At 35.1% G+C, this 72,089-nt stretch overlaps 5 protein-coding genes across 5 annotated transcripts; 3 read left to right on the top strand and 2 right to left on the bottom strand.

The window, feature by feature from the left end:
* Positions 1-15,960: 15,960 nt before the first annotated feature.
* LOC138871768 (uncharacterized mitochondrial protein AtMg00810-like) lies at positions 15,961-16,539 on the top strand. Its single transcript, XM_070149668.1, has one exon. The coding sequence runs from the start codon at positions 15,961-15,963 to the stop codon at positions 16,537-16,539; it is 579 nt and encodes a 192-aa protein (XP_070005769.1).
* Positions 16,540-37,131: 20,592 nt separating this feature from the next.
* Positions 37,132-37,835, top strand: LOC104229669 (histone H2AX-like). The gene is made up of 2 exons (XM_009782346.2): positions 37,132-37,389; positions 37,480-37,835. The coding sequence occupies exons 1-2, from the start codon at positions 37,183-37,185 to the stop codon at positions 37,699-37,701; spliced, it is 429 nt and encodes a 142-aa protein (XP_009780648.1). The 5' UTR covers positions 37,132-37,182; the 3' UTR covers positions 37,702-37,835.
* Positions 37,836-45,074: 7,239 nt separating this feature from the next.
* Positions 45,075-49,374, bottom strand: LOC104229668 (NPL4-like protein 1). The gene is made up of 2 exons (XM_009782345.2): positions 48,175-49,374; positions 45,075-45,567 (listed from the first exon to the last, which is right to left on the bottom strand). Exons 1-2 carry the CDS (start codon positions 49,159-49,161, stop codon positions 45,313-45,315), a joined length of 1,242 nt encoding a protein of 413 aa, XP_009780647.1. The 5' UTR covers positions 49,162-49,374; the 3' UTR covers positions 45,075-45,312.
* Positions 49,375-55,560: 6,186 nt separating this feature from the next.
* LOC104229667 (rho GTPase-activating protein 2) lies at positions 55,561-59,651 on the top strand. The gene is made up of 4 exons (XM_009782344.2): positions 55,561-55,986; positions 58,040-58,160; positions 58,262-58,612; positions 58,714-59,651. Exons 1-4 carry the CDS (start codon positions 55,664-55,666, stop codon positions 59,329-59,331), a joined length of 1,413 nt encoding a protein of 470 aa, XP_009780646.1. The 5' UTR covers positions 55,561-55,663; the 3' UTR covers positions 59,332-59,651.
* Positions 59,652-60,048: 397 nt separating this feature from the next.
* Positions 60,049-60,525, bottom strand: LOC104229672 (uncharacterized). The gene has a single exon (XM_009782348.1). It carries the CDS (start codon positions 60,523-60,525, stop codon positions 60,049-60,051), a length of 477 nt encoding a protein of 158 aa, XP_009780650.1.
* Positions 60,526-72,089: the final 11,564 nt, after the last annotated feature.

The raw sequence follows: 72,089 nt of genomic DNA, 5'->3' as shown, positions 1-72,089 counted from the left end.
GGGCAAAGAGTTTGGGGAGTTTGGCTTATTTACCAGCAGCGGAAAGGCCCATGGAGATGGATATTCTGGCCTTAGCCAGCCAATTTGTGAATTGGATCTTTCGGAGCCCACTTGGGTTCTATCTTGCGTGGTTTCTCGGTCTTCCTTGTTTGATCGTATCTGGGAGCGTCAGTTTGATGACCCTTATTTTCTTGTCCTCAAGAACAAGGTTCTGCATGGCGATGCCAGATATGTGACTATTGGTGATGACAGGGTATTGAGGATGCAGGGTCGGGTATGTGTACCCAATGTTTATGGTTGGGAGTTGATTCTAGAGGAGGCCCATAGTTTGTGGTATTCCATTCATCCGGGTGCCGCGAAGATGTACCAGGATTTGAGGCAGCACTATTGTGGAGGCAGATGAAGAAAGATATAGTTGGGTTTGTAGCTCGGTGCCTCAATTGTCAATAAGTGAAGTACGAGCACCACAGACCGGGTGGGTTGCTTCAGCAGATAGATATTCCGGAGTGGAAGTGGGAGAGGATCAACATGGACTTCGTAGTTGGACTCCCAAGAAGAAGAGAAACTCAGAAATCCGAAATATTTTCTTAAAAGTCCTTCTTTCGAAAATCCAAATATATATATATATATATATATATATATATATATATATATATATATATATATATATATATATATATATATACCGTTTTAAGAAGTCTTTTACCAAAAAAGAATTTTAAAAAAAATCTTTTCCTTGTTTGTCTTTCTTTCGTAAATGTTAAAAAAAATGAAAAATTGAAATCCAAAAATATTTTTGTTTTTCTTTAGAAGTACTTTTGTAATAATAATAATAAATAAAAAAACTCAAAAATCTAAAATATTTTCTTAAAAGCTCCTCTTTCGAAAATTAAGAGGCAACATCCAAAATTCAAAAACATTTTCCTTCTTCTTTAGAAAAAGAGAAAACAAATGAAAATTCAAAAAAAAATCTTTGTACTTTTGAAAATCTGAAAGGTCAAATCAAAAGAAAAGGAATTTTTAGAAGTCTTTTTGCTTTTAAAAAAAAAAGAAAAAATCAAAATCAAAATTCAGAAAAAATATTTCCTTTTTTCTTTTAAAGCTTTTCTTTCAAAAATTTCAACCCCAAAAAAAAAAAAAAAAGAATATATTTTTCTTTTTCTTAAAGCTTTCATGGTCTGAGTTTTATAAAAAGTAAGCAAAAAAAGAGTTAGTTTTTTTACTTTATTCTCGATCTTCCCGAACTACGCAAAATCTGATTCATGCGACGTCATGATACGTATGCAATCCCCATCGAATTCGATCATAGTTATAAAATAAACTGAGTGAAAAAATAAATAAATAAAAAGGAGAGAGAGAAAAAAGACTGAAAAAAAAAAGAAAAAAAACAGAGCGACAAAAAAATAAAAGAGTGACAAAAACCAAAAAAGAGAAAAAGAGAGTGTCAAAAGTAAAAGAGTGCCAGAAATAAAATGAGAAAATCAATAGTGATTAAAGAGAGGCAAAATTAAAGAAAAAGAGGTATAGAGTGAAAAAAGGGGTTAGTTAAAGCCGGGATGAAACATGCAACCGTTCAAACACATGGTAGAAACGTTTAACTGTTTAGGTGCATTGCATCCAAACATGCGATTTCTTATCTGTTAAGCATCTCAAAACTAACAAGGTTGTTGGGTGTGCAAACTAGCCAGGTTTTGGTGGTTGGTTTTGTTGGTAGTCTAGCCTTGATAACTAGGGATTTTAATGCATTTTATACTCTTTCTTGCTTATGTTTTGATTAGAAATTCATACAAAATAGTCCCAAAATGGTCACAAGTTGTGCTTGATTGCAGGTTTGATCAACTAAGTGACAAGATGTCAAAGATCAGCTCAAAAGGAGTGAGACTTGCACAAGTTCCAAAGACAAGGCAAGCTCAAGCAAAACAAGTCCAGTGCGGCAGCACACCATTCTGTGCGGTCAGCACTAGGAGATTCAACGAGGTTGGAAATCAGGCACAAGGGCAATGCAGCCGCACTAGGATTTGTGCGATCCGCACTGAGATCAACGCGGCCGCACTCGATTTAGTATGGTCCGCAAAGCCAAAAATTAGAGAGTGCCATTTTGGAGTTGTCAAGTCAATGCGGTCCGCACTCCATTTTATGCGGACCGCACAAGAAGCCTCCGCGGCCGCAGTCCATTCTCTACGGTCTGCAGTGCCTGAGTTCAGAGAGTTCAATTTTCATAATCAGAGCCTAGTGCAGTCGCACACCATTTTGTGCGGTCTGCACTAACCCCGCAGGGGTATTTTTGTCCAGATTTTTTAGCTTAGTATAAATAGCTTCTTTTTCCATTTTTAGGGTATCAGATAGTTTTGTAACTTAGCTGGGCGCGTGGGTTCAACTTTCTTAGCTATTTTGGGCAATTTTATCTACTTTTAATCATTGAATCTTGTTATTTACTTTAGTGATTAATTAATATGAGTTGTTCTTCATCTATTTCTTGCTTTTCTTCTTTAATTATGAGTAGCTAGACCCATAAGCTAGGGTTGTGGCTCAACCCTAGTATGGGTAATTGATGGATTTTGTATTTTAGGGCTAGATTGACTATGGGTGTTTGATATTTGGGCCAATTTCATGGTTAATTGTTGAATTAGTGGTTGCAAACACTAGTTTGTGTTTTGTTGACTTGGGCTCTTCTTGAGAAAGAGAGTCTAAGTCTCCGAAATTGGTCCAACAAGAAACTGGGGCACTCAAAAGATTGATTGCCCCAATTAAAGGGTTAAACCTCGACAGAGTAATACCAGACGTGAACCCTAGTTGTTTGTGCAAATTTGCATACCCAGTTGGTCTTGAGAAAGTCAATTCGAGCAAAATTACTCGAACCACCAAGAGATGTATAGTGGGTAATATCGTGCAATGGTTATATCATACTCCCCAATTACGTCAATCGTGTCTTAGATTCAATTACCGTCAATTAACCACCTAGGCGAAAGTACTACCCTAGTGCCCTTTAAACCATTTGAATAACCCGTAGCATTTAACTCTTAGCTTAATCTAGTTTCATTTACAATTGTAGTTTTACAAAAGTAGAAGTTAATCAAAAACCCCAAAAATGATTAGAAGTGTAATTTGGAACACATACACAATCCTAAACTAGATAGATACTCGATTCCAATTCTAGCTCTCTGTGGATATCGATACCGACCCAAAATCGGGTAAAAGCTGCTCCGACCCTCTCTCGCTACTTAATTAGTAGTGCGGAGTAGGCCGTGATCAAGCCTCCCCTCCTTCACAAGATCCAAAGGCATAGATGGCCTCTGCAAGCAATCTACCAATTATCGGTCCTGAGGATAGCCTGACATCGGCTATTCTACAGCTATAATCAGCAGTTGCTGAAGAGAATAAGATGTTGCGTCTCGACATATTGGAAATGTGGGACGCCTAGTCTAATGGTAAGGAACCGCCAAGTGCAATATCTGGGTCCCCTGAGTTGATCCACGGGTCAGGTGAGGTTACCAACGCCCTTGTGCCCAACCCGCTCATCCCATGCGGGCACCCTCCAATGCCCTCCAATGATCCTGGCATGCCTTATGTGGTTCGCCCCCAGGCACCGGCTTCAAGGGCACCGCCTCCAATGTTCATCTTCAGGGTCCACAGCTTCAATCAGAAATAAATTATGTGACCCCGTATTCTTTCACTCAACCTCCATAATATGATCTCTCGATGGAGCAAGAAAGGGTTGTTAAAAATCCCGAGCAAGAGGAAATTGCTCGGAAAATAAAGAGCCTGGAACAAAGCCTGAAAAACATGCAAGGTCTGAGTGGCCAAAAGAGTGTCTCATACTCTGACCTCTGTATGTTTCCCCATCTCCACTTGCCAGCTGGCTTCAAGATGCCAAAATTTGAAAAATACGACGGGCACGGAGACTCGGTCGCTGACTTGAAATGATACTGTAAACAGATGAGAGGCGTTGATGGAAAATAGGAGCTACTAATGGCCTATTTTGGGGAAAGCCTCACTAGAATCACTTTAAGTGGTATACGGATCAAGAAATTACTCATTGGCAAGTGTGGGACGATATGGCCCGAGATTTTGTCTGCCAGTTTCAGTATAATGTGGACATTTCTCCCGATAGAAGCTCTTTATCCAATTTGAAAAAGAAAACCGTGGAAAGCTTCCGAGAATATGCTGTCAAATGGCGTGAGCAAACTGCCAAGGTAAAGCCTCCAATGGACGAAATTGAAATGGTCACGGCCTTTCTACAGGCCCAAGAGGCGGACTACTTCCAGAATATGATGTCCGCTATGGGAAAGTCGTTTGCTTAGGCTATCAAAATTGGGGAGATGGTAGAAAGTGGGCTAAAAACGGGTCGAATCTTGAGTAATGCTGCTTTTAAAGCCACATCATTAGATGTTTAAAATGGTTCAAAGGGTTTGATAAATGGAAACGGGAGAGAAGAAGGAGTCATGATGGCTTCTAGCTCGAGGGGGGCCGGCAGGTCATTCAGCCAATCATATATGCTTCCTGAGGTCCCTCAACATTATTATCCCCTTCAAGATGCTACTTATGCCGTGGCACCACTTCCTTATGCGATGATGAACGCGTAACCTTATACGCGACCATAATATTATACACAAAATTGAGCTCCACCTCCCATAAATGTTTGTCCTTACCAAGCTCCATATAATCCCCAACCAAATGTTCCCCAATACAATCCTCGCCCAAGAGAGCCTTTCAGAAAGAATCATTTCACCCTTATTGGTGAATCGTATTCAAGCTTGTTCCAAAAGCTAATCAGGTTAAATCCATTGCAGCCAGTGGCCCCGAAATAGCCAAACCCTGAGTCCCCCTCGCACCAAGATGATGCTAGATGTGAATACCACTCTAGAATAGTGGGACACAGTATAGAGGACTGTTAGACCCTCAAAAGGGCAGTTGAAGATTTGATTGAAGTTGAAAGAATTATTTTTCGGGATGAAGAAGCTCCTGATGTGATGAACAATCTGTTGCTTGCCCACAACATCGGGACAATAGTAGGAATGATTTGTGAAGATGAGGAATTTGATCTGGCACTGAAGGCTATTGCAACCACTGCCGAGACAGAAGAAAAGCCAAAAATGGTCGCCAAGCATGAAAGTTCCCTATCATACGGGAGTCTTAGTAGCCAATCTTGTTATCCTTTCTGCGTCCGGATTATCTCAGGGTGTGATCCGGATGTTTTACTTTATTGTCTTACTTTTCGATGTAAACCCTTCTATCTTCAAAAAATTGAAAAAAAAAATCAAAAAACAAATTGAAAAATCAAAAATCAAATGAAATCAATATTTCATTGTCCAAGAATGTCTCTTTTCTTAATCTTGCCATCTTTTCTTATTTTCTTTTTAGTTCTGTTAAATGTAGATTTTAATAACATGACATGTTTGCGGACTTCATGCCCAGATCCTGAAACGTTGTCAGACCTCGAAATAATGAATCAAGAATTAGATCGCGATGAAGATAAGTTTAAGGAAATAAAATAAAGAGTTGGAACAACTGAAGGAAATTAGTTCCAGATTGGAAAGGTCTATACATTGCAACAAGAGTACTGTCAAAAGAGTGTGTCGTACTTGAGATGCATTGAAGGAAATGTCCCAGAAACAACTGTCTATGCAAATGTAGTCAAGGTACTATGTTGGATCCTCTATATAGCATTAATATTCTCCGGTTGGGATGAAGAAAGCTTTCTTTCTCACTATCCAAATATTCAACCCTTTGCAAACACGTTGAGCCGGCTCCTATTCTTTGATTACCCTCTTTGGAACCTGAAAGTGTTATTGAAAAAAAATTGAAAAAAATGAAATGAAAAAGGAAAATAAAAAGAAAAAGAAAGATGCAAAAAAAAAAGACAAAGAAAATGAAATGAAAAAAAAAAGAAAAAGGAAAGGAACAAGAAAAAGAAAAAGAAAACAAAACAGAAGAAAAACAAAAGAAAAAAAAAACAAAGTTCCCGGAACTATGTTCGACTTGATTCCGAAAGGATACGTAGGCAGCCTCTCTCTGGGGTTCAGTCACACCAAAACAAAAATCCACATTTCCCCAAAGTTGAAACTGGGGCAGAATTAATAATGGTTCGGCGACAGTTCGCCTGAAAGGTTCCAAAGTTGTAATTCAATCCAATCTTTTACCCCAAACCCTGTTCAAAGTCCTTCTGATCAATTGGTAAAGATGTTCAGAATGGAAGGATGTTGGAATCTGATACAATCAAATGAGAGAAATAAAATGAGAGAGTCTTATTGGTGAAAACTAACACGGGCACCGTAAGGCGATGGTGAGCAGACAAATTGAAAATGAGAGAGTTTGTTAGTGAAAACTCGCAAAGAGCACTATAAGGCGATGGTGAGAAGAGAAATGAGAGAGGTCAATTGGTGAAAACCCGCAAAGGGAGCCATTGATCGAAAAGAAGGAATTCCTTAAGACCATCGGCACTGATAGAGTCCTAGCAAGGTTTCTCGGTTTTGAGATACGAGTTATGGTGGGTTTAGGAGAGATTGGATGGTTGTGCAAATCTGGTGTCTAGTCCAAGAAGCATGTCATGTCTATTGAAGTTTGCATGCACTCCAGATAAGTCCTTCTTTCCTTCCCCCCGAAAGGGATGCTTCTCGTTAAATTCATTATCATGTCCTTTGTTTACTTTTCTTTGAATCCCTTTCAGTTTAATCCTTCTCTGAAACTAATACAAAGAAAAGATGGCAAGATTGGTTTTACAGGGTTCTGCTTAACAAAAGTCAAAATTCAAGGAGAAGCACCCAGCCTCAGCAGGTGCATTAAGTTGATCTCGACTGGCCATAATGGCAGATGCTCCAAATTCAAAATTATTGAAAAGGAAAGAAATCCAAAGTCAAGTGCCCATAAAGGCAAAATAAAATGAAAAGGCCAAAGCCCCACACGGGCTAACCTTCATGCGAAATTTTGGAAAGTCAAGATCCTTGGGTTTAGAAAGGAAACCGATCTCCAAAAAGCCAGCGAGCAATGGAGATTTTCATCAAAAGAGTTGGGCCGAGATCAAGTGACCAAGATAATCAAGGCCACAAAACCAACCACCGTTTCAAACTGACAAATTGTTCTTTGTTTGAAAACAGGAAAATAGGTGCAGTCCAAAATAACCTTGTAAGAAGCAGGAGCAATAAAAGCAAGGCACGCAGAAACCAAAACAGTTCTGCAGCAAAAATTTGACTCGAAAAGGGAAGTCCTTTAAACTCTTCATTCATTCTCCTAAATAAAATGAAAAGTGAAGTAAAAAAAAAGAGGAGGAAGAAGAAAAAGAAAGAAGAAAGAAAAGAAGAAGAAAAATTCAAAATCATGGTAGCCTAGGGTCCCCAATCTCTAGCTGCGTTTTTCCAACATAGGGTCCCATTCCCTAGTCACTTCCAGCATAACCTGGTAGTCTTTTCCAGTACAGGGTTCCACCCCCTAGTTGATTCCCGGCATAACCCGTGGACCTCCTCGACATAACCTGAGGACTTTTTTCTTTTCCGGCATAACCCGATGACCTTCCCCGGTATAACCCGAGGACCTTTCTCTTTTCCGGCATAACCCGATGATTTTTCCGGCATAACCCGAGGACCTTTTTCTTTTCCGGCATAACCCGGTCATTTTTCCAGCATAACCTGGTAATTTTCCCAACTTTGGGCCTCCGATCCCCATTTGATTGCATTTTAGATATAGGGTCTCCACTCCCTAATCTCTTTTTCTCAGAGATACACAATCCCGAGTTTAATTGCTTTCAATAAAGAAATAGATTAGATTTTGTTACAATAACTCACGAAATTTTTCTAGTGAAAACTGGGGCAGAAAAATTTCGTTCATTTGTTTGCTTTTGGTGCGTGAACAGGTTTTCATCGTGAGGCACAAGGTTTGAGATGACCAAAAGAAGAAGTCTCAACCCAAATAAAAGAAAAGAAGTTGAACTCCAAGTATAGAAGCGGAGAAAAGATGCGGACTGCCCAAGATATGATTGAAGTCATAAGTTTTGCATGTCCAGCCTTGATCCAAAAAACTGAAGAAGAATGAACCAGCGGTTGCAACTAACAAGCATCAAGATTCATATCAGAGTCTGCAGGAAGAACCATCCAAGACTCAAGATCAAGCTTTAGAAGGTTTATAGATAGGAATCTTGTAACTCATAGTTGATAGGCTTAGCTAGTTTAACTTTTCATCTTTTATTTTGGTGTAATAAGGAGCTCAGCAAGCAGAAACAGCAGCAACACCAGTGAAATCATAATTTTTCGGTAGTCCCAGCTACCAAAACTTCCAGAACTACACTAACCTGATTCCTTTATAGCCAAGGATATGTAAGTAACCTCTGAAGCAAGGTTCGGTCGAACCCAGACCCAGCCCATGATCGGCCTACCCTGTCTAGGTTTCCCCACCCCCAAACGACCGCGTTTTTATCTTTGTTCTTCACAACCATTGATCTTGTGAGATCCAATGGCTGTGAACTTGGCACCGGCTTTATATTTAATTGTCCTAACACAATTCCCCCCAAACCCTAATTCACATCCCACTTCGTCTCCCTCTCTCATCTCGTTGAACCCTAGCCGCCCCTAAAACCTCCATCAATCGACCGCCACTCTAACACCACCAAACGACCTCCAAATCTGCCCAAATCCACACCCCATAATGTTCACACCCACCTCACCACTAAGCCATCATTAATCTCCCAAAAAATCAAACAAATTGCTCTTAATTTCAGATCTAGGGATTCCAGAAAAGCCCTAATTTTTCTTTTTCGATTTTTCTTCACATAAATCCGACTCGTTTTGACTAAAAACTTATGTTAATAGATTTCTCTCTACAAGAGCAATAGATTGACGATAGTTGTTAGTCATTTCGAGACCACCGGATTCGGGTTAGACTCGTCGGATTCCGGTCAGAGTTCATCGTTTCCATCTAGATGCCGAAGTTCATCATCTTTATTTTTTGGGTCAGGTTTGGGGTAAGGACTCTCACTGTTCATCTTTTCATCACTGTCTTAGCTTGCATGATTCCGATTTTTAAATTAATTTTAGGTTAGTTTCATGTGTTTATTAAAATTTGTTTGAATTTTCATCTCAATGGCTGGATTAGTCAGTCTTAGCAGTCTCTTGTCGATTTCTGTTCTTTCTGCTTTTCAAATTGATTCATGACAAAATCAGTTAGGGGTGGGATTAATTTAAGACTTAATTGCACAAATATTTAGGTCTTTTAAATTTTTGATTTGTGCCTAGTTTGGTTTTGTTTGTTGGTTCTGTTTTGTAAACAAATTGAAGTCATGAGGGGTCTAATTGAACAAATAAAAACTTAAGGGGTCTTGGAAGGGTATGAAACAAGATTTTTCAGATAAGGCTAATATAAGAAGTTTCTAGAACCTGGGGCAGTTGTCCCTATTTGGTTAGCACAAAATACTGAGCCAATAGGCGACAACCAGCTGTCCCAGTGGTTAGAAGATGCATTTTCAGGCTCAAGAGAATATTTCCCTGATTTTGGTTTTCCAGCACATGGCCTTTTAGGCCTATAAGTAGTACCCTTCCTTCACTCATTAAGGAGCACATCCATATAGATTTTCAGAGCATTAGAACAATGAAAAGGCTCGACTAAGTAGTTGTTTTCAATTCTATTTGGTACAAAAAAACAAGGCTCTTAATATTTTACTGATTTTCTGGGTGGAATATGGATTAAACTTGGTGCTACTGTTGCTAACTACTATTGGTCTCACTATTCTTTGCTCAAGTTTTGTTGTTTTTTTTTGCTGTATCCAGGTATCTTCATTGAGCCCTGAAATGATAAATTGAAGTTTTTGACATGTTTGACTTGATATGGACCTTCAGATCTTCTTTTTCCATTTGATAGTTGTTATTTGTTTGGCTCTGTAAATACTTGCTTCAATTTTGATTAAGTGTTCTATTCTCTAATATGTTTCATAAAGTTTAAGGATTCAAAGTTTAAATCAGTACCAATGTTTCAGTTGTAATTTATTGGGACTGTGGTGGGAAACTGTTGATTGCATATTATATGTATGTGTATTATCAATTGAGTCACCTCGAGTCTAACACTGTTAGATTAATGGTATGTTTAAGCTTAGGATAATGTATGAATGAGCTCAGGAATTGAGCGTTTTGTTGTGTTGATTTAGTGATATGCCGTAGGCACTCCTATTGAATCATGCCATGTTTTTCTAGAGTCAGGAATTTCATCATTTTTTTTTCGAATTACAGCAGTAGTAAAGTGATTGCATATTTAAGTTAATGCGGCTCATGGATGAGTAGGGTTCAAATCTTTCCTTGTTAATACTAATAGTATGTTAATGGCTAGACTTAGAATATGCCCTCGATCTGTGCTGAAATCCTCAATATCCTGGGCTGCATGTGATTAAAGGAATTTGAGTCTCAATTGGGCCTAGCATTGGCCCAGATGAGACAACCCAGACAAAGTTTCGACCTTGGGCTCTTCTATCACAATTTAATTTCTGTTTTGGGTTTGATTCATAGTTTTAACCAATTTCATTGATGTATTTCATTAAGTGTGCTTCTAATATGACTAGAACATGCCTTAAATATTGAGAACTTGTCTTAAAAGGGCTGGGCTTAGTGCTGGCCCAATCGAATTAGCCAAATTAAACTAGGTTGTCGGCTCCCTTTCATCCCCTTTCTTGGGCTTAATTTTGAGCCCAATTCCCAGCATGTACCCCAAACCTTCTTACTAATAGTTGTACATTAATTTTTAAATCATTTGTAAGTAGGAATATTCTTAGGCCTAGTTAAGTGTAACTCTTTTAATTGTACTGAGGTGTGCCATCTTAATTAAATCACTTATGGCCCTCTTATTAAGTATTATAACTTAGATATTAATCATAAATATTCGTAGTTTGCTTTAGACACGTTTTATAATAAACCATCGTGACTATGGGCGGTTCCCGTGGCATAGTCATGATACCTAATTTCCAAATTCGGGGGTGCATTTCATGTAACCCAATCATAACAACTTCGAATATTAATAAAATAAACATGTCGTGAATCGCGGGTGCATTTCATGTAGCATGGTTCGTGGCGTGTTCTAAAACAAATAAGTGTATGATAATCGTAACTTGTTCAAGAAATAATTCCATAAATCCTCAAAAGTGGTCAAAATAATTAAAAGCAGTTAAAAAGTTTAAAAAATGCACAATAGGCTTAAAACATGTAGTAAATCAGATAATAGACCAATTATTAATGGTTTAAGCGACTGTGCTAGAACCACAGAATACGAAAATGCCTAATACCTTCTTCCGGGTTAACAGAATTCTTTATCTAGAATTTCTGGTTCGCGAAATTATAAAGTAAAGTCGAAATTTTCTCGATTTAGGATTTTAAAATAAACCAGTGACTTGGAATACCAAATAAAATATTCCAAGTGGCGACTCTGAATAAATAAAATAATTCCATTTCGAATAATGTCACTTTAATTGGAAAAATTCCCTTATATACCCCTTGGGTGGTAAAATGGAGGTGTGACAAGAGTAGTCTCCCTACATTACATTCCCTTAAAATACGACATTTTCTCAAATCTTAAATGAACATGAGATGATTCGTGCACCATACTGCTTGTTAAGATTGATTATTAGTCATTAGCTTGATTAGTGGAGTAGTTAATTGTTAGTGTTAGCTATCAGTTAGTGGGGTAGTTAGCAATTAGTTAGTTAACAGTTGTAGTTAGTCTTAGTTAGTCGGTTTCACTTTCAGTCATGTATATAGTGAGCTCCCCACTTAGATTTTAGTTTCAGTGAATTAACATTCTAGAAGCTTCACTCTCTCTTCTTTCTTCTTCTCTTCACTGCATTCTCTCATGGCGTAGAGGTCAAGCCCTCATCACCATTTAAGCTCAGCTGAGGTATGAGCTACTATTCCATTAACAAAATTGATATGGTATCATAGCAAGGAGCACAGGTTTCGACTCGTCTCTCTGAATCTATTAGTTCTAATTCCGTCAATCTCGAGTCCAGTTAGATCGTACATATGCAAGTTCATCTTCTTATCGATTTCAAGTTACAATTTTGAAAAGGTTATACTCTGCTCACTGTCAGATTCTAGATCTGTAATCACTACTTTATAGCCCTAAATTACTTAGAAATTTCATACTGTACGAGATGACTATTATCAAAGATGACGATTTGTCCACATCGTCCATGGCTAAGTCTTATAATCAGCCAAGTGTTAATACCAATAGCCCATTATATATGCATCCATTTGATAATCCGGAGCAGTGTTGGTTCCTATTCCATTTGATGGTTTTGGATATCGATCATGGAGAAGGGGTGTAATGCGAGCCCTATCAGTGAAAAATAAACTAGGTTTCATCAACGGAGAATGCAAAAGACCAGATCCAGACTCATCAAATATCGACTATGGGAAAGATGAGATGACATGGTTACTTCACGGATCCTAAACTCTTTAGCTAATGAAATTGCAGATAGTGTTGAGTATGTAATAGATGCAGTTAAATTGTGGAGAGAACTTGAAGATCGATATGATTAAACAAATGGAACAAAATTGTACTAGATCTAAAAAGAAATCAATGATCTATCCAAAGGAGCCCTTGATATCACTGGTTACCACACTAAGATGAAGAAGCTATGGGAGGAACTCAACACTTTGATTGTCAAATCTTGCTGTACTTGCAATTGCACGTGTGGGGCTAAGGAAAGTATGCACAGAGCTGAACAGGATATGAGGTTGATACAGTTCTTTATGGGACTAAATGAGACATACACTGTAGTTCGAGGAAGTATCCTCATGATGAATCCTCTTACCATAATTGCCCAAGCTTTTTCATTACTAATTCAAGAGGAAAGACAGAGAGAAATCAAGCCAAATAATCATTTGGCTCTAGAATCATCAGCCTTGAGTGCTAGCACAAACAAATAAGTGCCCTTCAAGACAAATTACTCTCCCAATAACAATCACAACAATAGGAACAAACTTTTTTTGTGACTATTGCAAGAGACTAGGGCACACCAAAGAGAGATGTTATAAACTTCATGGTTATCCTCAAAGTTTTAGTCAAGATTAGAATCCAAATACAAGTCATAATCAGACCTCCAACTTCAATCAGAATCCAAGACAAAATTTCATCGATGGGCATAATCCTAATGGCAACCAGAACACTAAGTTCAATAGAGGAAATATAGCAGTGGCTAATGCATTTATGGCAACAACAGATACATAACTTGCTGACACTGAAAAATATGTTGCTCATGATAATGCTCAAAATATGAGCCTCATCCAAGAGGAATACAGTCAGCTAGTGAATCTGTTGCAGCAGTTTCAATTAAGAGGAGGAAGAGATTGCACAACTAGCACCAACATTGCATATGGAGCAGTAAACTTTGCAGGTATTATAGCTTGCACTTCCTCTATTGATTTTGGTAAACTGTCATGTGAATGTTTCAAATACAAAGTTGACTCATGGATAATAAACTTAGGGGCATCAAACAATACGAACCTTTAACAAATCCCTATTAACCAACATAATAACCTTACCCTATCTTTTATTAGTTATGCTTCCAAGTGGCTACAAGGTAAAGGTTAGAGAAATTGGTAGTGTGATTCTCACTCCTAAGACCACTTTAGACAGGGTGATGTTTGTTCCTTGCTTTAGATAAAATTTGATCTTTGTTCACTCTTTGGCCTCTCATCTCATTTGTCTTGTTACTTTTGTTAAACATTGTTGCATACTGCATGCCCCTTCAATGAAGAGGCCTCTAATGATTGGTAGAGTCAAGGATGGGTTGTACATCCTATGCCCAAGCTGCTTGATGAGCAACAGTGCAAGCCCTGCAGCAAAGACCACTAATATCTTGTCAACTACTTTTACGTGTTGCACTTGTAACACACAATATCCTTCTCATTCTACTGTAAATAAGTCATTACATGTCAATAAGTGTGTTTCCTCTCATCCAGTTGTAAATAGTCCATGTGCAAATATTGAAGAACAACTTTCTCTTATAAGTCCATCTTCTATGGTTTCCAGTATATTTTCTCATTTCTGTACTGAAGACAATATGGATGTGTTGTGACACAACAGACTTGGACATGCCCCCTTTTATCAAAAACATTACTTTTATTCCTGTAACTTTCTCCCCCAAACAACCTTTCAACTGCACCATTTGCCCAATGGCTAGACAAGAAAGACTCTTATTCCCCCATAAAACTAGTACAACCAACATAATTTATGAACTTTTACATGTTGATTTATGGGGTCCATATCATGTTCCTACACATGACATATACAAATACTTCATGACTATGGTGGATGATTTTAGTAGACCTACTGAGCCTCACCTTTTATCTAGCAAAAGTAATGCTCTTCAAATACTCAAAGGATTTATGAATCTGGAAAAAAATGTATTTTGTGTAGCTGTCAAAACCATAAGGTCAGACAATGGATTAGAGTTTACCAACATAGAAGCAAGTATGTTGTTTCAATCTAAAGGCATCATCCAATAAAGAACTTTCTCCTACACACCACATCAGAATGGTGTGGTGGAAAGAAAGCATAAGTATCTCCTTAAAACAACCAGATCATTTCTCTTCCAATCTAAATTGCCCCTATGATACTGGGGTGAATGTGTTCTTTGTGCCATATACATTCTAAACAGATTGCCTTCTATTTCTATTAAAAACCAGACTCCATATGAACTGTTATATAAAAGATTGCCAAAGTATTCCCACCTAAAAAGCTTTGGTTGTGTGTGCTATCATACTGTATCAAAACCACACAGGGACAAGTTTGAACCCAGAACAACATCACATGTATTTGTTGGTTATTTTTTCAACACAAAGGGGTATAAATTTTGAGTCTAGCCACCATACAACAACAATGATCCAGTATAATCCCACAGGTGGGGTCTGGCTACCATGAAAAATCATATTTCCAAAAATGTAGTCTTTAATTAGTCCATCTTTCCTTTTGCAGTCAACATGAATACATCTTCTCAATTATGTGTTCCTCATTCAATTCCCTTCATTGAGCCTCTATGTGAACAATCATCTGGTAACACAACCATTACACAACAACTGTATGAAGTTCTCAATGATCAAAGGAGTCCTTATAGCACATCTAGTTCTATGTCACCTGTACATGTTACTTCCCCATCACCTTCTACAGTACCCATTTCTCCATTACTTGATTCACCATAACATTACACTAAACAAGCCTATGCAGAACCTCTACAACTGAGGCAATCTCAAAGAACTCATAAACCACCTGGTTATTTGCAAGACTATGTACATTCCCTTCCTAACCTCAAAACAAATCATGTTTCTCTTAGTGCCTTGTTTTCTGTGAATCACCACATTGTCTCTGATCTACTAACCCCTAACAGTCAGATTCTTGTGAGAAATGTTTGTCATGACAGAGAACCATCATCATATGTGGAGGCAGCCATTGATAAAGCATGGCAAGCTGTAATGACACAGGAGTTTGAAGCATTATATTCCAATCACACCTGGGACCTAGTAACTTTAGCACCTGGGAAGCAAGCAATAAGTTGAAAATGGGTCTACAAGGTGAAGCACAAAGTTTATGGTAGTATTGAAAGGTTCAAAGATAGACTGGTTTTCAAATGCTACACTCATCAGGCAGGAATTGATTACACAAAAATATTCTCACCAGTGGTGAAGATGACAACAGTAAGCGCCTTGATAGCTACAGCAATTAGGAAAGGATGGTCCATATCTCAGTTAGATGTGAATAATACTTTCCTTCATGGATCTCAATGAGGAAGTGTATATGCAAGTTCCACCTGGACTTGTCGTAGATAAACCAGGACTGGCTTGTAAGCTGAACAAATCTCTCTATGGTTTAAAATAAGCTAGTCGACAATGGTATGCAAAGTTAACTGAGGCATTGTGTTCAAAGGGCTATATACATTCCATGTATGACTACTCACTCTTCTACAAAAGAAATGGAGAATCCTCAATATATGTTACAATGTATATGGATGATGTATTTCTCACTGGGACTGATCAACAGGAAATTGCACAACTCAAAGTCTTCTTACACGAACAATTCAAGATCAAACACCTGGGCCAGTTGTACTACTTCCTGGGATTGGAGGTCCTGTACAAAAGAGACGGTGCTATTATATTTCAAATGAAATTTGTGCTAAACTTGTTTAAAGAATACAATTGTTTAGATCACAACCCTTGTTCTTCACCCTTAGATCCCATTGTAAAGCTGAAGGCCAGAGAAAGCACAATCCTACGGGATCTTACCCATTACAGAAAACTGGTAGGTAAATTGAATTTTCTAACTAATACTAGGTTGGACATTGCATATAATGTTCAACACTTGAGTCAGTTTATGCAAGAGCCCACAGAACCTTATTTGAAAGCATCATTTCATCTGCTCAGATATCTGAAAAATAACCATACTCTAGGGATTTTCATGTCAAAAGATGCGGATCACACAGTTAAAGCCTATTGCGATTCTGATTGGGCAGCCTGTCCGGACTTTAGGAGATCCATTACAGGTCATTTGGTGCTTATAGACAATAGTCCTATCAGCTGAAAATCTAAGAAACAAGAGACTATATCTCTGTCATCTGCAGAAGCAGAGTATAGATCCCTGAGGAAAGTAGTGTGGGAATTGATATGGTTGAGAAGATTATTTGAAGAACTGACTGTCCTTTTTTTCATGCCTATTTTAGTATTTTGTGATAGTCAGTCTGCACTCCACATTGCAAAGAATCCAGTCTTCCACGAAAAAAACAAACACATAGAGGTAGATTGCCACTTTGTGCATGATCAATTGCAAGTAGGCTTGATTTCACTCCACCACATCAGGACATACAATCAGCTAGCAGATATTCTGACCAAAGCTTTGACTGGCATCAAGCACAGTGCTACATTAGGCAAGTTGGATGTGTTCACCACACTTCCAACTTGAAGGGGGGGGGGGTGTTAAGATTAATTATTTACTTAGCTTAATCATTAGCTTGATTAGTGGAGTAGTTAGTTGTCAGTTAGTGGAGTAGTTAACAGTTAGTTAGTTGACAACTGTAGTTAGTCTTAGTTAGTCAGTTTCACGTTCATTCTTGTATATAGTGGGCTCCCCACTCAGATTTTAGTTTAGTGAATTAACATTCCGGCACTACAACAAAATGATCTGTAGCTACGAAATCTAAGCTACAAATCTAAATTTCGTAGCTATTACTCACTAATAGCCACAAAAATTAGAATTTTGTGGCTATCTATAAATTCTTAAAATTTCTTATCCACAAAACTAAATTTACAAAGCTAATTCATTATTTTTGCTATAATTACAAATTTTCGTGGCAATAACTACCTAAACAGCTACAAACTTATTGCTGCAGTAAAATTTCATAGCTAATCATAAATTTTTGCCATGGGTTAAAAGTTACCGTAGCAATAGTATACTTTTAGCCACGATAAATTTTTTGAAACAAATTATTGTAGCTAAATAAATATTTTTGCTTCAAATTATAAAATATTATGGCAATTGTTGGCTTAATAGCTACAATTATTTGTCATGACAAAATAATATAGCCACAAATATTTTCTTATGATAAACTTTTATAGCTAATCAATAGTTTTTGCCACAGGCTGAAACTTACTATAGCAAAATAAATTTTTTATTCACAATAAATTATTTAAATTAAAATGATGTAGTTGAGAAAATAATTTTGCTTCAATTTTTAAATAAATCGTGGCAATAGTCGGCTCAATAACTATAATTATTTGTCATAAATAATATAGCCACATATTTATTATTGTGCTGAAATTTTATAGCTATTCATAAGTTTTTGCAATGACTCGAAGCTTCTTGTAGCAATAATAACATTTCAGACACATTAAATTAGTTAAAATACAATCTTGTAGTCAGTTAATACTTTTGCTTCAAGTTAAAAAAACGTACAAATAGTTAGCTTAATTGTTCCAATTATTTGTCATGACAAAATGAATAGTAGACAATTACCTTTCATAATTGACCATAACTATATATATTTTCATACAATTAATGTTATCATTGCAGTAATAATATGTTAACTATAATAAATTAGCTATAAAAAAAAATTGTAGAAGAATTCTTTTACTTCGACTATGAAAGTCATGACAAGAGTTAATCTAAAAAATATATGCGGTTATGAAAAAATAATTTCATATAAAAATTCGGAAAAACAACAATATGTATAACTTGAAGAATTAATTAACTTCTAAATAAGAAAGATTAAAATGAAAAACATTTTCAATCTTAAAATAGAATTTAAACGGAATAAAAATTAAACTAAAATAAAATTGAGTTGTTCATATATAATATGAATTTTATAATTAACTAAAATACAGATAACTTACATGTTTAAAATATAAGAAAGTTTTCACTAATAGTTGCATATCTTATTAAGCAATTTGAATAAAAAATTTCAACAAAAATATTTATCTTCTATATTAAATTTTATATAAATAATATATAAAACTTTTTATTTAAAATTTTAATTTTTTTAATAAGTATATCTTATGTACAGTCAAACCTCTCTATAACGACATCTTTTGTTCCATTTTTTTTGTGGCTATAGTGAAGCATTGTTATAGAGGAAACAACAACAACAACAACAACAACAACAACAACAACAACAACAATAACAACAACAACATCATCAACAACAACAATAACAACAACAACAACAACAACAACAACTTAGTAAAATCTCACTAGTGGGATCTGAGAAGGTTAGTGTGTATGCATACCTTATCCCTACCCCGAAGGAGTAGTAACAATGGAGATGCGGGGTATCGATCCTCGTACCTCTAGAATGCTGGATACATATTATAACATAATATAAAAATCGGTTATGAGAAAAATTTGACTTTTAAAGTAAGTGCTTGTTGTATAAGAATGTTGTTATAGAGAGATCTGACTGTATAAGTTTTAATTATAATTTAAAAAAATTAAATTATATCCCTCAATTATGTACATGACTAATTATATCAAATTTAAACAACTATAATATTGTACTAACTACACTGTACAATAAATTATTTATATTACTGAATCAAAGAATTAAGAATTTAATATAATTCATATACAGTAAGAGGATTTTGTCTTTCAAAAAATTGAGAATTTAATATTGCTTGATAAATGAGTGTATAAAAAATTAATTAGTATATAATAATTCATATCAAACTAAGTAGTACTTGTGATTTTCTAATATAATTTTAAAAAAAGTATGTAGTTATACAGTAAATGTATAACTTTGTGCTTGTAATTATTCACATTGATCACTAATTATTCAATTTGAATAAGCATAATTTTTTTTTATAAATCTAATTAAACACTAAAATATGAATCTAATATAATAAAAATAGGAGTATATAACAAACTACTAACAATATCATATAGGATGAAAGAAACTTTAAAGAAAAAATTAATTAAGAATATCTTTATTTTATGCAAATAATTTATTTTTTCTATGTTACTTAACATAAATTATATATGTATTCATTTTATATTTTCGTAGGTAGTGTTCTTAGTTATAATTGTTAGCACTTACATTTCTTTGTATTTATACTGAATTAAGATGTATTAATTAAGAAATAAAAGAAAGCAATACACAAGAACAATATTTTAAAAGGCAGGGGCGTGAGGCGAGGCATTTTACCTCTGACGAGGCGAGGCGTAAGCCCTGAGACATGGGGCGTAAGTCCCACGAATCTTTAAATTTTACTAATTTCAAGAATTTTAATATAGTATAAAATAAAAATAATTCTAAAAATTACATTAAAATCGCAAAATTATAACAAATAATTCGTTTAAAATACTTATAAATTATAATTCAACTATGAATATATAATACTCATTAAAAGAAAGAGAGTAATTATGTAATTTACTGAAAAAAATTACAAATAAGATTAAATAGGGCAAGCCCTACACTAGCTAAACGAAACGAAAAAGGAAGAAAGGGCCGAAGTCCCTTTCTCTTGCAACAAAAATCAGTTCTGCTGCGTAAAACTAAACAGAAGCAAACAAAACAAGGGACGGGTCAGAATTAAACCAAAAAATCAAAAACAAATATAGAAGGTGAGTTGGGAAAAAGCTTGGTACCGCAAAAGAAGCCACTTCCATCCATTATTTATTTATATCTTCAGGTACTTATTTCACAAATTTGAGAATATATTTTAATGGTTAGAGTTAAATAAGGAGATTGACAAAAGTCAGTGAAACAAGGAAAGATATGTATAAATTTTTGTTAATCTTTGGCAATCTGTTGAGGAATCTTAAGCACGAATTGTGTCTTACGGGTATTGCTTGAGCTTCTCTTTCTGGTAGATTTTAATTTCGATTCTTGTGATTGGGAGATTCTACAGAGAAATAGAAATTACACTAGTTCATTCACACTTGAGAATTTTCTTCCTAAAGAATCAATAGAACTTTATGAAATTGGATTAATAAAATATATGAATATGTTGGAGTTGATAGATTAGTAATTACTCATAGGTGGGTAAATATAATTTGGTGAATTAAGAGTCAAATATGAAACCTCGAGGGTCGGGTATTCTAAATTAGCTATGAACTAGCCTAAACAAGGAAATTAACATGAGATTGGTATTGTGTTATTATAGATTGATTGGAGGAATTTGTACGAATTGCTCGAGGTGAAGCATTTGGTATTTCGGCACGAGTACTGTGAGTTGTAATCTTACCGCAATTTGTGTTTTCATAACTTGCATGATTTTTAACATGAATATGTTACCGATTATTTTAAGTTGCATGTGGGACAAGTCTTTTACTCGACATGATACCAAAATAGTTATTTGAGAATATTATCGTTGTTTTAAATATTTTCGTTGTCACTAGATCTGTTTTACCGTTACCTGAATTTACTGTTATCGAAAAGAAATTATATGATTTGATAAGAACTGAAATGCCCTATATTGTTTTAAAATATTCTCTATGAGTATATATGGATTGCAGAGACAAGTATAAATGAGAGTAGATATTGAAGGATCCCGTAGCTAACGGTGGGTTCGTTAGACCTGGTGCACCTTATAATTACAAATTACCGTTATAGCCCTCGCTAGTGGGAAGGTAGAACTAGCATACCGTTACCGATTTCCCTCGAATAGGGACTACTGTTATATTTGACTTCTTGTGAAGAAGTCCACAGTTATACCGATTACATGATCCGTTCATTGAAACCTCCCAAATGTGAATATTGATATTAGACAGTGGTTACCGAGCTTATTACTCAACTATTAATTGTATTATACTACAAGAAAAGCATGACGAGACTGAAATTTATTTATTGTTTCTGAAAGGGCATTTTTATGTTATTTTCTGTTTGATATACTAGCATGTTTTCTGACTTGTCCCCAATAAAAACGGTTGTGGTTAAGTGTTCTTACTCACTGAGCTAGCGACTTATTCCCCGCTATTTTTTTACAGAGACAACAATTGACGCAGACGAGGATTTCGTTAATTAGAGCGCACAGGTTGAGAATTCTTGGTGAGTCTCGCACTTGTTCGCGTGGGCAGAGATTTTTATCAATTGTTATGGTCTTTTCTTTGAATTCTTAGAGTCGCTCCATAGTCATTCTTTTAGTGTCATGAGTATTATTTTGCTATTAGTCTTATGTCGAGTATCGTTCTTTATTATCAAAGTCGGAGATAAATTAGTATTTCTGATTGTTAGTGGGTTGATTAGTAATGGTGAAGACTATTTTGGTTAATTAATAAGTTGTCGATTGTTTGAATTGCTATTAGGGTGTTTGGTTGCTGATTTGAGACAGGAAAAATTTGTTTGGATAATCTTAAAATCGGGGAAACTCTGTCCGATTTTCTGTAAAATACCGATGAGGCTTACTTGGGAGCACTTGTTCCTAAGCGCCGGTCTCGATCCTTAATTGGGTCGTGACAGAATAATACAAAAGGTATGACATACACCATAATATGCAAATTAGCTGCAATGTCGTTACAACTCAAACATCAAAAGTAATGTATTCAATGTGAAATATTATATGTATCTCTTAAGGAGTAATGAATCTTGGAACAATTTCGATATCATGATTTGATTTTTTTTAAAATACCCGTTTTATTTAATATGCTTTTTAGTTGAAAGAGAATTTATATAAAAATATAATTCACAATTTAAATATGATTCTCTAGCATAATTTATTTTTAAGTTTCAACAAGTTAATAAAGTGGCACATAATTCACCATACTATATCATGATAACTAATTATTTGTAAATATTTACTAGCTAATACTGAGCTATTAAATTAATAAGTATTGTATCTCATAAACATGAAAAAATAATATTTAGGAAAATAATTATAAAAAAAGTTATGGACTAATATAATAAAGACATAATAAAAGTTAATAAATAAATACTTTTAAATGAAAGATTTATTTAAAATCTACTATCATAGCAGTCTTAGTAGATAACATAAAATAATATTTATTTTAATTATGACATAAAATACTCTCAACTTAATAATTTATTATTAAGAAAAAAGTAACTTTGAATAGTCAACGATTTATTAAGAAAATGTAAGGATTTACAAGGTTAGTTACATGCAATTGCATAACATTTTATTAGGCGAGCCCAATGCGCTGGGCGTTGGGCGTGTCCAGGGCATAAGCCCAGATGATCAAGGCGTAAGTCTCACGGAACTAAGCCCCACATATAAGCCCAGGGGCGTTTTATGAGTGCTCTGCCCATGGCGAAGTAAAGGAACGAAGAACACTAATTGCAATTGGCCTAGAGCAAAAGCACCAAAACCTAAACTACATTCTATTCTTTTCCGCCGCCAATCCCACCCCTACATCTCCTTCCCCACTTTTCCAATTCTTTCTTCAACCATGGCTAGACTAAAAAATGCGAGAACGACAAAGAAGAAGAGTGAGAGAGAACCCCATAGCTTTTCTATTCTTGAGCAGAAGAGGTAAGCTCGTATCTCTATATTTTACGGTTTGCTAATTTTCTCATACCTACTTGACATGAATTTTTGGTTTTAATTTGCGAATTATTCAGCAATTTAATATTCTGTCCTATTTTTTATATATAGTGAGTGAAAATTTGAAGATTTTGAAGTGGTAATTTTGGGAGGAGCCATAGTTCATGGACTGAAACAACAAAGCAACATTACAAAATTGGGGTGAAGATTCTTTAAGAAGTTTAAAAAGTCTACAAGTTTTTTTAATTCTTGTTGCTTTGTACTTTTCTCTTTTGTTATCTGTTATAAATCTTGTAAAAGAATTAACAAGATTTTTTTTTTGTCTTTTTAGGCAATTGTGTTATGGGCATCAATGTAAAAACAAACAAGTTTAATAACCATGAGGTATGTATAATAATTCACTCTTTCTCAAAACAAATTCAATTGGATATACTACATAGTGAAGGATGAAGTGTTTACAAAATTCTTGTTAAAATCTGTAAGACTTCTGATATTTTATTTAGAGTACTCTAGGACTATTTGTTGCTATGAAACAAGTGTGATGTTGAATTGGTTTAGCTTGTGCTTTTTCCTTGAGTCGAGAAATATGAGAATATAATTTTTTGGCAGTTACAAACATAAGGATTTACAAGACTTAGAGTTGGAAATGCCTAGTTATTAGATACAAAGAAGAAATGCAACTTTTGATATTGATAGTATTTTCTTATAGTGTTGCACTTCAAACTAAGAAGAGCTAAATAAGGCTTATGTTTTGAACGGTTTGCAGTCTTTTGGTATATACATTGCATTAATAATCTTAAGGTTTTAAAGAAGCGGATTTTTGTTTCTAGCAAAATCTCACCCTGCCAAAGGAAATGTTGTTATGTTCAAACGTGATTGACAAGTCCCAACTAGTTAATGTACTAACCTTATGGTGTGGATGTCATTTTTGTATATATAGGTTGGTAGTCCTGCAAGATCAAGAGGGTAACATTGCCGTCTTGCTGGATCAGGAGGTGGTGTCACCGGGTGAGATAATCGATGGAGTGCTATAAGATCTTATTTACTGCGCCCGTCTTCTTGATATCCACAAGAACAACAATTTCTTTCACGCATTTGGTACAAATACAATCCACTAATGTCTCTTAACTCGCCATCAAAACCTGGTATTAGAAAAACATTGGAGCACTTTTGGGTTTTCACTTCTTCACTGGCCGCTAAAGGTTACCATCACTATTCAGTCTCACTTTAGCTACCTTTTTTTTTTAACTTTATTATTCGTGTTGTAAAAGAGTTATTTACTGTGGATCTGTATGAAATTATTCTTTCTCTTGTAAAAGAATACCGTTACATTTTGAGTATATCAATATTTTAATTTATCTTGAATGATATTGTTGAACCTTTAATTATGTATTCTTACTAATGTATATCATTTATTAAAAATAATAGAAAAAATATTTTCCTAAAAATTTATATATTTGATGCTAAAATATGGATTGTTAGCTACAACATATAAATTCTTGTAGCTAAAGCTGATCGTGGCAAATTATGGAATTATGGAATTCATAGCTAAACACAAGTACTATTGCCACGAGAGTAAATTATAAATTTAGCCACAAAAGTTGAGCTTGTGTAGCAAACAAATTATATCTCTTGCGACAATACAAAATCTTGTGGCTACAATACGAAGAAAGCCACAAATTTTATTTGTCGTGGCAAGAGAATAAAACCACTTGCTACAAGTATATTTTTTGTGGCAAGATTTTTTTACCATCACAGCTACAATATAAAAAAGATTTGTGGCAATAAGTATTAGTCCTTAGCCACGGATCATGTAAAGTTTGTAGCTAACTTTTAGCTACGCTATATTTTGCTACGGAAAAAAATATTGTGGCTAAAGTGTTTAGCCACGAAATTTTTCATATTTCGCTACAATGTATTTCGTAGCTACAGATGCAGTATGTTGTAGTGCGGGAGCTTCACTCTCTCTCTCATGGCGTAGAGGTCAAACCCTCATCACCATTGAAGCGCAGTTGAGGTCTGAGCTATTGTTCCATTGACAAAATTGAACTCTTTTATGGAATTCAAATAAGTTTTAGATAAATATATACGAGAGAAACTTGTCGAAGAAGTTCAACCAAATCGTTTCTAGTACAAGATTCTTCCTCACGATGTATTGTAATTGAAAAAGGAAGAGTCTATATGCATAATTTCCATCCAGTACGACAATTCTGGAACGTGAGAATTTTGAGTTCTATTTGGAGAAGGGATTTTCTTAAAATTAATTTAGGGATCTTAAATTTTTACAAATATAAAGGAAAAATTTAGTATTAAGCTCTAAAAACATTTATAACATTTTAAGTTAAGTAAAAAAATCTTACAACCCTTTAAAATCTTAATTTATATTAGTTCATATAAAGTTAAAACTAAATTAAGTTAGATATCTTTTATAACTACTTTATGTTCCTAAATATTATGAGTTACTACATAATTCAAATAATTGAGTTAATTTTAAAATATTAATTAATAAAAATCATTAAATAATAATTTTTAATATATAAAATCTAATTTAAAGGAAAAAATATAGGGGCAAGTTTCTATGAATATCTTTCTTTTACATGACAATAAAGTGGTTCTAATAATGCAGATGAGACTTAAGTAAATTTATCATCTTTGTAAGTTAAGACGATATCATTTTGAATTCAAGTGTTCTGTTTATGTAATACCATTAATTTCTAGATTCAAAATGATTGTCGTATTTTTATCACGTCAATTACTCTATAATGATCATTTCATCTTGAAAATAATTTATTGATAAATTTAGTTAGTTGTTCTTTCACATAAGAGTTTTGACTAAACATTTTACGTGCAACACACGTACATAATGACTAGTACTATATTAAAAGTATGAAGGTCCTTAGCGAAATGTTGTTCGTCTTTTTTACCTTCTTAGAAATATAGTTCACACAGACAAAATAGTCATTTGATTATTTTTCTAATATATAGTAAGTTGAAATCAACTAAAACTTTCTTTCCTTATTTGAACTATATAACAAGTCCTAATATTTAGAAAATTCTTATTAAATCTTTTTGTTTATGAAAATGCTAAGAGATGTAGAATTGACGATTGCACTAAATAGGAAAAATCAGTGCCATTATGAGAGATTAATTGAAGAGTGCATTCAAAGTTATATAATTAATCTTTGAAAACTTAATTATTTCCTTGTATAATTATTAAAAGCACATCTATTAAAAATTCGTTCCTATGAAATCGGAAAACATTCCTTTCGTAATCAAGGAAACAAATAAATAAAATCCTACTTAAATTAGAAAAGCACATGTATAAAAGCACCTTAATTAACAACTAACCTAAACTGTGTCTAGCTACAACTCTATTGTTTTCTCTACCGTTTTGCTTTATTGACATTGTACTGGTTTGGTTTTTGGCTTGATATCATGTGATATTTGAAGCTTTAGTTAATAATTTGGTTACTTAGTTTTTGTTTTACTGTTTCTAGGATTTATGCTACATGTTGGTATATCTGGTATGGTTTTGGCGGATATATCATTTTTAGATTTTAATTTTATATATTTTATATCCCACTATGGTATTTTATGTTTAGTTTTTGTTTCATGGCTGTGGTGAATCGTCTTTAATCAATTTGAGAGTGTTAAGATAAATAAATCTTTTTTTTTTGTAGTATATTTATCGAATTGTATCATTTAGCAGAATAGGAGTCGTAGTGGGTGTAAATTCTTAAATATCCCTTCATTGAAAATCAAATTTCTACCCTTCAAGCTGTTATGACTATTAAACCTTTGAATTTTGGAAGAAACATTCTTTGTTCTACTTTTGGATTGCATCTTCTTCTTTTTTTTTTTTAATTAAGAAAACCTTTAACTAATGTTGCGTTAATACCACGATATGCATAGATCTCCTTTACTCTTGAAATTCTTTTTATCCGCCGACTGCTTCTAAAAATCTGAAATCCTCGAACACTAATATTTGGTATACAATCTGATTCCTTGTTAACAGAGTGAATCAAGGCGCACGATAGAGTGCTTCTAACGTGCGCTTCCTGCCGGAAATGGCCAAGGGAAAGCAGTAAACAAAATTCATCTATCAGATTGGAAAACGAAGAAGATCAATCGAAGGCCTATATCAGAGGAAATTGACGAAGTTGAGCCCGAGGAAACTAGGGTTCCTAATATGAAAATTTCGAGCCCAGATGCGATGAGGACACCACCGATTAGCACCAATCTTTGTTTGGAGAAGCAGGTTTAGTGACAAATACTAAGAACAATACATCAATGAATGTTGGGAAGACAAATGTGAGAGTCGGGGGGGGGGGGGAGGACCGGATGGAGGGCGATATGCAGAGTTTGGATAAGCAAATTTCAGTCCCTAATTCTACAACTACTAGTTCTATGAATCTAAGGAAGAGCAATGAGAAGGAACAGGAGGTCCGTCAATTGAATGAGAATACAGGTGCTAATCGAAAACTGGTGATGCAAACTACAGAGGAAAAGGAGCAGAAGTGGGCAAATCTATTTGCCAGCAATAGGTTGGCTGCTAGGGGTATGAATTTAAAATATATAGCTCCTCTTATTGAGGATGGTGAAAAGATTGTACAATTGAGGAATGAAGATGTGGATAAGGAGACAGAGAAGTGGAAGACATCAGTGATCCTTTATGTGGTAGGAGACTCTCCTACTATAGGAGCTTTAGAAAGATTCATCAAAGCTCAATGGAATTTTGTGGCAAAACCTAAGATCTACTACCACAACGAGGGCTACTTTGTTATCAAATTCAACACAATGGAAGATAGGAATGAGGTAATTTTTTCTAGACCACACACTTTCAACAATAGACCAATAATAATCAAGGCTTGGGAGGCTAATTTTGATTTTAATGATGAAATTTTGAGTACAATACCATTGTGAATCCAGTTCCCAAACTTACCTCTAAACTGTTGGTGCATGAAGTCGCTTAGTCGAATCAGTAGTGTATTGGGAAATCCTATATATGCTGACTAGTGTACTTCTAAGATAGAGAGAATTTCTTTCGCTAGAGTTCTGGTTGAGATGGATGTGACCAAGCCTCTCCCTCAATCTATCAAAGTGAAGGATCCAAGTGGGGAAGTCTTTGATCAGGAAATTTGGTACGATTGGCAGCCTGATTACTGCAATAAATGTTTACAAATTGGACATGTATGTCCTAATGAAACCATTCAGAAAATGCACACACACAAGAAGAGGGAGAAACCTAAGAAACAGATACAAGTGTGGCATGCTAAAGCTAACAATCAGATTGTACCTCAAAGGGTTGTTGACAATCCAACAAAGGTGACACAAAAAGATAAAGAAGTATTGCCTACAGTGAAGACAATAGAGCAAGAAAATAATTGGCAGATGGCAATGGGCAAGAATGCAACAAAGCATGGTCAAAGTCCAAATATTGGGCAAGAGCTGCTTAAGGTTACTAATGGATTTAGTACATTAACGAAAAAAGGGTGTCCTATGCAGAATGATCCTGGAAACACAAAGGATAGAGGACAAAGTAGTCAGAGTGGAGGAGTGAAGAGTCTTGCACCACCTCCTATTTCTAAATAAGTTTGATCACTTGGAATGTCAGGGACTTGAATAAGTTGTACAAACAAAAGGATATTAAAGTGTTTATACATAGTAATAGAGTAAAAATAATAGTTATAGTGGAGCATAGAGTGATGGAGCAGAATGCAGAGAAAATAATAAAGAAGATAGTTCCTAGTTGGAGTTGGCATGCCAATTATAATTCAGATAGATGGAGGATCTGGATTCTATGGGATCATAGTTTTATAGATTAATCAATATATCCATGGACAAGTTAAATATCAGATTATTGACTTCTACTTCACTGCAATCTATGGACTGCACAGTGTGGGTGGCAGAAGAAATTTGTGGATAGATCTGAAAGAACTAGAAAATTTACAATAAGGACTGTGGCTTTTAATGGGTGATTATAATGCAGTAATTCATATGGATGACAGACTAAATGGTGCAGAGATTCAAGAACAGGAAACTATAGATTTTACTGATTTTTTATTTGAAACGGAATTAACTGAACTGAAGACGGTGGGAAGAAATACACATGGACCAACAACCACATAAACGGCAAAATTGATAGAGCAGTGGTAAATGGGGATTGGATGATAAGACTACCTCATCTAGAAGTGAAAGTACTTGATCCTGGGTTCTCAGACCACTCTCCCTTAAGTATTATCTTTGATAATCATCGAGGAAGAAGAGCCAGACTTTTTAAATTTTTGAACCATTTAACTGAACATCAAGAATTTCTGGATAAGGTAGCAAAAGGTTGGAGGGAACCAATGAGCGAGGTTTTTCTGAAAAGCATATGGCAAAAGCTAAAGAATGTAAAGACTAAAATGAAACGTCTTAATAAGGAAAAGTATAATGCAACAGATATGAGGATCAGTACCATCAGAAGCAACTTACAAGAGGCTCAAGAACAAATGAGACTTCCTGGGCATGACCCTACTTTGTTTGATAAGGAAAAATCACTAAAGATGGATTTAGAGAAATGGGTGAAAATTGACAAGATAATAGCTCAGCAGAAGTGAAGGGTGAAATGGTTAAAGCTTAGGGACTCTAATAGTGCCTATTTTTGTGCTTGTATGAAAAACAGAAGTGCTATTAATCAGATCAAAATATTAGTAACAGTAGATGGAGTAATGTTACAAGCAGAAGATGATATCAATGAGGAGGTCCTGAAATTTTATAGCTTCTTGGCACAGCAGCACCCCAATTACCTGCAATAAAACTCTCAGTTTTTTCAAATGGTCCTAAACTGAATAGAAGCCAACAACTCCAACTGATTAATCCTATCACAAGAGAGGAAGTTTACATGGCTGTTAAGGATATTAATGATATGAAAGCACCAGGAGTGGATGGTTTCAATGCATATTTTTTCAAAAAAGCTTGGACTGTGATTGGTAATGAGGTAGTAGATGCTATACTTAATTTTTTTTAGACTGGAGTTATGTACAAACCAGTTAATTGTACTTCTGTTACTTTAATACAAAAGTCAAGAACCCTTCTTCAATAAAGCAATACAGGCCAATCTCATGTTGTTCGGTAATATATAAGATTGTGTCGAAAATTCTTACAAAGAGAATGCAAGAGGTGATGGATACTTTGGTGGACAGAAGTTAGTCAGCTTTTGTTCCTGGGAGACTAATCAATGATAACATAATCCTTAGCCATGAACTGGTGAAAGGATATGGTAGGAAGGGTATATCTCCAAGATGTATGCTGAAAGTGGACATGCAAAAGGCATATGACTCTGTAGAGTAGATATTCATAGAATAAGTTTTGCTTGGACTGAACTTTCCTACTCAATTTATTTAGTGGATCATGGAATGCTTGAAAACTATATCCTACTCTATTCTTATCAATGGGCAACCAACAGAGCCTTTTAACGCAAAGAAAGGGTTAAGGCAGGGGGACCCAATGTCCCCATTTCTATTTGTTCTAGTGATGGAATATTTCAGTAGAGTACTAAAGAGTCTGGGGAATGAACCTGACTTTAATTATCATCCAAAGTGTGAGAAGATGAACGTTATACAACTGGGATTTGCTGATGACTTACTACTATTTTGCAGGGGCAATGTGAAGTCTATTCAAATGCTATTTGATTGTTTCCAGGAGTTCTCAACAACTTCTGGACTAAGTGCTAATAGAGACAAAAGCTCCATTTATTTTGGAGGTGTAGATGCAACAGTTCAACAGCAAATCATGGAGTTAACTGGGTTCACTAAAGGAGAGTTACTAATAAGATATCTTGGTATTCCCCTGAGCACCAAGGGGCTCTCAGTGCTTCAATGCCAACCTTTGCTGGAAAAGATGATGGGAAGAATTCAAAGTTGGACAGCGAAATTCCTCTCTTATGCAGGAAGAGTCCAGCTGATAAAGAATGTTCTCATTTCGGTCTAAGTATTTTGGTCACAAATATTTGTATTACCTGCAAAGGTAGTTAAGCTAATTGAAGCAACATGTAGAAAATTCTTATGGACCAGAGGAGTTGAACTATCAAAGAGGGCTTTGCTTGCATGGGATAGAGTTTGCTATCCTCAGGTAGCAGGAGGTATGAATATCCTTAATATTTGCAGCTGGAACAAAGCTGTCATATGCAAACTATTATGGAATTTATGTAGCAAGAAGGATAGCCTATGGGTCGTGGGTACATAACTATTATATAAAGGAAAGACAAGTATGGGAGGTTGCACCAAAACAAGCATCCTAGGTAGTGCAAAAAATCTTAAAAGCCAAAACCTATGTTGAACTAGCAGGAATAAATGGTAATGAGTTTCAATCACTGTCAAACTTCTCTATTAGGAAGTTGTACACTAAAATGAGAGGTGTTTTTACTAAGGTTTCATGGAGGAAGTTAGTGTATAATAACTTAGGAGCTTCCAAATGGATATTCATATTAGGACTTGTGGCACATGAAAAATTGCTTACTAGAGATAAACTAATACAATGGGGAATGGAGGTTCCACTGGCTTGTCCACTCTGTAATACTAGAAACGAAAGTATTTCACACTTATTTTTTCAATGTGATATGTCTTCCTATATCTGGAAAAAGGTCCTAGCTTGGCAAGGGATAAGCAGAATGGTAATGGATTGGCAAGAGGAACTAAAGTGGGCTGAAGTTTATGCAAGAGGAAGAAGAGTCGAGGCAGAGATATACAGAATGACACTTGCAGCGAGTGTGTACTACATTTGGAAAGAAAAAAACCAACGAGTTTTCCAAAGTATGCAGTCAGATCCGAAGCATATTATGAAACAGATTATCCAAGAGATATGTTGTAGAGGAACAATGCATGCAAGATTAGCTAGGAAACTTGATCAATTAAATTTCTATCCTTAACTTTGTGGTTGTAGTAGTTAGCCATGGTGTAGTTGTGAGATGATATGGTTGGCTTTGTAGATCCTGATGTTGGGGCATCATGTCCAACATGCAGTTTATTTCTTTTTTCTTGTGTACATATTTCGATTGGTAAAAAACATTTATTTACCAAAAAAAAGAGTGAATCAGAATTTTTGAATATCTCATAGAGATTTTACATCACCTTAGTCAATTGATGGACGAATTCATCTATATGTTATTACTTTGGAACATGCTAATTCTTCCTTTTATGATGTAACTAGTCAAACTATCCGCGCTTCGCGTGGTTATATGAAATATCAACAAATTTAAAATAATATTTTTATATTTTCAGTCACAATAATATTTATCAAGCATATGAATATAAAAATAATTTTATATATTGCTGAAATCTCAAATATATATTAATCATACGTGATGGATGTGTGCATGATTCTCTTAATTAAATCATAGTATATTAACTACATGTATATATAAGTACTTAACTTTTTTGTTCATTAGATAGTAAAACCTTTTAAATTCTAGTTTTATCTATTTTTTAAAAAAGAAATATGAAAAGAAAAGAAAAAACAGAATAAAATTTAAAAGTACGGAAACTACAAATAGAAAGAAAACAAAACAAAACAAATGTCCACTACTGTTACGTACTCGTATTTCCTTTCCACTATTATTAGAAAGGTCACATTACTTTCCTCTGCATAAATTGTAACTCTGCTTCCTCTCGTGCCTTCCTAGCTATCTTTCTGTGCCAACTCATCCGCTTTCTTCATCGTTCAAATTTTCTCTTCACTATGAGGCTCATGTGGCTTGTTAAAATTACTAATCTTAACTATGTTGCCGCTTTGTTCGCTTGTAACTTGTTATATTTTATTTGCGCCTACCTTAAATATCGAGTGGGGAACCTCTCGCTGGTTTTTGGAATTCGACATCAGGAAGTGTTTTCACATCATCGACCGACATCGACTCATCCTCCTAAGAAGAGTCATTAAGAAAGAGGGATCCATTTAAAGGAATTCATATTGATTGCCTAACTTCGAGTACTTTCAAGGCTCACACTACAATATCAGGTGGGTGTTCCGCTCCTGCGAAAACGAAAAATACACTTGTGCTATATTACATTGAAAAGCTTTAATTCTAGGATTATTAAGTTATTATCAGGATAAATTTGCTTACTTAAAGATCAAGGAGAAACTCCAAACAAATCAGCTCGTGTTAGTTCCTTGGAATGCTTCTTTCCGTCTCAAACACCTAAAATTATATTTGTTAACTCAACAAAAAAATAGGAGAAAGATATTCACATAGTTTAAATAACTATACCACGGCAATTGTACGTCTCACTAATCCAAACTCAATGGAGTAATTCAACAACAAATATTTGTATGAAATTAGAATTACATAACGGAAGTTTTATGTTGAGCATATCTAATCAAAGATATGTAAAGCAAAAAAAAAAAAAAAAAAAAAATCTTGACAGTAATGTTGAACTTGTGTTAATGCAACAGTTGATCTCTTGGCTAAATAACAATCATCTTCATGACAAAAAATTAATGACTAAGAAACATGAAAATAAAGATAATTATACAGTAAAAGAATATGAGAAGATAACAGCCACAAATAAGTTGTCAATCTGATAATCATATTTATACTCATTGTCAAACAGCACGTCCATGAAATCTTTGTGCTCCCTATGCTTGTTTTCTCTCCTTTCCCTAGTGAAATATTATATTGTTGTTGGGTCTGGAGGAATTCCATGGATGTAACATGTGATGTCTCAACAACCACAAGCTATTATATATAGCCCGCCTTCATAACCATGCAACTCTTCATCTTCATAACTTCGGCCAAATATTTATTGTGTTTATTACAATTATAAAAGCTTCTGCCCACATTCTTCCGTTTTTCTCCTCCACATTCATACCATATTGGAACGCTGCTTAGATATGATGAGTTGTCAACTATCTTCGGTTTATTATCATAAAAAGTTTAAGATTTTCACTACTATAACTTTCTCCGATTTTAAATGTCACAAAAACCGCGCCCCCACAAAAATATAAAAGTATTTATTTTGCTAAGATAAACAAAGAATAAATATAGGGGCTTTTAAATACGAGAGTTGATAGTCCGAAAGGTTTATGATTCAACATCATGACCTAAAATAAATTAATTTACTAAAAATGTGACTAATTCTTTTGAATATATTGAATTTAATTTTATATATAAACTTTTCAAATTTATTTGATTCCACCATTATATTCACAAAGTAAATAGGAAAAGTCTTCTTTATTCTCCCTTTTTATCTTCTTCCTCGTTCTCTTCTGTTTATTTCCTCACCCACCACTTATTCAGCAAAACCTGAAATTACAAAAAGACAGCCATACGTTTTGGATGCAATTCTTTATTCCCTGCATTTTATCTTTTCTTTCATCAATTAGTTTTTTCCCTTTTTTGAAATTGCCTTACTAATCTTGTTCACGCTGTATTTATTGACATCTCATTTTCTAACATTCCATATTTAAAAAAAGTCATCACTTTATTCCACATATTGAAACCCACAAATAAAAAAAGAAGTTAGTGGCAGCTAATCCATATGACAGTAAATTTTTCCAAAAATAAGATAAAACACCCAAGATAAATGAGGCCGGAAGATAGCCATCGTGATGATTGACAATGAGTATTTAATCTTCCAGTGAACACAATAATTCCAAGTGATTTGGTGACTTTGAATATCTTGTCCTGCAATAGAAAATATGGAGTAATAAATTTTTTCAACAAAAATAAAAAAGGAAAAAAGTTAAGGAAATAAGCGAAAAAGAAAAAAAAGACAACAATAACAAAATACACAAGAAGCAAAGATAAACTACATAGTCAATTAGTCATAGGCGAAGATATTTTACGTGTAAAGTAAGGAAATGATACAAAACAGTTCTTTCAAAAAAGAACACATGTCGAAGAAAAAGGAATTCGTTGATTTGTGTTTCAACTAAATGTGATAGCGGAGCATAAGCATGAACTTCTTAAATATGAAAAGTGGTGGTGAATTGAAACAAATATAGAGAAAATAGAGTAAAGGAGATGAGAATGTATATGGCTTAATGGTATGATTAATCTCTGTCTTGTATTAATTAATCATTATATGTCGGAGCGTTACGATTGTGGCGCCATTTCGTAATCGGTTGCATCCGTTTTCTTTATTGTTAAAAGAGCACATATAAATGGAAAAAATTGTAAAAAGGCTAAAAATTCAAAAAAAGAAAAGAAAAGTATGAATGCTGGCCAAAGAGATGCGTCATGTCAGCACTCTTTGGCCCTCATTTATATATATAGAGAGAGATTAATTTCTAGACTTTGGATGACATTGACCCTAAAAAAATAGCCTATGAGGTATATTGCTCATTAATATCTCTTTCAATATTGTTGATTTGTGTTTATATTTCAAGTTTCTAACTACCTAGCATGAAGCGTCTCCTATGGTTTATCATGGGATTTAACAGTTCTTTGGTGCTCAATTTAATTTTGATAAGCAATACTTCTCGAGAGGGAGAGCCTATTTCTCGAGATGAAGAGCCATCAAATAATTTTTACCTGCTGATTTGTTTATCTGTGCGCTATTGCGACAACTGGTACATATGGTGTATCTTTTAGCAATCACATCTTGTCTCACAACGAATGCCATATAAATTAAAAACAATAAAAATTTATAGAAAAAAAAATATTTATTCTTTTATAAACTTATTATTTCCTTGTACTCGTTATTTGACCTCTTAATTAAAGAACGTCATTATTTTAAACAACTTTATTTTTCTTATATTAGCTTTTTAGTTAGCAAATAATTTTATTATTTCCTAGTACGGTGACGTCAGGCAAGTAGTAAACCTCCTTTAAAAGCTTTCAAGTTTTGTTCCACATTTTCAAGTTCGCATTAGAAACAAGACATTTCAGAATACGTATTCTTTTTTATCCTAAATATTTATTATTATAAGAGTACAAAACTCCAAAATAGAAATTTGACAGATTAACATTGTGTAGGAAATTACTCTCTAAAATGGTGATTCTCTCTCTCGGTGCATGTTAACTAACTTGTGCCTACCATGGGTAAAAGAGCACGGATCCCGTCTCAGAGAGCACTAATGGCGAAGAAAGCAGCGGAATTACATAGCAAAAATCAATGAGGAACTAAAGGAAGTGTAACAATAACAGCAGTAAGGCAGAAGTTGAACATATGGACAGAGCATGAAGTAGAGTATACAGGGGTGAAGCAAATGTTGGAGCATATCAAAAGGAAACATTGGAAACAATTCAAAAAAGAAGTGATTGCTACAGTGCACTTAGCGATGGTATACTATACATGGATAGCAAGAAATACAAAAAAATTTCAAGGAAGGAATATAAATACTGAAGAGGCAGTTATACAAATCAAGAGAGAAGTGATAGAAATGATAGATTTACTTCAACAGTCAAAGAAAGCACAGGAATATAGGAATTTTATTAGATAGATTACTTGTAATTAGATTTTTTCTGTTTGTTGGAGGCCTAATATTCTGAGTTCAGAAAATTAGGTGCTCTATAAGTGTAATTGTTTGTTGATGTTAATGGTAATTTCACATTATTACCAAAAAAGAAGAAGAAGAAATTTGACAGATTTTTTCCTATAAAATTGTTCAAATCTTAATTTTAGTATTGTTCACGCTACCGAGGGTTTCATAAAGCCAGGAAAAGTATATCTCTCAATACCAATTTACATTTGATGGTAATATTATCGTAAATCGTAATGGAGTCTGCCAACAATTACACTATAATACAAATTTTGATCAATCACATCGTATTTTTTTTAAATGTGTCTTCAATTATCAAATTTAAGCGCATATGAAATTTCGCATGATGAAATTCACTATTTTAACGTATTACTTTAATGATCTACACGGGATGACACGTACGTTAAAACTAGAAAATTATAAAATTGGAGTACTTATATTGTAACAAAAGATAGCAAACTTGAATTTTGAAGTAATGTGAAATTATAATTCGGCGGCAATCAATGGAAAAGCAAACAAGAGAAAAAAAATAAAGCGGTAAAACAAAATGGAGCCAAAAAACGAGTTAGCGATCCCGGTGAAACCAAATAGCCAATTACTTTTCAACACGTGGCCACAGAGCAATCTAAAGATTGCCACGTTTGCTATCCGCGTGAAACCAAAGTGAACCAATCAACACTACTTACCCCCTCTCTATATAAACCCCAAAGACCAATATCAATTTAGCATAAGCGGGAAATCAGTCTTTGATTATTTCAATCAAAAATTTCAAAACGCAAACATGAGTTCTACAGGAGAAACAAAATCTGTAGGCGGTAGAGGAAAAGCCAAAGGTTCAAAAAAGTCTGTTTCTAGATCTCAAAAAGCAGGTCTTCAATTCCCAGTTGGTCGTATTGCTCGTTATCTGAAAAAAGGTCGTTATGCTCAGCGTCTTGGCTCTGGTTCACCAATTTACCTCTCTGCTGTTCTTGAATATCTTGCTGCTGAGGTGCCAATTCTTACCCATTTTGCATAATGATTAAATATTTTTTTGTTTTGTGCATTTGGCTGATTATGTATTTGATTTGGAATTTTACAGGTATTAGAGCTTGCTGGAAATGCTGCTAGAGATAATAAGAAGACTAGGATAATTCCGAGGCATATACAGCTTGCTGTGAGGAATGACGAGGAACTCAGTAAGTTGTTGGGGAAGGTGACAATTGCTAATGGTGGAGTTTTGCCCAAAATTCATCCAAATTTGCTGCCTAATAAGAATGGCAAGGGGAAACCAGAAGTTGGAACCCAGTCACAGGAATTTTAGATTATGGGGTTAAATTAGTTTGTTGGGTAGTCAGGTTTAATATGTTTTTGTGAATTAGTAGAAATATGTTGATCTGAACTTGCTCTTTTATGTGGTTATAGCCATCTATGTGAATGAGAAGTTTGTTTCATTAAGTTTTTTTTTTTCTTTCTTCAGCTTCATATTTCAATTTTGCATTTGATCTATTAGCAAATACCAAGTAAATTGTGCCACCATTTAAACAGTTTTAGAGATGTGTTGATGTTCAGTATTAGTTACTAATATTTTCAATGATGGAAGATTTTGTCATAATAAAATATAGGTGATTAGATTTCAAATGCCCAATTTTGTCCAGTTTTTGTTGCTAATTATTAACGGATAACAAAATTAAGCACTAGTCAACAGTCTGGGGTCTATGTAATCCTTTATCAACCAATGAAAACAAGCAAAATTTTATGACAATTGAAAACCCCATATTTCACGATTCGTATATAAGGGAGTCATGGTGGTGATCCAGTTTCTCATTCTAAGAAATTCTCATTTCCATTAATAGTAAAAAGAAAACAAATGAGTTCGGTAGGGTCAACCAAAGGAGGCAGAGGCAAACCAAAGTCATCAAGATCTCAGAAGGCTGGCCTCCAATTCCCTGTTGGCAGAATTGCCCGTTTTCTTAAAGCCGGTAAATATGCCGAACGTGTTGGCGCTGGTGCCCCTGTCTATCTTGCCGCTGAGGTATTGTTGTCATTGCTCTATGTCAGCGTCTTTCAAAACTACTCAAAACTATGTATTCTACCTCAAACATACGCTTGAAAACTGGATAATTTCCCAACAGAACAGCTTAACCAAGAATGGAAAATTATAGCACCAATATTGTGGAACTGGAATCTCAAAATCACGGGACGTATCCACTTTTCAGTTCCATGTTTTTATGCGAGAGAACAAACATGAGATTAAAAGAAGAAAGGAAATTCAGGACTGATCCTCAAGGTATTACTCATTGTATGTTACAAATAACTATTTTGTGCACGTTTACCATTAAGATTGGGAGCTTAGTCTAATTTCAAATGTTTTCTTGGAAGGAAATAATCTTTTTTTTGCCATGATAATATAGAAGAAACCACTCTCAAGAGTTCCCAAACAAATTTTTTAAGGATGGAGTATGTGCATACTAAAAGAACAATAAAAGACATGATATTGTTATTTGATTCACTATATAATTCTAGTTTCATTTTTGAATAAAGTTAGACCATACTACTGTAGTTTGTTTTGTGATTTCCATAGTAATGCCATAGTGAACATGGTGCTTCATTATGATTTTCGGGAAGGCTAAATACATAAGTTAGACACCTGAGCTATCGATCAAATCTCTGTTACACATTTTTTGTGGGGGAAAATAATATTACACATTCAACCTTTTAAAAGTGTGTCTAATACACACCACTTTAGTATTTGACCACTTTTTCTCAACAAGTGTATACCACGCTCCAATAAGATTTTGATACGTGTCATCAATTTAAAATAAAAGGAAAACACTTAAAAACGATACTCCATCTTCTTCATCTTAGTCGTCGGAAAATCATTGTCGCACCTCCTTTTTCCGCCCCCGCGAGGGGTGAAGGGAGTTTTCTCCAATTAAAGGACAGTCGAAACGGGATTTGTTTGTTTGTTTCAGAGTCGCCACTTGGGAATTTTAAGGCGTCCCAAGTCACCAGTTTTAATCCCTGAATCGAGGAGAATATGACTCTGTTTGTTATTCTGCGAACCAGAAATCCTAAGTAAGGAATTCTGTTAATCCGGAAGAAGGTGTTAGGCATTTCCGAATTCCGTGGTTCTAGCACGGTCGCTTAACTGTTTTTATTCTTGGCTTAATTATCTCGATTTTACATTTTTATTGCATGATTTTGTTACCGCTTCTGTTTAGATTGTTTATAATTAAAGACCCTTCTTCGAATCGAATCACGCGTACGTGTATTCGTTTTATATATTATATATTTTTTAACGTGAGAAATCGTGTCACGCGTACGTATACACAATGATATTGATAATATAATTATTATTATTTTTCGATTTTTTTTATTATTATTATAAAAATAGACTTAAGTTCGAAATTGTGCTTAAATAAAATTAAGAACGTATGTCGCTCTTGTATGATTAAATAGTGAACTGCACATCTCGGGTTATATGAAATTAATATTGATAATCTCCGAAGAACCCCTTTTTATTAAATGTTCGCTCGAAGTTGCGCGAACGCATAATCCGAATTGCTTTTAGAAATATAATCAGGTTACGCGAACGTATCCCTAATCACAAATATATTCTTGATGGTAATATAAATTTGTTTACAAATTATTTATTACATCCATATTATTTTTATATGAAAGCCATAGAGAAACATTGATTTAGACGTCTCTATATTTTCTTGAAAAAACATTCAAAAGTTATTATGTGTTCACCGCAAGTCTTATTTTACGCGTATGAATTATATTCCTCCAAGCCATTCAAATTTAAAGAGTAAAAATAAACAACGTGTGATTAATATTACCATTTTTCTCATAAATACAATATGTGTATACCCAAAAGGTGAATGGCGTATAAAACTAAAAAAAATGATTCACAAAAGGAAGTGATGTTTTCGAAGAATTTTCATTATTCTATTTGTAGCAAACGCTATTTACACATTTTTGACTTAAAATGTTACAATTTATAAATCTCATCCTTCTTTTACACCACTTGTTTTTAGTCCGAGGTTATAATTATTTAGTTAATTTTTGATTACGAAGATTGAGTTTGAGATAAATAAACCAATTCTTATTCTCTGCCTATGCGAATATTTGCAAACACTAACTCTATATTTTGTAAAAAATCATCGACATTATTTCATACATTAAAAGAAATGAGTTGATCGCGTTCCTAAAATAACTATGCCATTTGTTATTAAGAAAGAGAACTAATCTACCAATTGATTTAATAAGACGACATCATCTAGCCTTAAACAAAATTGGATATTTGACAAAATAAGCTAGTAATGTAATTTCTGGGTATTTCCGTACTATTCTTTACTTAGCTAACAATATCACAAGATTTAATTAATGGCCAATTTTCTGCAATGTTCCCTATCAATTCAAACAGTAAAACATATAAGATTATCGTGGAATTTACTACTCCAGAAGGTTAATTAGTTAACAGTTTATCATGTCAAGTATAATACTATATTAACCAACTAAAACAAAACTGAAACTTAAACTAATAAAATTTAAATGAGTAGAAGACATCCTTATAATTCCAAACTTCATTTACTTGCCATGTTGAAGCTTTTCATGACATGAATTTACAGATATGTACCTGATATTGAAAGCAAAAGAAAATGATGATGAGAATCAGCGACAGTAATAACAATACACCAACAACAGTCCAGCAGCAGTAACAACCCAGGAACAGAGTTTGCAAACCAGTAGAACAGTAATCCCAAAAACAAAAGCTTCAAGCTTTGAATGAAACAACAACCATTAATAATAATTTCAAACAAAGAAAGAAAGCAGAAGATTTTTTAGTTTTTGTTTTTATTTTGAAAGCTTAAATATTTTTCGGAATTTTTCTTTCTCTTAAATGTTCAGCCCTTTTTTTCTCTCTTCTATTTTTCTTCTCAGATTCTTTTCTCTTATCTGTGTTTTTTCTCTCGTATCTGTGTGTATTTTTTCTTCTCTCTCGTATATATTGTCTTGTGTTCAAGACTTCATATATATAATCTCATCTCATAAATCTTTTAATCAATTAAATCAATACTTTTTCTCTACCCAACCCATTATCTTCCCACTCATCCCCATTACATTAAATAAACATATCACACCACCCCATTATATTTTGTCCCCCATGCCTAACATAAAATAATGCAAGATTCCCCCACTAAATTTTGTCTTGTCCCCCCTTTATATTAAATAACCATATCACAACCCACCCCATTTTATTTTGTCCCCCATGCTTCAAATAAACAATTACAAAATGTACAATTCCTAAACTACCCCTCCGACCTTATTGCAAATTACTATTTTACCCCCGAAAGTACTATAAATTACCAAACTACCCATCAGCTATAACACATCATTTAATCAAACTTAACCAAAATATAGACAATATGATTAATTTCTAACAATGTTCAAACAACAAAATTCATGAACATGATTTCTTCAACATTTCAACAACAAATCACATGAACATGATTTCAACAACATTTCAACAACAAATCACATGAACACAAATTGAACAACAAAGAACAACTAAAATTTGATTGAACAATATTTTAGCAACAAACAATCCTATTTTCGGATTCAACAACAACAACAAACAAGTATATTTTGATTTCTAAATTCAATAATATTGAACTTAAAATCAACTACTCTAACAACATTACAACAACAATTCCTATATTAAACTTTATGAGACAAATTCAAGAAATAATCACAAATGGTAAACAAGAAATCAAGCTATACAAATTTCGGATTCAAGAACAATCAAACAAAGTATGAACATGAATTAAATCTATTTTAAACAACAAACATGATGGATTTAAACGATTAAACCAACATATTTCTCTAACACAACTAAATTCTTTAAACAAATAACAAGATCGACGAAGAAACAATTATGAACTTAAACTTGAACTTAACAATATTAACAATTTCTAACAATACATAAACACATGAAACAAATTGAAGAAATAGTTAATTAAATTTCAATTTGAATCTAACAAACATCAAACTAACAAATACACACTTAAACAATAATACAAACATGAAATAAACATGAAATAAACATGAAAACAACTAATTAAACTTCCATTTTAAAATCTGAAAATTAATTTAACAAACAACACATGAACATGAACTAAAAATTAATTCAAACGATAAACAAAACAAACATTTGTTGATTTTAGATTTGAAAATATCAAAACAAAATACAGACAAAATAAAACTCAAAAACTACTAACCGGATCGAAACGACGAACAACGACCAAACAAACAACGAACTTGACGATGAACTCACGACGTACAGGATCTTGACTCGACGAAAAACCCTCGACCTTTGACAAACCGAAGAAGACGAAGGGAAGATGAAGCATTGTCCGGCAGCCCAATGGCGAAGAACAACGCAGCAGCTGTTTGGGACGACGAAGAAGAAAGCAGAAGCAGCTGCTGCGTGATCTTGGCCGTGACGGGGTAACCATGGCTTGGGTTGTCGCGATGGATGTTCAGCCATGAACAACGAGGCAGAAGCTGGACGAGGCAGCTCAGGGCTTGAAGTTTGAACCACGAAGCAGCAGCTGGGGGGCGTGTTTGGACGTAAGCAAAAACAGCTGAAACGCAGCGGGGAAGCAGCTATAGTCGAGCAAGTTTTGAGCTTGACGAGCTTCAATGGCGGATAGGGCTGGACGACGAGGGTAGCGACGGGGTTGAACAACGAAGCAACAACAGCTGGAGGCGACGAAGAAAACTGAAGCCATAGCAGCTGCGTGTGCAGCAGTTCGTCGAGGATAACGTTAAAAGCAAGCCGCGATGGGTTTTCTCCTCCGTTGGTCGAGGGTTTTCCGGCGGAGAAGAAGATGAAGCAGCGGCGGAGGAGCTGGTCGTGAGGTAAAGGCTGGTGGTCGACGTTGGGCAGCCGTGGTTGGAGTTTGGGTGAAGCTTGGAGAAGAAGAAGATGATATGAGGGGGGGGGGGATGGTTTAGCAAATTTTTAGGGTTTTTGGGTTTTGTTTTTTTTTTGTTTTGTTTTGTGTTGTTCGTAAGATAATAGGATGTTGGGTTATGGACTGGGTCGACCCAGTTCGAAATGGACTGGGTCGTAGGGAAGATTGGGCCAATTTTTGGGCCTGTGGCTTGAAATTGAAGAAGAGGCCTAATTCCGACTTTCTTTATATTTTTGCTTTCTTTTCTTCTTTTATTTCTCTAAAACTAAATTATAAAAATACTTAAACTATTATTAAGAATTAAATTAAGTTATAAAAGCGCAAATTAACTCCCAATAACAATTAACGCACAATTAAGTAATAATTAAGCATAAAATTGTATATTTGGACATTAAATGCTAAAAATGCAAACGATGCCTATTTTTGTAATTTTTTATTTTTGTAAAACAAATTTAATTACTAACAATTGTAGAATTAAATCCTACATGCAAAATGCGACATATTTTTGTATTTTTTTTTATTAATTTAGTAAATAAACACGCACAGACAAATACCAATAATTATTCAAAATATCACAAAATATCACAAAATTGCACACCAAAGAAAAATCATTTTATTTTGCATTTTTTGGGAGTATTTCTCATATAGGGCAAAAATCACGTGCTTACAATCATGTCAAAGCAAAGCCAGAAACCTTGAATTTTCAACCACCAAAGTGATAAATACCAAAAAAAACTTCCACTTTCACCCAAAAACAATAAATTTTCATTTCATTTTCAAAATCCATGGCTGCCACAAAAAACATAACAACCACCCACCATTTTCGAGCAAAAGATCTCAGACTCCTTCTCACCCAAATCCACCACCATAGAAACAATATTTTCATATTCAAACAAAAAGAGAGAAGAAAAGAATGAGTATAAACCCCTTATAATTTGAATTGCTATACTCTAAGCTTGTAAATTTTTGCTCAATTTCAAGAACCCATTTGAGTTCCAAATCAACAGCATAAATCCCAACTAAATAATTTTAATAGTAAGGCGAGAGTATTTCAAATCTAAAATATCAGTTACACTTAAACAAAAAAAGAAGTAAAAAAAGATGCTTCAATGGAGAAAAATGGTGTGTGGCGGTGTTGATGAGGAAAATGAAGAAGGGACAAAGAGTTCTGAACAAATAAAGGTTTAGAAAAAAAAGGATGAAAAAAGAAGAGAAGGGCTGGAGGTGGAGGTTGGCCGGCGAAAAAACAAAATAGAGATAGAGGGAGGGTGGGGTAGATGAGGGATTTGCTGACACATGGAATTAAATAAGTATTTAGACAGTATTTTAGCTGGTAGACGCGCTTCTATCTTGCTATTTTACACATGCTAGGTCTTGGTCAAAGAAGGTGTCTTAGACACAGTCTGCAAAGGTTGGGTGTGTAAAAGGTTGCCCGTGGAGAAAAGGTGTGTAACAGGAATTTGAGTGTAAGGTCAATGGGTAAACTAGGTATTTTGCCTTTCGGGAAAAGTAAATGACCCCAATTGGCATTATAAATGGTTTCTTCAACCACAGTTTTAGAACCTTTATGATAAAAAGATAAAATAAAAGATGAAGGAATTTTCCCCACGGATACTAAAACATGCAATCACACTATGGGGTCTAAGGTCAACGAAGTCTGCTCTACCAGAGAGCCATCCCAGTACAAGGGCAAACAACCATAACCCACGAATTTAACTCCAACAAGTTGTACTAGAGCAAGTACGTATAATTTAACCAAAGTATTCAAACACATTGGTTGTCAATATAACAAGAGGATTTCAGCACTGCAAACATGTTTACCACACACTAGAGCGTAAGCATTAGGACTCGGGCACTGAGGTCCCATCAGACCATGAACTGAATGTCACCGGGATGTTCTCTTGTTGCAATACATGAGCAGTGTTGGTTTTGTCAAGTGGCAATGCCGCTCAAGAGGCACTAGCCATGGATTCTATAAGGAGCTGGTAACCTTCTGGAACAGCTGTCTGTGTATGCACACATTCCGCCAACGCTGGAACATCTGCATTGATGTCCAAAAATTTGGCCAGCAGCAGTAGTAAATGGAAATCTGAGATTCGCTTCACAAAAGAAAGATTCTTTGTTCGATTGAAATGATCTTTTAATGCTCTCATGCTCACTGGAATATTCCTGTTTTCAATAGGAAAAGATGATGATAAAGGACCCTGCACAGTCACAAGAATTCACATGAGACGAGGGCATACAAGAGTAGATGTTCAAAGTAAATACTATCACTAGTACGATAGCAAAGGAGAACAGAAGACAACGGGAGAAGGGGGTCGAAGGAAACTCTAAGCATTTAAAAAGGAAATGAAAAGAAAATTGACAAAATAACAGGTATCTGAGTGGAACCTTTTTTTGTTTTTTGGTTTTTTGATAAGGTAAAGATTTTATTAAATAAGTACCAAGATGGTACACAAAAGTACATGAAAGAAGGTATCTGAGTGGAACTGTCAAAGACATCACTTTTTGCATCTCTTTCACCACCTCTCTGGAGACTCGATTTTCATCGGTCAAACAACTGTAGTAGAATTATGGCCAATTCTAGCTTCAGTCTCACTCTAATATATATCAAAACATAGAACTACCACGAAGTCCTGCACTTTGAAATCTGGTAAAGCTGCCAATAGTAATTGGGAATGATGTAGGCTTATAGATTAATCGACAAATTTGGATGTCACATACTAGAGTTCTCTCTCTTTTGGCTTCAAGACAGAAATCATAACACCACCTAGCACCACGTCTTCTTCCTACCTAATCAGAAAGTAACTTGATTTGATGCTTAATCTAAGAGCAGGGACAACTACCACATGATTCTAAACACATTTTACTACATTAGGAGCATAGTGTTGCCTTCACTAGCTATTGCATCTTATCATCAATCACCAACTATGTCAGATGATAAAGCAAAGTGATTATTTTCCTCACTATAGCCTAACAGCATCTGAGGATCATCCAGCAAATCAATTTCCGCCAAAACCAAATGACTGATGCAGCACTTAACAAGAGGTAATCTGAGCAAACAGAGGAAGGGATTTTGGAATATTTTGAATTACAGTTTGGAAAACATTTAAGATTTGCAAGTTTCATGTTGAAAACATACTAGCACACTTAAAAACTGAGTTTACTATGAGCATAATGTATTCTCTGTCCAAAACCTTATTGGAAGCCCCTTGCCAAGGTGTCCTAGGCAGGCACAGGAAAAAACCAAATTTGCGGTGCACTTCGCTAAACCAAAAACTTTAGGTCCGAAAGATATATCAAATTCAAAAGATTGGGAACACTGGATTTGATAACAATACCTTCATGAATGAAATCTTAATGCATCATTAATATGTTCTTGTTTTTTCGGAAAAAAAGAGACCTTTTTGTGATCAAATAAAGTAATTTTGCTAAGCACCTCTCACTTGAAAATACATCCAACCTGTCAGGACCAAAATCGGTACCAACAATAGCTTGCACTGCTATACTCCATCGCCCGCATTATGGGTAACATCAATTCCTCAACCATCTTATTTATCACGTGATTCACATCAAGTGAGAGGGGATACAACTAGTGGAGGAAAACTAAATGAAGAAAAAAAAGTAAAAAAACTCGCTAATGGAAAGATTCAAAGATATTGTTCCGTGCATTTTAATATTAATTAAAATTCAATTAATTCTGCCAAAAGCTGACATGGACGGAGAAAAAATTGCAGGCATTCTTAGTGTTGTTTTCTTTCCTTCTATTCATTTTTTGGGTAGGGTAAGGGACACATAAGAACATATTGGCATTTGTTTTTTTTCCTTCCATTTTTGGTGGAAAGAGAATTAACCAAACATATGAGTTGAATGTAACAATAATACTTTTGCAAAAGAGGAGATGGGCTGATGCTCAAGCCTGGTAATTTTCTAATGGAGTCAAAGCTGTAGCCTAAAAATTTATAGGTCAACACGCTCGAGCCTAAACATTCAACAGTCCAAAGACCTCAGGCTAGGTAAAGCCCTAATTTCAAACTTGAACCAATCCCTAGAAATGTTCTTTTGACATTAAAAAAATTATCATAGTTAAATGAGTTCATGTCTGCCAATATCATGCTTCATGTTACGCTCAAAAAGTGGAAAAAAGGAAAAAGAAAACAAAGCAAAGCTCTCCTACCAAACAAATGCAGCTAACAGAAAGATGACAAGCTGAAAGAGCAAATACGAGAATAATATATGATGAAACATGCTGCATCACCTACTGAAAGAAAACTAAATTGCCCAGAAATTCTTTAAAAGGTAGTAACTTTAGCCATTAGAGAGATACCTACTATTTTAAGATATTCGCAAGCTACACTACTAGGTAGCAGGTTCTACCATCCACACCCTCTTACAGACTCTAAATGTAGGGCGAAGGCATATGGCATCAGATCTCTATTTAGGGGTTTGACCAATGACCTATTGGCTATAAAACCATCTAAAGCATACAGTTGCTTGAAATAAACATGTATTTGACACATGTTATAGGAAGGTCTTGCCATCTTCAGCAATTCCAACCAATAAAAAAGGCATCTTTAACCCCATAATTAGAAGTGTCACCACTATCCCTTACCAATGTAGTAATTCTTTTACCCAATCTGTTTGTCACTACTGCCTTCTTTTTCCTTCTCGTAGTATAATACAAAGTTACTCATTTTATGCAATATAAGGGAAGGAAACAAACATGATTCTCATAATCAAATCCAAACAACTAAACAATTCACAGAGAATAACTCCATACAGAGAAAAAATATGCAATAAAACCAACGTACCTGATGATCAGCAATCTTGACAACGACCAAGAAAAAGTCGTTATCAACTTCTCTAGTGTCCTTTACTCCAACCACCACATCTTTCTTCATCTTAGAAAGCTTTGGATCAATCACCTCATCCTTATTAACCTCTGTCTCAAACCACCCTTCTTTAAACAACCTCACACACATATCACTCATCTGAAACGCCTCGAAATGTACATCCGCAGCGCCATCCTCATTCACCTCGAGCTTCACTATAGCCGTCACCCACTCCTTCAAATCACCCTCAGCATGTAACTCAGCCGCCTGCAAAACTTCCGCAGTCGACATTGTGTAATCTTTTTTATCCTGACTAATTGTCTGTGTAAATATAAACCCTACTTTCCTCATCCCTAATCCAATAGCTAACGCATCCACTACTTTCTCCTCATCAGGATCGCGTAAAAGTATCAAACTTTCCTCCGTCCCTTGCTGTGGCGGCTCGTAGATGAAATCAACCTCCACTTTCCCCTCAGGGGACACTGTGCCGTACATAAACCCGCCGCGTTTCACGGCAAACGCTAGGGTTTCGTTCACATAATGCTGAAACGCATTGGCTGCGTCGCGATCGAACGAAACCAGCTCACAGTGAGGGTTTTCTTGTCTTGTAACTCGCATTTGCTTTGCAATTAGGTCATCCATGGTCATTTTTTTACCGAACGAACCGGCGGGGTTGACAGCCGGACCGGCGACGGTCCGCTCGCCCTCGTACGCGAGGTACACTATCGAGCCGTGGGTTAAGTTGAGAGAGGAGATTGTTGTATTAGGGTTTGACATATCGGTGAACCTGGTCCAATCGTCAAGGGTTTTGGCGAGCAAGAGGTTCTGATTTGTAGATAGGGTTTGGGATTGAACCGGAACTCGAAGCTGGGACTCGATTTGAGCTTTGAGTTGGGAAATTGTGGCGTGTGGATTGTCAATGGTGACTCGTTCTAGCCCATCTCTGCTTCTGATTCTGATCATCATCTTTGCTGATTAAACACTTGTAATTTGATAATTTATGTATTTACAGCAATAAACTAAGAGATTTATGCTGATTTTAAGGGAATTGAGGTGTTAATATAGGTAAACACCATTGAAGGATAAAGGTGGAGTGCAGTGCAAGAGAAGTTTTTTCAGAATCTGTAAGGAAATTGGACCGACGAAGAAGAAAGGAAGTAGGAAGCAAAATTGTGACTTGTGTGAGATTTATTCTATTTTGGATTGGGCCTGGGCTTTGCGGATCAGTCCAAATTAGGTTTGGAGTTGGACATGTTGTGGGCTGCACTTTGTAGGTTACTCCTAAGAAAAAATGGCATAGTATAACACCACATAAAGAGAATTGGCAATATTTTTGCCTTATATTAGGTTTGGCAAAGGTAACCCAAAAAAATTGGCATTATATAGCCAAATCCTAAATAACCCTAATTTCTTATATATTCTCTCTCCCCGTATTTTTTCTTCTCTCACCCCATATTTCTTCTTCTCTCACCCCATATTTCTTCTCTAGTTTTCTTCTTCAACCTCTTCTTTTTTCTTCTTCAATCTAGCAAAATTTTCTCTTCAATCTAGATTTGGAAGGACATGTGTTCTTTGATAATGTTTGTAAAGTTGTAATGGTTGAATACATTTTTTCTATTTATTCTCCCTCTCCCTCTCTCACCCCTTCATATTCCCATCTATACAAATAAGAGAACGCCCTAAAAGCGACCATGATGATGATGGCAACGGAAGTTAGCAATGACAGATTTCGATTTTCTTTGGTAGATTGCTATGATAATGATGACAACGTCAATTAGCAATCGTAGATTTCAATTTGGTTCGTGTTTCTTTGGGGATTCCAATTTTCTTCTTCTTCTATGTTCTTTTTTTTATAGTAAAAAATATAATATATGTATTTGAGGTGGTGTACATCTATGTATATCGTCATGTATACTCATGTGTATACCATATTGTATATTATGATATACACTATTAGTTTTAGCAATATAATGTTAGATTTGAATCAAATCTCCAATTGATTTTAAATGGGCGAAATTTATTCTGAATAAACTTAATTTAATTTCATTATTGATCAAAGAAGGAATAAATTAAAATTAATTAATATTAATTATGAGAGTAAATAAAATTGAAAAAATGGCATAGTATAACAACACAAGAGAGAATTGACAATATTTTAGCCTTATATTAGGTTTGGTGTATTCATAAAAAATTATATATTATACACTGATATATGCATGAAGGAAAGCAATTTTTTGATATACATTTTAATATAAACAAAGAAGGATAATAAATTTGTGATATATATTTTGCTATACACGTTTTATTATGTATTATACAATGTGATATACAAATAATATAATTAGTTTTGTGTTATACACTTGGATATAAAGATAATAATAAATTATAGACAACTACCAAAGGAAAATAAATTTTTGATATATACAAAGAAGAAAAATAAAGTTGTGATGTATATATTGGTATACATGTTATTTAACATGTTATACAGTATGATATACAAAAAATAAAATTTATTTGTGTTATACACTATGATATACAAATTATATTTATAATTTTTAACATTTTTAATGCTTGTGAGAAATAATTTAAAAACATAGAAAAAATTTGTAGAGGTTTGGGAGAAAATCTTGAAAGATTTTTGAATTCTAACGAAAAAGAAATAAAAGCCTATTTTTAGGGTGATGGTTGGACCATTAGAAGAGAGAGAAGATCATTAAATTTTAAATTTAGGCTACATGTGCCAAATGCTAAAAGATAGGCCATTTTCTGCCAATTATTGGACTAAGTTGTTATGCAATGCCAAATCCCCTACTCCTAATTAGATTTGGAGTTGGACATGTTATGGGCTGGAGTTTATAGGTTACTCCTAAGAATTGGACATGTTTGCACTTTTATGTGTAAAAATAGCACGGTATAGTTAGTTTTCGGACTGGTCATTCAAAAATAGTCAGCGTTTACGAAGTCAATGGAAAATAGCCACTATTTTGCTGCAACAGAGACCAGTCCAGCATAATATACTGGAGTTCGGTGCACCTGTGTATGAACTCCAGCATATTATGCTGGACCGGAATATTTTGCTGAGTCCAGTATAATATACTGGAGACCTGAGTACCAGTGCTCCAAACTCCAGTATATTATACTGGACAATTATACTTGCTGGAACTCTAGTATATTATGCTGGAGTTCTAGTCAGAGGCGGATCCAGGATTTGAGGCTTATGGGTTCCTACCATAATGTTAGATTAATATGCAATAATAACTAGGTTCACAGTTAGATATTTATAAATATTTAGTGAATTTTTTAATATAAATACAGGATCTATGCAAAAGTTACTGGGTTCCCGGGAACCCGTATTCTATACTCTAGGTCCGCCCATAGTTCTAGTGTACTTATCCTGGAACTCCAGTATAATATACTGGAGTTCAAGCATACTTATGCTGAAACTCCAGTATATTATACTAGCGTATTTTTCGGGTTTTGAATAGTGTTTTCGCTCAGATTTATCTTTACATGAAAAATGGCTAAATTTCGATTACTTTTGAAATTGGGCTATTTTTGAATTTCTCCCCTTTTATGTGGGTGACCAAATGTGTAACTTCCTCGATAATTTAGTGAAAATAGCACGGGTTAGCCATCAAAAAATAGCCAGCATTTGTAAAGTCATTAAAAATATCCACCATTTTGCTAAAACACGAAAAGTTCCAACATAATATGCGGAATTATGGAGCTCATGCGTATAAACTTTCAGTATATTATGTTGGAACTCCAGCACACGGAAAGTTCCGGCATAATATGCGTATGATGGAGCTCCTGCATATAAACTTCCCGCATATTATGTTAAAACCCTAGAACATTATGAAATTTCAGCACACTATGCTGGAAGCTCATATGTAAAAAAATTCGAACGCTAGCATATTATGCTGGAGTATTTTCGGATTTTCAAGGTATTTTTGTTCATATTTTATTCTTACATGAAAAGATGACTAAATTCAATTACTTTTGAAATTATTGCTATTTTTCAATTACCAGTTGTAAGTCTGGCTATTTTTTATTTTTTCCCAATAATTTATGGTTTGGTTGGGGGAGGGGGAGGGGGTGGGGGTGATGATATAAAAGAAGTAAATATTTTTACATCAGAATTAAGTTCATATCATACTTATCACCCTTGCAGAGTGATGAAATGCATGTTTTCGTGAAAACACCACATAGCAAGATTACTCGAGATGTTATTCAAAACTCCTAATTGGATTTGGAGTTTGATACCAAGAAACTCATTTTTTGGTATATATTTTTTCAGGAGAGAGTCATTTTTGTTCTTTGGTTATCGAAATTGGAAAAATGACTTCCCCACTTTTGATGAACTTTCATGTCATACAAATTTTTTACAGTTAGCACTTATACATTATTATTAATTTTGAATACAAAAAATATCATTAAAAAAATTCGCCGATCTGGTAGTAATATTACTTAGCTCTTCACTCACTAACAACACACTAGAATACATTTAAAGAAAAAAAATATATTTTTTTAAAAATTAAACTTTAGAAGTAGTAAATACGCTGCATAGTGAGGAAGGAAAGGAATAGAGAATAAATTTATAAATTTATTGACCTATTGAACTTTGTTTCGTACTTTTCCTTTACATTATTTGCGAGCATAACAGGAAAGTTTTGATGAGACAAATTCAAAAAGAATAGAGACAGGAAAGGCAAATGAGATACTAAAAAAGAACACAAAAGTTGTAACGATCAAATACTTTATAGTCATTGGAAAGTTGCATAAGATTTTGAATTTGAATACTACAGTACTACTACTACTACAAATTTCTACAATTTGACTACCAAAACTGTGGGACCTAAAATGGGGCCCCTTCCAAAAACTTTGGATTTTACTCTCTTGTCCTCATCTGCCCCAGCCATTTCTCCTTATTTCTTGTTCATTGGTACTTTAGTAATACAAGATACTAATACCTATAACCGTTGTTACTCCTTTTTTCTTTACTTTTTTACTCTACACTTTTGAAGAGTTGGACCGTTGGATTTAAACTTTGCATCTAAATAGTATAATGTCGAGTAACAGAAAATACTAAATCGTATCTCCAATAATTCAAGCTATTTTTACTTCTTAAGGTTCAACGATTTGATATATTTTTCGTTGAACTATAAAGTGGTTAATGTGTTAGAAACGATGTTTATGCATCTTCTTTAACAACAAGATTTTCATCATTTCAACCTCTACCTGTCATTAATAATCTCAATTCATGTCTCCTATTTAGTAGTAATACTACGCGCTACAGCTAACAACTCTATTACAAGGTTTAAAGAAAAAAGAAGCTAGCACACTAACCGCTAGGCGCTAGCTTAGTGTAGTTTTTACTATGGAAAAAATAATAGATGATAAGAGTATATCATAGAGAATTAAACTTGTACACAATGGACTAGTTAAAATAGATCCATCCCCAGCATTTAATCCACCTGTAACATCATGCTAATTTACAATGCCTCAATTATCTATACTTCAATTCCACATTAGTTAGAGTTGATCATATGAATTATTTATATTCTAATGATCCATCATAGTTAGATATTTAGTGCTAGTTATTGTTAGCTTACTGCATATATTTTATCCTTCAATATACTTGAGATCAGCTATATTTATAAAATAAGTTTATATGAGCTTTCTAAGAAAGAATTCTGGCCATGCCTGACGCTAGAGGCGGATCTACAATGTAAAATATGGTTCACATGAACCCGTGATCTTCGGATTAAAGTATAGATATCAGATATGATATACATAATTTATATATATTTGATGGAACCCATGGTCAAAAGAGATGAAGTGATGTATTGGTTTTGGTCTCTCATTTCCAATAGACCTAAGGTCAGGGGATGGAATCCCCTACCAACTTTTTTGTTTATTTTTTTTTTAAAAAGTAACGGTGAATCCATCCTTCAAAAATTCTAGATCCGTCGCCTCTGGCGTCCATCAACATTTATAAACGAGATTGATAAATAAATAGAGGAGTCCAACTACTTAAAAACTTTATACACTACGTATTAAATTGTAAATTGGTCAACTACTACTTGAAAATATATATGTAGTAAAAGTATTAAATTGAAAGGTATGAAGTAGGCTCTGTGTAAATTTCTTTTTGGTTTTGAAATGCTGTAACATCACTACTATTACTATGCTAATATGGTTTAGAGATTTATTGCAAACATGTGTAAGGGGAAAAGGAAAGAAAAGGGACAGAGATCTCGAATCTTTATAGGAAAAGCTGCACATTGCAATTGGAATCCACCAACGGTCTGGAATGTATTCCATTTAGAATCTCTTTGTCTTTTAATTTTAATCTGCTCAACAAATTTTATTTCTTTTAAAATGTGACAAGTACAAATCTAATAAACAACTAAGACTTAATTAGTGAAATTAACACTCATATAGTAATAACAACAACGACGACGATCCAGTAAAATTTCATAAAATGGAGTCTGGGGAGGGTAGTGTGTACGCAGATCTTACCCCTACCCTGATGGGGCAGAGAGGCTGTTTCCGATAGACCCTCGGCTCAGGAAGACGGAAATAAAACAAGAAGAGACAATTCATTAGTAACGTCAGCATAAACCGTAGAAATAGTAACAGAAGCATAAAAACCAAAAAAATAGATGACATGCAATAACAATAACCAATAATTAAGGGTCGGGGTTAAGAAAAACAAAAAGGAAAATGTGGATTCAACATTAACCACAAGTCGTCTAAGATCAACCTTATCCAACCCCGCCTCACCCCCAGTATGAAGTAGGAAAAGCTCGACTACCCCTAGCCTCGGTAATAAAGGATGAGTAAATGTAATTAATCATAGACATACTTTGAATATCTTAGTCCACTTGTATTTAAAAATCATAAGCTAATACAATATCCTTATATAACAACAATCTCTATAACAACACTTAACTATAAAAATTAAATTTTTCGGAACCAAATTTTATGTTCTGTTATAATATACATATTTTCTATAACAATAATTTGTTATAATATTCAAAAATATTCGGAACAAACGAGACTGTTTTTGAGAGGTTAATTAAGTGTAATTTAAAGCAAATATAGAGGATAATTATTTAAGGTCAACATCTAAATATCATAGCATATTACTAAAAACCAAGTTTATTTATGGTTAAGACTTGCACTGATTGGTGAACAACCTACCTGAAAAAGCAGAAAGTGTACAGAAAACGTTACCATTATTGAAATTCCTTAGTAAATTAAGGGCTTTCTTGTCATTTCATATGAGTCCGACAAAAATTTGAAAAACGAGTGGCCGTTTGAACCCCATAAAACTTCGAACTTCAAAAACCAGCTCTCTTCAATGCTACCCAATTAAAAACAACTCTTATCTCTTCAAACCCAGTTCACAAACAACAAGTATATTTAGAGAGAGAAACAAAACACATATAGAGAGAGAAAGAAAATGACGGGGTTGGTGATGGTGACAAGAGGGGGTGGGTGTGGAAATGTGAAGAGCAGTTCAAAGGAAAGTGCTAATACTGAAATGCAAAATCAACAGCAGTTGTCTTTAGTTGATTTTATCTTAGCTGCTTTAAGAAAATCAATGGTGTCTTGTCGTGTAGAACGACAAGAAGAAGCGATATGTAATGCTGTTCATCAAATGGAAATAGGATGGCCCACAAATGTGCAACATTTGACCCATGTCACTTTCGATCGGTTTCATGGGTTTTTGGGTCTTCCTGTTGAGTTTGAAGTTGAAATTCCATGTAGAGTTCCCAGTGCCAGGTTTGTTCCAAAATCTCAGCTTTTTTTTTCTTCTTGTTTTGTGTTTATATATTTGAAGTTCTTGTTCCGGGTCAAAATCAATTTCTCAGAAAAAATGCTGGTTCTTGTCTCTTTTGTTGTTTAGATCTGTTTACTGATGCTTATGACTGAGATAAAGCTGAGACTTTTTGGAGGTTTATCTTGTCTAAAAACAGATTTATCAACTTTTTCTTGTTGAAAAGTGTCTTTTTTTCCCAGCTGGGAAATGAAACTTTTTAAATTTGTGGTGTTAAATATAACATAAATATTTGTGTGATATTTAGACTTTTAAAATTTATGGTCTTAAATATGTCAATTACATTTAAGTGAGTACAAAAGCTGCCAATTAAGGTAAAATGGGGCGGTTTAAGTTAAATTATTTCTAAGAGAAAGTATGAGTTTTATGACAGTATAACTGTACACATTCTGAATACATTGTTCGGTCTGGGAGTTTTTGAGTGTTTCTTTAAAAGGGCAGCCCGGTGCACAAAACTCTGGCTATGCGCGGAGCCGGGAAAGAGCCGGATCACAAGGGTCTATTGTACGCAACCTTACCCTGCATGCAAGAGGTTATTTACACGGCTTGAACCTGTACCCGTAATCTCTTGGTCACATGACAACAACTTTACCAGTTACGCCAAGGCTCCGTTCGAGTGTTTTCCTGTAAATGCTGAGAAATAATGAAGTCTTTGTACATATAATTATGAAATCTACTGTGTATTAAATAGAAGTCAAAGCTAATTGAGGAAGAAGATTAGCAATAATACTTTTTCAATCCCTCTCACAAGTCAATACTTCAATAATTGCAAGTATCTACTTTAAAGATCTTTCCAACTTCCAGGAGGACTGGAGCTAGGTCATTTTCTGCTATGCTATTTAGTGATGAGCCTATTTGAGGCCCCCCTTCCTTTTGGGGACTGAGTTTTATGTCATTTCTGGCCAACCAAAATGAAAGTTTATAGATTCTTGGTTTTATTATTCAATGATAACATGAGCATCCTTACACCGCCATTAAAGTGAGGTTATGACCTACCCATTAGTTGGTTGGGACCTAGAGGGACTAATAAATGAAATGTTTGCAAATACAACTAACTCTTGTATGCTGTGAATTAGAAGTGCTTTTTACAGACTTTAGGATGTCAAGAAGGAAATTTTCATCCACAATCTTACAACTCAAGTAGTACATTCGGATAAAAAAAGGTGGTAGATCTATGACTGTAGGATCAAGGTTACTTCCAGACTCCAGCTTAATAGTAGCAACTTTCGATATGAACTAGGCATAGGTTCATGGACCTGGACTGTGTTAGGCATTTTGTATATGGCATTACAATGGTATTTGGTATATGGCATTACAAAGGTACTAAGTAATGTCCAACGATGATATAACGAGTTAATCTAGGTATAATTTATTTCCACCTACTTAATCATACTGATTACCCAAAGTTGTCAAGTTGCTAACCTTACCACTTGAAAATTGCAGAAAATAGCTTCAGGAACCATAATGGTAACGATAAAATTAAATTTTGAGAAAACTCGTGAGCAGAATTAAGATATTCAAATGCTATGCATAGTAAAGACTAAGCAAGAATGAAGAGCGGCAGGTGGACCTTCACTTGTGTTTCTTTAGCAAAGTACTGAAAATAAAGGGAGGGAATAACACAATTATATCATAAAAAGGTTGTTCATGATTAATGGAGAACAGGAACCTATTCATAAAGTTGGAAGTTAATAGCCTGTTCATCGAAATCCTAGAACTCTTTCAATTGATTCTGATTCCACTATCCAGATCTTTAAACTCTTTTCTCTGTCGGTGATTCTCTTGTATCATGCAGTTCCTGTTTGTGGGATTTCTCGTGCTGGTGATTATACTTTGTTAGGAAGTTAACAGTTCGCTCTCAAAACTCTGTATTGGACTTCATTTAGGCTTTTCTAACCGCATTATTGTTCAGGGAAAATAGCTGAAGTACTATGCTTATAAAGCTCCATGCCAAGCTATTTAGTCTATCCACTGAACTTTTATCCATTTATTTTGCAGCGTCAGCGTGTTTGGTGTATCTGCAGAGTCGATGCAGTGTTCTTATGATACAAGGGGAAATAGTGTCCCAACTATTCTCTTGTTAATGCAAGAACGTTTATACTCACACAATGGTCTTAAGGTAAGACAAATTTTATCTCATTTCTGACATATAAAAGTTTTCTAATGCATATTGTCATGTTGACAATTTTCTGACTTGAGCATTTGTGGATGAATCTTTAGGCTGAAGGAATTTTTCGAATTAACCCAGAGAATAGCAAGGAGGAGCATGTAAGGGATCAACTAAATAGAGGCATTGTGCCTGACGACATTGATGTTCATTGTTTGGCTGGTCTCATCAAAGCCTGGTTCCGAGAACTGCCATCAGGTGTGCTCGATGGGCTTTCACCGGAACAGGTTTTGCAATGCAACACGGAGGAGGAATTCGTTGAGCTTGTGAAACAGCTTAAACCAACTGAGACTGCTTTGCTCAACTGGGCAATTGATCTTATGGCTGATGTTGTTGAACAAGAGGAATCCAACAAAATGAATGCTAGAAATATTGCAATGGTTTTTGCCCCAAACATGACCCAGGTAAATGAATTTTATACACTATAGCATTTGGTTGTACAAAATATAACATTTCTCATTTTTCTAAGGAGTTGAAGCATTTCATTTTTTATTTCTGGGATCAGATGTCTGATCCATTGACAGCTCTCATGCACGCCGTTCAAGTGATGAACTTGCTGAAGACCCTGATCATGAAAACACTACGAGAGCGCGGAGAGACAGAAGATGGAGACTACTCACCCATGTCATCTCGTTCTTCTGGTAGACAACAAACTGATGAGGAATTTGACTCCCAACAAGAAGAGATGGACACTAGCTGCGAATCAACAGGACCAACATCAGATGACGATGATGAGCAACGTCGCTACAGCTACAGCAGTGAAGAAAGAGATGAAGTTGAGTCATTGAGTGAGATAGAAGAAAGCTTCCTACGGCAGTTGGACGAGAATGAGCACGCAAAAAATGACTTCCGGAAACAGCTAGAAGGAATTTTATGCAGAGAAAATGTTATTTCCTTGACTGCTGCATCTACTGATAATGGAGATTCTTCTATTTTATTTTCGGACAGTAAAATCGAGACTTCTGGCTTGAGCACTAGCGATGGTGAAGACTCAAAAGACACTTCTGTTACTATGGTGCATAAAGCGGAGTCAAAGAGATCATCAACTGGAGCATGTGGAAGCATGGAGGATATCAATATGGTAGACGTAAACATGGCAGAATCTGCTGTTCCTGTGCAGTAGGTTATTTTCAATGAATTTGTGTGATTGAATCTTGCATTTTTAGGACTAGTCCTGGATTTCTCTGTTGTTAGTATTGATCTGATGGTTGTTTATGTAAAGTGTTGTAGGCTTGGGCATAGATACATAACGGTTTGCTTGTGATTGACTTGTGAATCACTGTTCAGCATTGGCTGAACTTGTTTTTGATTCCTTTGTTTTGCTAGCAAAGGATCTCTAACATTGAACAACATTGTGCATTATTTCTTGTAATTCTTTTTTAGGAAACTGTTGATGTGACAATGAGTACTTTATTTAAATCAAGTAATAGTGCCTTGAATTAAGAGGAAAAGTGGTTCACTAATTGCCAACCAAAATAGATAGGTGGCTATCAGATGGAAAAGAATCCAAGAAATGGAAATAACTAAACTTTGTCATCTTCTATACATACAAGTTTCTGTTGTAACAAACCACTGAATGTAATACTACAATGGAAAATGTCTGACGGTTCTTAAGAAAACGTGAGAGATTTACCAACTAATTACCAGAAGGGGCAGCCCGGTGCACTAAGCTCCCACTATGTACGGGGTCCGAGGAAGAGCCAGATCATAAAGGTCTATTGTACGCAGCCTTACCCTATATTTCTGCAAGAGCCTATTTACACGGCTCGAACCCGTGACCTTCTGGTCATATGACAACAACTTTACCAGCTACGGCAGGGCTTCCCTTATGAGATTTAAGCTAAGAAGCTAAACAAGTTTCCCAGAAGAGCCTATCCTCGTCTTTTTTATTCTTCGCCTTCTCTGTAACAAAATCGTTAGCTTTGAACTTCTTACAACGGCCTCCCATATATCCATTCCAACGTTGTTCAACTACATCCTCATCATCTTCCTCACTGTTAAAATCAACTTGAATGCAACAACTCAAACAAGTTGCATCACCATCATCACCACCATCATCATCATCATCATTAGCAGCAGCATCCAAATCCATTTGCAAGTCGTCATCGTAAAACCGAACATTTTGATCGTACGAGGAACCACATTCGGAGCTGCATGACTGTGCATCATCATCGACAAGACGAATATAATGATGAGAATTTAATAGAGTATTAGTAGTACTGCAAATGTTGGCATCAAACTCTGAATCACCAATATCTTCGAAGAGCATAAAGGAAGACAAATCAACAAGAATGTTACTACTAATTTCCTCGTCCATTATTATTAGCTATAGTTGATGGAAAAGAAAAAAGAAAAGAGAAGATTTTATGGGAAGACTAGGAAGATAGACAGGCTGGTAGGCAATATTCTAAGATATAAAAATGATCGATAGCTGATAATAAAGACGTGTTGGTGCCAAACTTCTAGAAGTCTATCATTTTAATTCGGTGTATTATCACTTTTTAGCTGACGACAGGAATTATTTATATTTGATAGTCGAAAAAGTATATAAAATTTATACAAAATATATATATATAATATTCAAATTTTATACATTTTTTCGACTATTATTTTACCGCGATTATATAATGTCATTTTTCCTTTTAATTCATGTTTATGTCACATGGACTTGGTAAGAACAAATCCGGATGTATAAGGCTTTGGTGTTAATACATACAGTTTCTTGTTAATTATTAATGTATGTTGAATCAATTGTACTCGTGTTACACCAGCCAAACGAAAAAGTCATAGAATAATGTAGACTTTGTAGCACAATATTAGGGGCACAAATTCTTCTAGAAAACTGTCTCACGCCTTGCCCAACACCTTTTCCTGAAGGAACGTGTCAAACGTTGAATACTAATAATACGACTACTAGTGGGCATTTGGACACAAGAATTGTAAAATTCTAAAAATAAAAAAAAGTGTTTCTAAAGTAAAAGTGATATTTGAAAATTAGAGTTGAGTTTGGACATAAATATAATTTTGGGTTGTTTTTGAATTTTTTGTGAATAATCTGAGTGAAAATTTTGAAAAACAGGTTTTTGGAATTTTTTATATTTTCGAAAAATTCCAAAATGTATCCTCAAGTAAAAATTGGAAATATAATCAAACACTGATTTCGAAAAAAGTAAAAATATTCTTACGTCAAAACGGGCTTTTAGTCTATTCAAATAGTAGTACGTAATTTTGGGTTGATGACTCCGAATAAGGTCTCTGCCAAATCAAGATTATAAGTAAGTAAATTGGAGTAGACATGTATCCACTAAAGTCAAATCCAGTCATTTGCCATATGGAAAGAGAATGTCTTTTGCCTGACGTCCCTTCTATTCTACGTCTCTGAATAGTCTAAATAAATGAAATGATTACCGAAAATTTACCTATTTAGTTGTGGAGAGTGGGGACTTAAAAAATATTACAAACTTTTTTGAACAAATCAATCAAAAAATAAATAAAGGGGTAAATCTTAATTAAGAATAACTAACTCTAAATCCGAGATGAATAATACGAATTAGCCGAGTATAAATATTGATGCCGATTATGGCCAGATTTAATAGCATAAAGAAAAATGCATTAAGCAACATTAAGTGACAATAAAATGTAAATAAAGGAAAAGATTCACCTGATCTTGAGTGAGACAGATCTTCTTTCATTTGATAAAGATGAATGATAGACAAATACAAGAACCTTAAGACCCTTTTTGGATCTGATGAAGATATGAGATCACATCTCTTTGGAGAGGTGTGTTTACATATTTTCTAGAAAGAGGGAGAGGGAGAGAAAGCCCCCTTTTTGGGAAGTCCTCTCTTCATATTAGGGGTATTCCTAGAAAAATACTAAAAGAAAAGGTACAATTAGAGAGAATATTCAGTAGAATATTCCTTTTGAGGATTCCAAAGCACACTAGTTGTTTTATCACTGCCCGACCTCGGCCTGTCCGACCTCGGCCTTATGTCTCCGCGTGTCGAATTTCTCTGATCTAATTTTGACCCATACAGTTAGTCCCTCCGCTTATCGAGGTCGTCTCTTGGTCGAGCTCGGTGAGCGGACTTCATTAATCGTAGTTCGAGAAATTCGGATGGGGAGGTCGACTAGTGTGGATCGCGGCTAAGGGTACCGATCTTTAGGTCAAAGTGGTATCCCCGCGGGTTAAACTTTAGCAAAGTTCGATCAGGGCCAATGACTCGAGTGATGAGTCGATCGAGAAGACGGTAGAGTTGGAGAAGGCCGTCAAGGCCACGATAGCGGCTTTGGCAAGGATGGCGGCATCGGAGGAGGTCACCTACTGCGAATTCGGACGAGGACAAAGTTGATTTGGACGAGGACTAACTCTTCTTTTTTGGCGAAGGTCCTTGGCCGTCGGGGTATTTTTTCGAGCTGGTCGAAATGTTAGCCCGTCGTGGTTCGAACGAGGTCAAACTCTTCTTTTTGGCGATGGCCCTTGGCCGTAGGGTTGTTATTTCGAGCTGGTCAAAATGTTAACTCATCGTGATAACAAAGTCGAACTCTTCTTTTTTGGCGATGGCCCTTGGTCGTAGGGATGTTATTTCGAGCTGGTCGAAATGTTAACCCATAAATCCGGATTAGTTGTGGATGTGTTAGATGACTATTAATGTGATCTTTTAGACATGTGAAGCCCTATCAAGATGAGTATGAGTAATGTAATACTCCGTAAATATGAATCAGCTATGTACGGACAAGGACTATTTATGTAATACCCCGTACTTTGAATCGGTTGTGGATGCATTAAACGAGTATTAGCGTGATGGTAATTGAGTGGTTATGTTAATAAGTGTATAAGTTATGTTAGAGGTGAATTGGGGTCTAAGGAGAGGCCTAAGTCTAAGCCAAGTTGGAAAATTTCAAAATGGACTAAAGCTGTGAATGAATACGCACATGACCTCACTTTGAACGATCATATCTCCGGTTCTATAACACGTTGTGTGATGCATAACCTATCAAAATAAAGCCCTTTGAGTCTAGTTTCCAACGCAACAAACCGTTTGTCATTTGGAGGTGTATACAGAAAGTTATGACCATTTTACTAGGTAGGTGTCACTAGCGCGAAGTCGCGCGTTTTTGTTGAGTATTCTGCCTCGCGCGCGAACAAGCGCATCTGGAAGGTTTTAAATACTCCTAAAGACCGGAAATAAGAGAATTTGAGTCATTTCTCAAGCTTAGGGCTTCCTCTACACCCCCAACTCGACCAAGGCATCCAATTGCACACCTAAGGTGAGTTTTTAAGTGTGTTTTCATGGTGATTTCACTTCTCAATCACTAGTTACAACATGATTTTGATTGGGTTTCATAGGATTTCTTCAAAATCTCAAGAACACCCCAAAAGTTGTCTTTCAAGATTTGGTCTACAAGAGGTAATCCTACACCCTTAGACTTACATATATGGTGTTATTATGGAATCATGAGTATAAATCAAGTATTACAACTTATGGTATGGTGATTGGAAGCCATAAATTTCCAATTTAAATACATGATCATGGTAGGGATTTAAGGGTGATTATTTGATAGGATTTGTTGGTTGGGTGTGAATGGATGGTCATATACGTGATGTTGAAAGTTATAAATTGGTTAATCATGATGGTAGGATAAATTGTTGATGAATGGTGGTAATTAGATGAACTAATTATATGGTGATGAGATGTAGAGGTTTATGCCTACAAGGTGTTTGATAATATGCCTAAATGGCTTAAGTTATGGAATTTGTTACTAATATTGGTTCCATTGGATATTGCTATTGTAGATTGAAGGTTCTTAGTGTTGTGGATCATTGTAGTATCACTCAGGGGCGACATTTAGGTATGTGAGGCTAACTCTCTATGTTTGGGAATGTTAATGATCCTCCCTACACTACGTTTCTTTTACGACGTATCAATTGCCTCAAAAATATAGTTAAGCCTAGTTCCTTGAATAGTTGTAGAGCTTCTATTCTCTAGCTTCATAACTCGTTCATGACTTTCATTACGAACGCTGTGAGCTCAGTTCGTATTCAATATAGACTTGGGTTTGATGTCCCTAAGTCTCAGTATGGCTTACTCAACATGTCATAAACAGTTGAAGTTTCGGTGTTCATAATCAGTTCAAGAATTCATATCTCATTCTAGTCCTATTCAGTATTCCAGTATTATGTAGCTCAATATGATTCAGTATTCCAGTATTATGTACTCAGTATGACCCAGTATTCTAGTATCATGTAACTCAGCGTGATTCAGTATTTCACTATTATGTATTTCAGTATGATTCTCAGTTCCTGATTTTAAAATCCCTGAATGTTGAACACCTGTATTTGGGCCTGAGGCCGCAGTCAATGCTTTATACATCTTTGGGCCTGAGGCCGCAGTTTATGATTTATGCATCTTTGGGCCTGAGGCCGCAGTTTATACTTTATGCATTTTGGACTTGAGGTCGCAGTTATGTATACGTATACTTGGGCCCGAGGCCGCAGTTTGTGCACACACACACACACACACACACACACACACACACACACACACATATATATATATATATATATATATATATATATATATATATATATATATATATATATATGCGGCCGCAGTTTATTATTCAGATAAACAGGTTGTTCATCATTCAGGAGAGGGAGTATTCATATCCTTACTTCCTTTGTTCAGTTCAATTATTAGTTACCATTTTAGTTGCTAGTTATCAGTTATCAGTTCAGCTATCAGTTATCAGTTACCAGTTCAGCTATCAGATATTAGTTCAGTTATCAATTATCATTTCAGTTTCAGTTTCAATAGTTATCATTTCAGTTATCAATTATCAAATCTCAGTTATCAGTTTAATTTCAGTTTCAGCATTTATAATTCTTTCTTTCAGTTGCTTTACATACCACTATAATTCAAATGTACTAACGTCCCTTTTGCCCGGGGCCTGCATTTCACAATGCAGGTAATGATTTACAGGTTGATGATTCCGAGCGCTAGGATTCTCATATCAGCTATTTGGTGATCCCAGTTCTTTCGGGGCATTTTCATTACCTTACAGTCTTCAGTATTTTTTTTGTTACAGTGAGTGTTTTCAGTACTTTTTAGAGGCTTCATAGACTAGATTAATAGTTAGACAAAGTCACGGGCTTTTCATATTAAGCTATGTTGGCTACAAATATGTTTTAGAATTGTATTAGTATTTCCGCACTTTGCTTTATATCATCCAGACTTTCAATATATCAGCACGTGTTAGTTTATCTTCCGCATTCAGTGTGTTATGATAGCACATGTTGATTCAGCCAGCCAGTTGGTTCGCTCGGTCACATGTAGTCAGGCACCGAGTGCCGTGTTACGTCCAGGCCTAGGTTCGGGGCGTGACAAAGCTTGGTATCAGAGCACTAGGTTCAAGTGTCCTAGGGAGTCTATGAAGCCGTGTCTAGTGGAGTTTCCTTTATATGTGTGTGCCGGCCACTCATATAAATGGTTAACTACCAAGACATTCAGGATTGTCTCATCTCTTTCTACTCTAGATCGTGCCATGAAGCTTAGAGCAATAGTTAACCTTCTTTTCCTATCGAATTCCAAACGTATTATACCCAAGCGACGCGCAAGAAAGGTATAAGGTTCTAGAAAGGATGATTTGCCTATTGTGGTATTACTATGGAATACATGTAGGTAACAAATGAGATTTGAGGAGATGTTGAAAGTGGGATGTAATGGATAGAAGTACAGATTATAGTATAACCTTATCAGAAAGTACCAAAGCAGTTATCATGTCTCATGGCTATTAGTTTACCTCAGTTACCAGTTATACAGTCTTTCAGTTAGCAAATTTATGGTTATTCAGTATGCTAGTATTCAGTTATATGTTTACCAAATATCCAATTTTCAGTGTATCAAAATTTCTGGAGACTTGTGAGTATACGGTGATGCATATGGATGCTCAAAGAAAATATAAGTAATAGTGATTATAGCGAAACCTTTGCATACTTTAGGTCTGGATTAAGACCAAGACTCACCGGATGGCGCAATAAGTGATTTATCAAATGATGGTATACTTTGAAGGATAAGTTTGTGCATGGTAGTGTATTCGTATGCGTTTTACCTTAGAGAACAATTTTTTTTAATTCTTGGAAATGGAGCCACAAGTTGGATGATGATAGTTTGGATGTTAGACCCCAACATTGGTCACTATAGTTTTGGACAGAAAAGAGTCTAAGGGTAAAATACCTAGGAGTCAGAAACGTTTGTTATTACCAAAGATGTGATTTCGTACAACTCATGCAAATGACTATAAGATATGATGTATGCAATGAGAACTAAGAGCAGCCAATAGTGAATTTCAGGGAATGATTTTAAGTTGTTTAAATTTATTCAAATCAGAATTAGAAAGTACCACGTTAGTGAATTGCTATAAGAAGCAACTATTATTGTGAGATAAAGGATATGACAATTCCCCTTAAGTTATGTGACTAAGTGATTACCCGGCAAAAGAATGATTGGTGTATCTGTCGAAAAGAATGATAGTATGCGACAAAAGAATATGGTCAGATGATGAGGGAATTTAGGAGTAACCTTATGCTTCACTTTAGTTATTCAAAGCAGGAGAAGAAAATATGATGCTAGCAGGTGGTTAGTAAAAGAATAGTAAGTAAGTTTTGAGTTGATACAGTGAATTAGCACTTTCAGCAGAGCTAGTAGGGGTACAATTTGATTCACTTAGCCAGGTTTACTCTAGTGAGTGGATGACAGTTTAAAATACCGAACGTGTGTTAGAACCCAAAGAGTTTAAGTTAAACTCAAAGTACAGCAGCATTGAGAAAAAATATTAGCTAGCAGTGAGAGCACAAATTATAGAAGAATAGCCTTTAGGAATTATCGTAATGTGGTTTCTCCAGGATTGACAGTGTGAATAGAGTTAAATTATTAAGATTGTATATGATAGCTGTGAATACATTAGCTTTCCATTAAGTGAATAATTTAGTTTTTCCTAGTAAGAAAGATTTTTCAGAAGTAAGTTGGAAGATGAGTCGTCATTGACGTAGAGTGCAAAGAATTGCAGAAAATAAGGAAAGTTATTTGGATCCCAGCAAAAGAGAAGGATCCACAAGTATAAGACATGTGGTCTAAGGGGTGATGTGAAAATTTTCAGTAAGTCCAGTTGGAGATTTGAAACTCGAATAGTTAGCATGGGATATGAAAAAGAAAATCAGTTCGGTAATGAGGGAAAATTGTATAATTACCACAGGAATTATGTCTAGCATGTGTAAGAAACACAAAGTGAGTAGAATGATCACCGAGCTTAGTTATTAATGATAAAGTGATCACAGAAAGGCTATAAAAAAATCATGCCCAGTTATGTATCACGAGGGTAGTGCCATCGCATGAGACTCTAATTTTCGGAGTATAGACTTAGCTCACAACAATTCTATAAGTGTTTTCAGGAAGTGCTTAAGAATATAATCAAGTGTGGGAAGTAAAGCTCAAGAATAAGGTAGACAAGAGAACTATGTTGAAAGAAGTTCACTGCTTAGCCAATGTAGGAGTTCGACTTTCAGACACCAAAGAGTTATTGTCTAGAACATGACCTATTCCTCCTTAGTAGCCGAAGTGAAGTAGAAATGGTTTGATGATCCCTACTTGTTGTATCTGAAATAGAGGATTCACATGCTTAAGATGATGGCTTTTGAACAAGGGGGAGATGATGGTACTTTGAGGTACCAGGATAAATTGTGTGTTCCAACCACAGATGGACTTAGCGAGGGAGGAAGATGTTATAAGCCAAAAATTTCAGGTATTCTATCCACATAGGCTTCCCAAAGATGTATCATGATCTTAAGAAGATTTATTGGTGGAACGACATGAAAAAGAAAGTTGCAGACCTTGTGGCCAAGTGTTTAAATTGTCAGCAAGTGAAAGTCGAGCAACAGAAAACCAAGTTCAGAACACACACATCCATTAGTGGAGATGGTAAATATGGACCTTATAATAGGATTATCTCGCTCATTTTGAAAGTATGATTTTTATGGGCGAAGGTGTAGATTGCCAATTAGTTGGTTCGAAGTTGGCGAAGCAGAGTTGCGGGGACCAGATTTGGTGTATCTGTCTATGGAGAAAGTCAAGTTGATTCAATAGCATTTGTAGACAGCTCAGAGTTGTCAAAGGTCCTATTTGAATATGCAACATAGAGACCTAGAGTTTCAAGTTGATGATTGGGTGTTTCTAAAAGTTTCGCCTATGAAAGGTGTTATAAGATTTGGAAAGAAAGGAAAGCTCAATCCCAGATACATCAGCCCATATAGGATCCTATGAAGGATCGGGTAAGTAGCTTATGAGTTAGAATTTCTACCATAATTAGCGGTTGTACACCAGTATTTCACGTGTCATGTTATAATATTCAAGTTTCGAAGTTTTCAAATCTCATGTCACGACATTTATGTTTTCAGTATTCAGATCTTACGTTAGAACATTCAAGTCAGTTCAGTACTCAGATACTCATGTCAGTCCAGTACTCAGATATTCATGACAGCTTAATACTCAGGTATTGATGTGAGTTCAGTGAGTAGATATTCACGTTAGTTCAACACTCGATTATTCGTGCCAGTTCAGTATTCATGTATATGTTTCATGTTATGCATATTATTATGCCCTATGGAGCTAGTGTTATGCTCGGTTAGCTGGTAGGTATTTTGGAGAAATGTCGAAGTTATCTAACCTTCTCATTTAGGCCTTATATTAAAATCTCCATGTCTTTCAGTGTTTAGTAAGTTTAGTAGCCATTCAGTCTAGTACCTATTCAATTCAGTACCTCATCAGTTCAATGACCGTGTATTCATTCAGTTTAGTATGCATGTGTTAAGGAAAGTTCATGTTCCCACTAGACCCATTTATGGTCCAGAGTTATCCTAAGATACATACAGAATAATCATTCGAGGACGAATGATCCCAAAGGGGAGATAATGTAACACCCCATAAATCCGGATTAGTTGTGGATGTGTTAGATGACTATTAATGTAATCTTTTAGACATGTCCTATCAAGATGAGTATGGGTAATGTAATACTCCGTAAATATGAATCAGTTGTGTACGGACAAGGACAATTTATGTAATACCCCGTAATTTGAATCAGTTGTGGATGCAATAAACGAGTATTAGCGTGATGGTAATTGAGTGGTTATGTTAATAAGTGTATAAGTTATGTTAGAGGTGAATTGGGGTCTAAGGAGAGGCCTAAGTCTAAGCCAAGTTGGAAAATTTCAAAATGGACTAAAGCTGTGAATGAATACGCACATGACCTCACTTTGAACGATCATATCTCCGGTTCTATAACGAGTTGTGTGATGCATAACCTATCAAAATACCGAACGTGTGTTAGAACCCAAAGAGTTTAAGTTAAACTCGAAGTACAGCAGTAGTGAGAAAAAATATTAGCTAGCAGTGAGAGCACAAACTATAGAAGAATAGCCTTTAGGAATTATCGTAATGTGGTTTCTCCAGGAATGACAGTGTGAATAGAGTTAAATTATTAAGATTGTATATGATAGCTGTGAATACATTATCATTCCGTTAAGTGAATAATTTAGTTTTTCCTAGTAAGAAAGATTTTTCAGAAGTAAGTTGGAAGATGAGTCGTCATTGACGAAGAGTGCAAAGAATTGCAGAAAATAAGGAAAGTTATTTGGATCCCAGCAAAAAGAGAAGGATCCACAAGTATAAGACATGTGGTCTAAGGGGTGATGTGAAAATTTTCAGTAAGTCTGGTTGGAGATCTGAAACTCGAATAGTTAGCATGGGATATGAAAAAGAAAATCAGTTCGGTAATGAGGGAAAATTGTATAATTACCACAGGAATTATGTCTAGCATGTGTAAGAAACACAAAGTGAGTAGAATGATCACCGAGCTTAGTTATTGATGATAAAGTGATCACAGAAAGGCTATAAAAAAAATCATGCCCAGTTATGTATCACGAGGGTAGTGCCATCGCATGAGACTCTAATTTTCGGAGTATAGACTTAGCTCACAACAATTCTATAAGTGTTTTCAGGAAGTGCTTAAGAATATAATCAAGTGTGGGAAGTAAAGCTCAAGAATAAGGTAGACAAGAGAACTATGTTGAAAGAAGTTCACTGCTTAGCCAATGTAGGAGTTCGACTTTCAGACACCAAAGAGTTATTGTCTAGAACATGACCTATTCCTCCTTAGTAGCCGAAGTGAAGTAGAAATGGTTTGATGATCCCTACTTGTTGTAGCTGAAATAGAGGATTCATATGCTTAAGATGATGGCTTTTGAACAAGGGGGAGATGATGGTACTTTGAGGTACCAGGATAAATTGTGTGTTCCAACCACAGATGGACTTAGCGAGGGAGGAAGATGTTATAAGCCAAAAATTTCAGGTATTCTATCCACCTAGGCTTCCCAAAGATGTATCATAATCTTAAGAAGATTTATTGGTGGAACGACATGAAAAAGAAAGTTGCAGACCTTGTGGCCAAGTGTTTAAATTGTCAGCAAGTGAAAGTCGAGCAACAGAAAACCAAGTTCAGAACACACACATCCATTAGTGGAGATGGTAAATATGGACCTTATAATAGGATTATCTCGCTCATTTTGAAAGTATGATTTTTATGGGCGAAGGTGTAGATTGCCAATTAGTTGGTTCGAAGTTGGCGAAGCAGAGTTGCGGGGACCAGATTTGGTGTATCTGTCTATGGAGAAAGTCAAGTTGATTCAATAGCATTTGTAGACAGCTCAGAGTTGTCAAAGGTCCTATTTGAATATGCAACATAGAGACCTAGAGTTTCAAGTTGATGATTGGGTGTTTCTAAAAGTTTCGCCTATGAAAGGTGTTATAAGATTTGGAAAGAAAGGAAAGCTCAATCCCAGATACATCAGCCCATATAGGATCCTATGAAGGATCGGGTAAGTAGCTTATGAGTTAGAATTTCTACCATAATTAGCGGTTGTACACCAGTATTTCACATGTCATGTTATAATATTCAAGTTTCGAAGTATTCAAATCTCATGTCACGACATTTATGTTTTCAGTATTCAGATTTCACGTTAGAACATTCAAGTCAGTTCAGTACTCAGATACTCATGTCAGTCCAGTACTCAGATATTCATGACAGCTTAATACTCAGGTATTGATGTGAGTTTAGTGAGTAAATATTCACGTTAGTTCAACACTCGATTATTTGTGCCAGTTCAGTATTCATGTATATGCTTCATGTTATGCATATTATTATGCCCTATGGAGCTAGTGTTATGCTCGGTTAGCTGGTAGGTATTTTGTAGAAATGTCGAAGTTATCTAACCTTCTCATTCAGGCCTTATATTAAAATCTCCATGTCTTTCAGTGTTTAGTAAGTTTAGTAGCCATTCAGTCTAGTACCTATTCAATTCAGTACCTCATCAGTTCAGTGATCGTGTATTCATTCAGTTTAGTATGCACGTGTTAAGGAAAGTTCATGTTCCCACTAGACCCATTTATGGTCCAGAGTTATCCTAAGATACAGACAGAATAATCATTCGAGGACGAATGATCCCAAGGGGGAGATAATGTAACACCCCATAAATTCGGATTAGTTGTGGATGTGTTAAATGACTATTAATGTGATCTTTTAGACATTTGAAGCCCTATCAAGATGAGTATGGGTAATGTAATACCCCGTAAATATGAATCAGATGTGTACGGACAAGGACTATTTATGTAATACCCCGTAATTTGAATCGGTTGTGGATGCATTAAACGAGTATTAACGTGATGGTAATTGAGTGGTTATGTTAATAAGTGTATAAGTTATGTTAGAGGTGAATTGGTGTCTAAGGAGAGGCCTAAGTCTAAGCTAAGTTGGAAAATTTCAAAATGGACT

This window comes from Nicotiana sylvestris, chromosome 6 (assembly GCF_000393655.2).
Source record: "Nicotiana sylvestris chromosome 6, ASM39365v2, whole genome shotgun sequence".
NCBI classification, from domain to species: domain Eukaryota; kingdom Viridiplantae; phylum Streptophyta; class Magnoliopsida; order Solanales; family Solanaceae; genus Nicotiana; species Nicotiana sylvestris.
The sequence above is the reverse complement of the archived record's forward strand: the minus strand, read 5'-3'. Positions and strand labels throughout refer to the sequence as shown.

Coding starts and splice junctions, on each gene's coding strand:
- LOC138871768 (XM_070149668.1), top strand. CDS start 15,961: ATGTATATGGATGATGTATTTCTCACTGGGACTGATCAACAGGAAATT.
- LOC104229669 (XM_009782346.2), top strand. CDS start 37,183: ATGAGTTCTACAGGAGAAACAAAATCTGTAGGCGGTAGAGGAAAAGCC. Junction 37,390..37,479: donor TTGAATATCTTGCTGCTGAG/GTGCCAATTCTT, acceptor GGAATTTTACAG/GTATTAGAGCTTGCTGGAAA.
- LOC104229668 (XM_009782345.2), bottom strand. CDS start 49,161: ATGATGATCAGAATCAGAAGCAGAGATGGGCTAGAACGAGTCACCATT. Junction 45,568..48,174: donor TCAAGATTGCTGATCATCAG/GTACGTTGGTTT, acceptor GTGACTGTGCAG/GGTCCTTTATCATCATCTTT.
- LOC104229667 (XM_009782344.2), top strand. CDS start 55,664: ATGACGGGGTTGGTGATGGTGACAAGAGGGGGTGGGTGTGGAAATGTG. Junction 58,161..58,261: donor ACTCACACAATGGTCTTAAG/GTAAGACAAATT, acceptor ATGAATCTTTAG/GCTGAAGGAATTTTTCGAAT. Junction 58,613..58,713: donor TTGCCCCAAACATGACCCAG/GTAAATGAATTT, acceptor TTCTGGGATCAG/ATGTCTGATCCATTGACAGC.
- LOC104229672 (XM_009782348.1), bottom strand. CDS start 60,525: ATGGACGAGGAAATTAGTAGTAACATTCTTGTTGATTTGTCTTCCTTT.